Below are 72,089 nucleotides of genomic sequence, written 5' to 3' on the forward strand. Positions count from 1 at the left end.
TGTGTGTTAAGACCAAGACAAGACCAATGTGTGTTAAGACCAAGACAAGACCAATGTGTGTTAAGACCAAGACAAGACCAATGTGTGTTAAGACTATGGCTGTGCGATATTGCAGAAAAATGCGATATGTGATATCTTGTTAAATAATGTGATATTCGATATGCGATACGATATTGCTATTAGTGTATAAAATCATTTTTAAATTGTATTTTTAAAAAGTATTTAAAATTGTATTTAAATTGATTATTTTTGTTATTTTAATTTTATCTTTTTTATTAAAAATAAAAAATAAAAACAGTAGTCTTCATATGAATTAAATATACACTGATTTATAATAAAGCTACAAAGGTTCTTCAGCCAAGAGCACTGAGTGATTTTCTCTTGTTCTTCAGTTGTTTGACAGCGGCAGCTTTACTGTATTAGCGGCCTGTCTCTTTAAGAGTTTAGAGAGATCTTGCTTACTGTTGTGTGTGTGTCCTCAGCCAATTGGTCTTTCCTGCATATTACCAAGACCAATGTTTGTTAAGACCAAGACAAGACCAATGTGTGTTAAGACCAAGACCAATGTTTGTTAAGACCAAGACAAGACCAATGTTTGTTAAGACCAAGACAAGAACAATGTGTGTTAAGACCAAGACCAATGTGTGTTAAGACCAAGACCAATTTGTGTTAAGACCAAGACAAGACCAATGTTTGTTAAGACCAAGACCAAGACCAATGTGTGTTAAGACCAAGACCAATGTGTGTTAAGACCAAGACCAATGTGTGTTAAGACCAAGACAAGACCAATGTTTGTTAAGACCAAGACCAAGACCAATGTGTGTTAAGACCAAGACAAGACCAATGTTTGTTAAGACCAAGACAAGACCAATGTGTGTTAAGACCAAGACAAGACCAATGTGTGTTAAGACCAAGACCAATGTTTGTGTGGTGTGGCAAGCAGCGGGGCGAGGGACCGCGAGAGCGGGCCGGTGATTAATGTTAACGAGTGCCAGCTGCGTGGCACACCGGTCTCGTCTTCCGCTGTCCTTGCTCCTCCTTATATGCTCCCGTCACATGGCCACGAGACGAAACCGGTGTGCCACGCAGCTGGCACTCGTTAACATTAATCACCGGCCCGCTCTCGCGGTCCCTCGCCCCGCTGCTTGCCACACCACAGTTTGTTAAGAACATTTGTTGGCACTTCCCTTACACCTAACTCTACCCTTAAACTGACCCACACCACCACACCTGTCCCTAACTCTACCCTTAAACTGACCCACACCGCCACACCTGTCCCTAACTCTACCCTTAAACTGACCCACACCACCACACCTGTCCCTAGCTCTACCCTTAAACTGACCCACACCACCACACCTGTCCCTAACTCTACCCTTAAACTGACCCACACTGCCACACCTGTCCCTAACTCTACCCTTAAACTGACCCACACCACCACACCTGACCCTAACTCTACCCTTAAACTGACCCACACCACCACACCTGACCCTAACTCTACTCTTAAACTGACCCACACCACCACACCTGTCCCTAACTCTACCCTTAAACTGACCCACACCGCCACACCTGTCCCTAACTCTACCCTTAAACTGACCCACACCACCACACCTGTCCCTAACTCTACCCTTAAACTGACCCACACCACCACACCTGTCCCTAACTCTACCCTTAAACTGACCCACACCGCCACACCTGTCCCTAACTCTACCCTTAAACTGACCCACACCACCACACCTGACCCTAACTCTACCCTTAAACTGACCCACACCACCACACCTGACCCTAACTCTACCCTTAAACTGACCCACACCCCCACACCTGACCCTAACTCTACCCTTAAACTGACCCACACCACCACACCTGACCCTAACTCTACCCTTAAACTGACCCACACCACCACACCTGACCCTAACTCTACCCTTAAACTGACCCACACCACCACACCTGACCCTAACTCTACCCTTAAACTGACCCACACCACCACACCTGACCCTAACTCTACCCTTAAACTGACCCACACCACCACACCTGTCCCTAACTCTACCCTTAAACTGGCCCACACCACCACACCTTACCCTTACTCTACCCTTAAACTGACCCACACCACCACACCTGTCCCTAACTCTACCCTTAAACTGACCCACACCACCACACCTGTCCCTAACTCTACCCTTAAACTGGCCCACACCACCACACCTTACCCTTACTCTACCCTTAAACTGACCCACACCACCACACCTGACCCTAACTCTACCCTTAAACTGACCCACACCACCACACCTGTCCCTAACTCTACCCTTAAACTGACCCACACCACCACACCTGACCCTAACTCTACCCTTAAACTGGCCCACACCACCACACCTTACCCTAACTCTACCCTTAAACTGACCCACACCACCACACCTGACCCTAACTCTACCCTTAAACTGACCCACACCACCACACCTGTCCCTAACTCTACCTTTAAACTGACCCACACCACCACACCTGTCCCTAACTCTACCCTTAAACTGACCCACACCACCACACCTGTCCCTAACTCTACCCTTAAACTGACCCACACCACCACACCTGACCCTAACTCTACCCTTAAACTGGCCCACACCACCACACCTTACCCTTACTCTACCCTTAAACTGACCCACACCATCACACCTGACCCTAACTCTACCCTTAAACTGACCCACACCACCACACCTGACCCTAACTCTACCCTTAAACTGACCCACACCACCACACCTGTCCCTAACTCTACCCTTAAACTGACCCACACCACCACACCTGTCCCTAACTCTACCCTTAAACTGACCCACACCACCACACCTGACCCTAACTCTACCCTTAAACTGACCCACACCGCCACACCTGACCCTAACTCTACCCTTAAACTGACCCACACCACCATACCTGTCCCTAAATCTACCCTTAAACTGACCCACACCACCACACCTGTCCCTAACTCTACCCTTAAACTGACCCACACCACCACACCTGACCCTAACTCTACCCTTAAACTGACCCACACCACCACACCTGACCCTAACTCTACCCTTAAACTGACCCACACCACCACACCTGACCCTAACTCTACCCTTAAACTGACCCACACCGCCACACCTGACCCTAACTCTACCCTTAAACTGACCCACACCGCCACACCTGACCCTAACTCTACCCGTATCCTACCTCAATATCAGCAAAAGTGCTCTGCATTACGATTTGAACACAGTAAGTACATTGAACTTATTTTAATGTAAGTGCATAGTACTTAAGGCCACCTAATATAAACTGGGGCCCAAACATTTTTTTTCACAAACTGTTTAGTACAGTACATTTGATTTGCAATCAATTTAAACTTTCAAAGTGCTTTCACTTCCGCAATAATCTGCAGTGTCGTCGGTAAAACAAGACAAAAGTTTTTAGGTCTGTTTCAATATAGGTCTGTTTCAACGCATTCTTGAATTACAACTATTTACGTTTGAATAGTGCATTTTACGTCTTTTCTCAAAAAGGGGGGTGACATTTGACAGTCACTTTCTGAAAAATATATTTTTTTGTGTTTCACAGAATAATGAAGGTTTGGAATGACATAAGTGTGAGTAAGCAATGACAGAATGATGTTTTTGGGTGAACTGTTCCTTTAAAAGTGTGTGAGTAAACCATGCCCAAATTTGGCCAAGATGTCCCTAATGTTTTAGGTTCTATCAGTCAGAAATCAGCATTAACATCAGTTATGAATAAGTCAGCAGGTGTGTGACATTTATTTATCAATCTATGAGAGATTCATAATCTGAGATATAATCTGAGAATGATTCTGTATCTGGAGCTGCTGCTGGGCTTCACTGTCGGGGAGGACATGTTTTCAAAATCCAGCTTCAAGTGTCTGATAGAAGTTCAATCAAAAGTAACCAAACATGTTGTTCATTTGTTTTGTCACTCATCCAAGCGCGTTCCTCTGTCGTCTGTTGGCAAATGTTCCCGGCAATTGTTTCCTTCAGAACAGTTCCGTAGTTCACGGTGACCGTGATCAATACAGGGACCGGGTGACCTGAGAAACTCCTGCTTGAAATTCCTGAGAAATTCCTCAAGTCATTCCTCTGTGATTGTGTTCATGCGTTTGGCTGGTTTTGATGTGTGTTGTTTAAACAAGGTCAAGAACGCTAATGGGGCATTTACATTTATTAAGAAAAGAATACAGGACTGGATATAAAGAAAAAGTTCACCAAAAAATTGACATTCTGTCATAAATTACTCAGCCTCATCATCCATCCATCCATCCATCCATCCAACTTTATTTACTTACATCCATCTATCAATCAACCCATCCTTCCATCCAACATTACATCCATCCATCCATCCATCCCTCCATCCATCCATCCATCCATCCATCCATCCATCCATCCATCCATCCATCCATCCATCCATCCATCCATCCATTTATCCATTTAACATTACATTCATCCATCCATCCATCCAACATTACATCCATCCATCCAACATTACATCCATCCATCTAACATTACATCCATCCATCCAACATTACATGCATCCAACCAACATTACATCCATCCATCCAACATTACATCCATCCATCTAACATTACATCCATCCATCCAACATTATATCCATCCATCCAACATTTTATCCATCCATCTAACGCTGTATCTATCCATCCATCCATCCAACATTACATAAATCAATTCATCCATCCATCCATCCATCCATCCATCCATCCATCCATCCATCCATCCATCCATCCATCCATCCATCCATCCATCCAACATTATATAAATCCATCCATCCATTCAACATTATCTGCCTCCATCCATCATCCAACATCCATCCATCCACCAACATTGTCCATCCATCCATCCATCCAATCAACATTATATTCATCCATCCATCCAACATTATATCCATCCATCCATCCATCCATCCATCCATCCATCCATCCATCCATCCATCCATCCATCCATCGAACATTATATAACTCCATCCATTCATTGAACATTATCTGCATCCGTCCATCATCCAACATCCATCCATCCACCAACATTATGTCCATCCACCCATCCATTCAACATTATAGGCAAGGCAAGGCAAGGCAAGGCAAGGCAAGTTTATTTATATAGCACATTTCATACACAATGGCAATTCAAAGTGCTTTACATAGAAAGGAATTAAAATAGGGCTAAAAAATGCATAAGAAAAAGAATACAATGTAAAGAGAATTAAAAGTAATAAAATTATGATAACCAAAGAAAAGAACAGGTAAACTAAAACAGTTATAAAAAATTATTTAAAAAATGATGCATAGATAAGGTGCAATCAGTCGGACGTACAGTGGCACAGTGCTCATTCAGTAAATGCACAGCTAAACAGATGTGTTTTGAGTCTGGATTTGAATGTGGCTACTGTTGGAGCACATCTGATCTGTTCAGGAAGCCGGTTCCAACTACGGCTGGCGTAATAGCTAAAGGCAGACTCTCCTTGCTTTGAGTGAACTCTTGGTATTTCTAACTGACTTGATCCTGCTGATCTAAGTGATCTGTTGGGTTTGTATTTAATCAGCATATCTGCGATGTATTGAGGTCCTAGGTCATTGAGTGATTTATAAACAAGTAATAGTACTTTAAAGTCGATCCTAAATGTAACTGGAAGCCAGTGTAAAGACCTGAGGACTGGTGTGATATGGTCATATTTTCTGGTTCTGCTCAGAATCCTGGCAGCAGCATTCTGTATGAGCTGCAGCTGTCTAATGGTCTTTTTAGGAAGGCCAGTGAGAAGTCCATTACAATAGTCCACCCTACTGCTGATGAAAGCGTGAACGAGTTTCTCTAAGTCTTGCCTGGAGACAAAACATCTAATCCTTGCAATATTTTTCAGATGATAGTATGCTGATTTAGTTATTGCTTTGACATGACTACTGAAACTCAGGTCTGACTCCAAAATTACACCAAGATTCCTGACTTGATTTTTTGTTATCAGACCTTTAGCCTCAAGATACGCGTTCACCTTGAGAATTTCATCTTTGTTTCCAAATGTAATGATTTCAGTTAACTGAAGATAGTTTTGGCACATCCAGTCGTTAACTTCATCAATGCATTTGCACAGGGAGTCAATGGGGCTGTAGTCATTAGGTGACAGTGCTAAGTAGAGCTGGGTGTCATCAGCATAGCTGTGGTAAGCAATATTGTTCTTTTTCATTATTTGGCTCAGTGGCAGCATATACAGGTTAAACAGGAGAGGTGCTAGAATTGACCCTTGTGGGACTCCGCATGTCGTGGACGTCCACTCAGACTTATGGTCTCCTATACTCACATAATAACCTCTCCCTTCTAAGTATGATCTGAACCATCTGAGGACCATCCCAGAAAGCCCGACCCAGTTTTCCAGCCTGTCTAGAAGTATGTTGTGGTCAACAGTGTCGAATGCAGCACTGAGATCGAGTAGAACCAGAATTGATGTTTTGCCTGTATCAGTATTCAAGCGAATATCATTTATAATCTTTATGAGCGCTGTCTCTGTGCTGTGATGCGGTCGGAAACCAGATTGAAAATTGTCAAAGAATCCGTTTGAGTTTAAGAATTTGTTCAACTGATTGAAAACAACTTTTTCGATGATTTTGCCTATGAAGGGGAGATTTGAGATTGGTCTGTAGTTGCTCAGTATGGAGTTATCTAGATTTCTCTTTTTCAGAAGAGGCTTAACTATTGCAGTTTTAAGGGCGGTTGGAAAAGTCCCGTAGAGAAGTGAGGAGTTCACCACTTCTAGGAGATCTGCTTCCAAACAGTTAAACACACTTTTGAAAAAAGAAGTGGGGAGTGCGTCAAGGGTGCAGGTTGATGTTTTAAGATGCTGTACTGTGTCTTCTAAAATTTTACCGTCAATTGTTTCGAAATCAGACATAGTAATTTTCCGAGGGTTTGGTCTGATCTGACTGACCCCAGAGCAACTAGAGGATGTGCTGATCGCCTTTCTGATATTTTTGATTTTCTCTGAGAAGAAGGAAGCAAACTCACTGCATTTGCTGTCTGAGAGCATTTCTCTGGGAATGTGACTCGGGGGGGTTGTTAGTCTGTCTACAGTAGCAAAAAGAGTGCGCGTGTTGTTTATGTGTTTGTTTATAATATTTGAGAAGAAGGTCTGTCTAGCTTTGCCTAGTTCAACATTGAAAGCATGAAGGCTGTCTTTATAGATGTTATAATGGACTACAAGTTTTGTCTTCCGCCACTTTCGTTCAGATTTTCTGCATTGTCTTTTCATTATTCGAACTGCTGTTGAGTTTCTCCATGGTGCCTTTTGTTTGCCACTCTTTTTCCTGACTTTCAGAGGGGCAATATCATCCATTACACTCTTAACTTTTGAGTTAAAGGAGTCAAGGAGAAAATCAACAGAGTCTGCAGATATGCTTGGTTTTAGAGATAAAGCCTTCATAAACAGCACATTAGTGTTCTCATTTAAGCATCTCTTTTTGACAGAGACAGATCTAGCTTCAATGGCAGGAGTGATTGATATGTCAAAGAAAATACAGAAATGATCAGACAGTGCCACATCCTTAATAACAATCGATGAAATGTTTAGACCCTTGCTGATAAGTAAATCTAGAGTGTGTCCACGATTGTGTGTGGGTCCATTTACATGCTGTGTCAAATCAAAAGTGTTAAGAACAGTCATGAGCTCTTTTGTTGTACTGGATTCAATATTATCTATGTGAATGTTAAAATCCCCAGCAATAGCAAAACAGTCAAACTCTGAGGAAATTATTGATAACAGTTCTGTAAATTCCTCAATAAAGGCTGGTGAGTACTTTGGAGGCCTGTAAACAATGATAAGCAGGATGCGTGGAGCACCTTTTAAAACAATACCCATATATTCTAGAGACAAATAATCACCAAATGATACTTGCTTACATTGATAGAAATCTTTAAAAAGAGCAGCAACACCCCCACCTCTCCTAACTGCTCTGCAAACACTCATAAAAGTAAAGTTAGGAGGGGCTGCTTCATTGAGGACTGTTGCACTGCAGTTTTCTTCTAACCACGTTTCATTTAGAAGCAAAAAATCAAGGTTGTTTGTGGTTATTAAGTCGCTGACTAGGAATGATTTGTTCTTAAGTGAACAGATGTTTAAAAGTGCTAACTTAACAGTATTAATTTTTTCACCCACATTAGTCTTAGTTTGACAGGTAACGGGCAGCAGATTATATTGGTTTGTTAAACGGCCTGACAAGGCCTTAGACTTTCTTTCACGTAACAGAACAGAGATAGAGAAAGAGGCAGGCACACTGGGTTCCCACTTGTTTTGTAAACATTTGATAAAGGTACTGTTATCATAGCGGGGACCCAAAACACATCACTGAGAGCTGGAATCAGTTGTTTTTGGTTCACCTTCAACAGATGGAGGAGGGTGTGGGCCCTGGCGTTGTGACCGAAGAAATCTCACAGGAGGAGGGGGAGCTGGGCCCACAGGCTTTGGTGGTTGTGGGGCTCGACGCTTTTTGGTTGATATCTGGGGGCTCGCAGCAATTGAGTGTGATAGTCTAGTTCCAACAAAAATCAGTTCCTCCATTTTCTCTGAGAAGCCCAGATGCGGGGATGCTGGAGAGAGGAATGACATGTCCGGTGAGAGGGGCTGTTGCTCTGGTGTTATCGGAAGTTGAAGTATGTTGTCCTGGCTTTGCTGTCCATTTTCAAGAAAGTCATCTTTGGGTGCTGAATCTTGGAGCAGTTCTAATCCTTCACAGTCTGTCTGTAGTGAGCTCTGTGGGCAGGGCTCAGCTGGGAGTGTGTCCATGAGCAATTGTTGTGGCTGTGTGGAGTTCTCATTGTCCTTGTGGGATGTGTCAGCCGAGTGTCCATTCAGGAGCTGAAATGAAGTCCTGTGGTCATCCATACTCTGTATCAGGTTGAGTGGGTTAAAACACACAGCTGAAGGATGATGAAGGGAAAAATAAATATTGTCCTTTAGCACTCTTGCACCAAGTTTGTTTGGGTGGTGGCCATTTGATGTAAACAGTTGTCTCTGACTCCAGAAGAGATTGAAGTTATCAATGAAGTTCACTCCATTCATGTTACAGGTTTTTTGCAGCCATGTATTAAGCCCAAGCAACCGTGAGAATCTATTTGTTCCTCTTGCTGGCAGTGGTCCACTGATGAACGGCTGAACTTTCAGTTTTCTAAGTGTTTCAAAAAGTTCATTGAAGTCCGACTTCATGAGTTCTGACTGCTCTCTCTGAATATCGTTCTTCCCCACATGAATTATAAGTTGATTTGCAGTCTTATGTTTCATCAAAATGTTCTCAATTTCCCTGTTTACATCAGAAATGGTTGCTTGTGGAAGGCAGCATGTAGTTGTATCTCTGCTGCGAATGTTTCTGACTGTAGAGTCACCCACTATCAGAGTCCTTGGCTCGGCTGTGCTCTGAGCTGAGGGCCGCTGTCTGCTCGACCTTGAGCGCCTGTTAGCATTAGTGTTAGCTGCGGGCTGATGCAATCTGTGTTCGATCATATTCATCACGTTTGGGGATTCCTCACCCACATTCATTAATACTTCAAATCTGTTTTCTAGATGTATCGACGGTGGTCGGAAACTAGAGTTTGCAATCCTTGTGTCTGGGGTAGAGCATGCAACGGCAGCAATATATGAAGCTCGTGACAATCTGATGTCTCGAGTGCGTTTGGGTCTTGCCCCCTGTTTGTGCCATCGATTAGTGTGTCGATCAGTTTCTTGTTTCTCTATTTGTTGAGTAGCACTAAATTTATGGGACTCACCGGCTGTGTGCAGAGGGCGTTCGTGATGAAGCTCTGCTGTGTGATTCGTCCGGTTTGGTGGTTCCGCAAATAACTTTGTTTCAAGAACTGCAATCCTTTGTAAAAGTCTGTGGCAGTTTGTGCAGCAAGAAGATTCCTTAGCTAGAGGAGGCATTTTCTTATCCTTTCGATAGTAGGCAGCTGTGTTTTCCCTTCCGGAATGTAAGCTGATGGCAGCGAGAGGCTGGTCAGATGAAATGTTCCACTTTTTTGTAGTAATCCAGTCAACAGAGTTTCTAGTTTTATCGTTGAAGTCAAGCTTTGTTGTTAGAGCACTGTGTTGATTTGCTGAAGTTAAAATTATGAGATAAAATATAGAAGCGATAGAGCAAAGCGCGGAGCAGTAAGCAAGAGCGTCCGAACAGTAGCGAAGCAGGAAGTAGCACACACACACACACACACATCCATTATATACATCCATCCATCCATCCTTTCAACATTATATTCATCCATCCATCCATTCAACATTATTTACATCCATCCATCCATTCAACATTATATACATCCATCCTTCCATCCAAGGTTATATTCATCTATCCATCCAACATTATGTCCATCCATCCATCCATCTATCCATCTAATGTTATATCCATCCATCCATCCATCCATCCATCCATCCATCCATCCATCCATCCATCCATCCATAGTCAGAGTCAGGTTATATAAGGGGGTGAACATTCTCATATTATAAAGAGCATTGATTGGACAAACAAGATATACAATATTTTTGGCCCGGTTTCAAATATTTTGCAACTTTTACTATACAAACACGTAGAAAGGGGCTAGATATGGACTGGACCTACAAAACCCAAAACATTGACTTGGAAGTGAATTGATCAAGTATTTTTACTGAACGATGCTGATCAAGAATGTCATATTTTGCAGTGAGAGAGGAGAGAACCTTCAAAACAATAACTGTGAATCCAGACTGAGACGGTAGAGTTTGACTGTCCTATTTTCAGCAGCTTTATATAAGTTTTATTTTGGACGAAGTGGGCCGTACCGCAGGCAAAGTAGCTTCCTGTTGATTTTAATTGTTGCATCCTCCTCTGAGCCTTTGCTCTTCAGACTGGCTCCAGATTTGAGCTCTGATCCGAGAGCAGCTGTATGCATGTGTATCATCACAGCGTGTGCGGACACTACAGGCATCGGATCAGGAGTGTGTGTTTGCTGATCTGTTGATATTGTTTATTTATAAGTCTTGGCACTGGAGATGTTCGGTTGCTAAGACCAGAACACCATGTGTGTCAGGTCACCTTCACTGAGTCAAGGTGTGTGTGTGTGTGTGTGTGTGTGTGTGTGTGTGTGTGTGTGTGTGTGTGTGTGTGTGTGTGTGTGTGTGTGTGTGTGTGTGTGTGTGTGTGTGTGTGTGTGTGTGTGTGTGTGTGTGTGTGTGTGTGTGTGTGTGAGTGCTTACGTGCTTCTGTTGGCTGACACATGCGGTATGAAGTGTGTATAAATGAGTGTGAATTATTGTGGAGTCACTCTGTGGGCAGCTGGCATTAAGATCACGGTCTCCTCTCAGCCCTGTTTTTATTAGGGGTGCTTTTCTTTCTTTCTTTCTTTCTTTCTTTCTTTCTTTCTTTCTTTCTTTCTTTCTTTCTTTCTTTCTTTCTTTCTTTCTCTCTCTCTCTCTCTCTCTCTCTCTCTCTCTCTCTCTCTCTCTCTCTCTCTCTCTCTCTCTCTCTCTCTCTCTCTCTCTCTCTCTCTCTATCCATTTATATATTAAAAGCTCAAGGGAAAGTTGATTTCTCAATTCATCACCATTTTAAAGGTGATTTTCTCACATTTAAATTTTTTTGCATTCTCAGATTTTCAAATAGTTTTTTTGCATTCTCAGATTTTCAAATAGTTTTATCTCGGCCAAATATTGTCCTAACCCAATAAACCATACATTGACTGGTTTTGTGGTCCAGGGTCACATTTATTTACAGTTGTGTCCCATTTTATATCTCCTTAAGACCTCTTTTACACACACACACACACACACACACACACACACACACACACACACACACACCGTGATCCCCTGCATCAACCTTGCACTGCAGTAACAGCTTGATAAAATTTCAGCGATATGGAGCAGAGGTGATAGGAAATCTGCTCATCAGGAATGCCGTCTGTCTTGCAGTTTAGCAATTTTCCTTCACAGTCCGTCCCAAATCGTCTCTGGGTGAAACGTTTCACGCATACAATGATCCCAGAGCAGCCATCCCACTCAGACAAAAGAGCAAAAAACTATTGTTTACAAATGGCTTATTTAAACACAGCAAAGCAGCTGTCTTGAACATAAATCATATACTCTATCTGTGTTGTTTTCCATTAAAGTTTCAAGCATAAACCTTACTAAAGTTAAGTTGCATTCAAGCCATGTCAGAATTACTGTAATTACAAGATTCCGACTTGTAAAAGTTTTTGCAGTGAAGTGGTTACCTCATTTACTAACTGAATATTTACTTGAACTTTTGAGTTCAGCTCATTGATCTTTTGAGGTTGGCACACACCTGGCAGTGCCAGGTCATACAATATGAACAAATAGTTCATTTTATCACCATAAAAGCAAATATTGTGGTCTTCATCAAGGTCCAAACTGATGAGAACACGCAGTGGTCATGCCTGCAAGTCACAGGATGATCACACCAGGATTATTTGGATTAGTTCGCTCTGTTTTTGCCTCCACTCTCCTCTGATCCACTTTAACTCTCAAACTGATCTCTCAGTTTTAGTACGGAACGCTATCATACTGCTTACTGCATAAGTATTATGTGAAACAGTATACAACATTTTGAACAGAAGTATGCTGCATAATTGCATGTTTATTCAGTCACAGATGTGACTGAATAAACCTTTCCATGGCCACCTGGGCCAGTGTTGTAGTCGAGTCACCAACTGTCAAGTCCGAGTCAAGTCTCGAGTCTCAGTGTTCCGAGTCCGAGTCGAGTCTCGAGTCCCAGTGTTCCGAGTCGAGTCTCGAGTCCCAGTGTTCCGAGTCGAGTCTCGAGTCCCCGTGTTCCGAGTCCAAGTCCGATTCGTGTCTCGAGTCCCAGTGTTCCGAGTCCCAGTGTTCCGAGTCGAGTCTCGAGTCCCAGTGTTCCGAGTCCAATTCCGAGTCGAGTCTCGAGTCCCAGTGTTCCAAGTCCGAGTCGAGTCTCGAGTCCCAGTGTTCCAATTCCGAATCGAGTCTCGAGTCCCAGTGGTCCGAGTCGAGCCTCGAGTCCCAGTGTTCCGAGTCCAAGTCCGAGTCGAGTCTCGAGTCCCAGTGTTCCGAGTCCAAGTCTGAGTCGAGTCTCGAGTCCCAGTGTTCCGAGTCCAAGTCTGAGTCGAGTCTCGAGTCCCAGTGGTCCGAGTCGAGTCTCGAGTCCCAGTGTTCCGAGTCCAAGTCAAGTCTCGAGTCCTAATGTTCCGAGTCCGAGTCGAGTCTCGAGTCCCAGTGGTCCGAGTCCAAGTCAGAGTCGAGTCTCGAGTCCCAATGTTCCGAGTCCAAATCCGAGTCGAGTCTTGAGTCCCAGTGTTCTGAGTCCGAGTCTCGAGTCCCAGTGGTCCGAGTCCAAGTCCGAGTCGAGTCTCGAGTCCCAGTGTTCCGAGTCCGAGTCGAGTCTCGAGTCCCAGTGTTCCGAGTCCGAGTCGAGTCTCGAGTCCCAGTGTTCCGAATCCAAGTCCGATTCGTGTCTCGAGTCCCAGTGTTCCGAGTCCAAGTCAAGTCTCGAGTCCCAGTGTTCCGAGTCGAGTCTCGAGTCCCAGTGTTCCGAGTCCGAGTCCGAGTCGAGTCTCGAGTCCCAGTGTTCCGAGTCCAAGTCCGATTCGTGTCTCGAGTCCCAGTGTTCCGAGTCCAAGTCGAGTCTCGAGTCCCAGTGTTCCGAGTCCAAGTCTGAGTCGAGTCTCGAGTCCCAGTGGTCCGAGTCGAGTCTCGAGTCCCAGTGTTCTGAGTCCAAGTCAAGTCTCGAGTCCTAATGTTCCGAGTCAAGTCTCGAGTCCCAGTGGTCCGAGTCCAAGTCCGAGTCGAGTCTCGAGTCCCAGTGTTCCGAGTCCAAATCCGAGTCGAGTCTCGAGTCCCAGTGTTCTGAGTCCGAGTCTCGAGTCCCAGTGTTCCGAGTCCAAATCCGAGTCGAGTCTCGAGTCCCAGTGTTCTGAGTCCGAGTCTCGAGTCCCAGTGTTCCGAGTCCAAGTCCAAGTCGAGTCTCGAGTCCCAGTGGTCCGAGTACAAGTCCGCGTCGAGTCTCGAGTCCCAGTGTTCCGAGTCCGAGTCGAGTCTCGAGTCCCAGTGTTCCGAGTCCGAGTCTCGAGTCCCAGTGTTCCGAGTCCGAGTCGAGTCTCGAGTCCCAGTGTTCCGAGTCGAGTCTCGAGTCCCAGTGTTCCGAGTCCGAGTCCCAGTGTTCCGAGTCCAAGTCCGAGTCGAGTCTCGAGTCCCAGTGTTCCGAGTTCAAGTCCGAGTCGAGTCTCGAGTTTCAGTGTTCCGAGTCAGAGTCGAGTATCGAGTCCCAGTGTTCCGAGTCCATCAATAACATAATGTGCCATCAATAGCCATCAATAACATAATGTGTAACGTTATTTGTATTTTTTATATCAATAAAGTAGTAATTTGTATTGATATTAAATCAATACAGTAGTAATCTGTACCTGCATTTAAACGTTAAACTTTACTACGGTTATAACAAATGTTTGGTAACGTAAATAAAAGCATTGTGGCAAGCAGCGAGGTGAGGGACCGTGAGAGCAGGCCGGTGGAGTGATAATGAGCGGCAGCTGATCGCCACACCGGTCTCGGCTCACGGCAGTGACAGGAGTATAATTGGAAGAGGAGCATGGAAGACGAGAGAGGACCAGGCCTGGACTTTATGTTATGGTTTGTTTATGTTTTATTATGTGTGTGCGGGCAGTCGAGGGGCTTCCCGTGTTACTTTCATTTTGTTTATTATAACGTTTTTGAATGTTTGCCGGTTCCCGCCTCCTTCCTTCCCATCTACAAACCCCGATACAAGCATATTTGCCCCATTCACGCTCCGACTCCGGGAACGTCTGAAGATAGTAAAGCTGCGCGCATAGGATTGTGGGTGATTTGAGAACGCGAAGAGCGCGAAGGCTACTCTTATGCATCCTTTCCTGTATATGACATATTTTTCGAACGAAGGGCTTGGAACAGTCCTTCATCGGATGTCGATGACATAGCATCCTTGGAATTCTGGCTTCCGAGGATCCTTCCTTGACATTGAGAAACGCCTCCAGTGTTCCGAGTCCGAGTCACCAAAGAAGAGTCCGAGTCGAGTCCATGTCGAGTCACAATTACCTGAGTTCGAGTCTGAGTCGAGGCTCTAGTCCCGTGTTCGAGTCCAATTTATTATACTTTAAATTTTCAGTATCATTCCTCCAGTCTTCAGTGTCACATGATCCTTAAGAAATCATTCTAATATGATGATTCATTATCAAAGTTGGAAACAGTTCTGCTGCTCAAAGCAAAGCTTTTGTTTAGATATATTTTAAAGATGGAAGAATGTGTGGCTATCAAATGAAGATTGATATAAGAGCACACCCAAGATCCTAACTGACGACGAGGACTTGACAGAGCAGCCGTCAAGTGTTAGACAGTATTCTAGTTACTATGTGCAGAGGTTCTTCGTCCAATAACTGGAATCTCTGTTTTTTTCAGAACTAAGTTGCAGGAAATCACTATTCATCCAATTTTTATATCAGCTATGCATTCCGTTAATCTTGTAAATTGGTGCATTTCGTCTGGGCGCGAAGAAATATAGAGCTGAGGATCATCATGGTAACAGTGAAAACTAATGCCATGCTTCGTAATTATATCTCCCCGAGGTGCCATGTACAGGGTGAAAAGCAGCGGTCCTAGCACTGAGCCTTGCGGTACTCCATATATTGAACTTGTGATCGGTATGACATCTCTTCATTTAATGCTACAAATTGATTAGGTTCAGATAAGTATGATTTAAACCATGCCAATGCAATTCCACTAATGCCAACGTCATTTTCGAGTCTATTCAAAAGAATGTTGTGGTCGATAGTATCGAATGCAGCAATAAGATCAAGTAACACTTATAGAGAGATACAACCACGATCAGATGATAAGAGCACAAATTTGTAATTCTGAGAGCACGTAAAGAAGTTTATAAAGACAGTGCTGTTTGGAAACGTCAGAAGCGTTGAACAAATTCTGCCTGATGGTGCACTCCCAACTTCTCACTCCAACATCCTCACAGCATCAATGTGGTCCTGTGTGTGAACTATGTCAAAACAGCAGTTCAGAATTGTGAGAGATGTATAGATTTTAGATACTACATTATAAAACAGTACATACCTTGTTGGGTTTCTTAACATTCTGACTGTATGGAAAGAAAATGAGGATTATGTGTAGTTTGTGAGGGTTGGTGTATGATATTTATTTTACATTTTTCAACAGGGCACTGAGGACAATGGGTAGTAGCAAGAAGGGGACGCTGAATCAAAGATGCTGGATGATAAGTAGTAGCAGGAAGGGGACGCTGAATCAAAGATGCTGGACGATGAGTAGTAGCAGGAAGGGGACACTGAATCAAAGATGCTGGATGATGGGTAGTAGCAGGAAGGGGACACTGGATCAAAAATGCTGGGCGATGAGTAGTAGCAGGAAGGGGACACTGGATCAAAAATGCTGGGCGATGAATAGTAGCAGGAAGGGGACACTGGATCAAAGATCCTGGATGATGGGTTGTAGCAGGAAGGGGACACTGGATCAAAAATGCTGGACGATGAGTAGTAGCAGGAAGGGGACACTGGATCAAAGATCCTGGATGATGAGTAGTAGCAGGAAGGGGACACTGGATCAAAAATGCTGGACGATGAGTAGTAGCAGGAAGGGGACACTGGATCAAAGATCCTGGATGATGGGTAGTAGCAGGAAGGGGACACTGGATCAAAGATCCTGGATGATGGGTAGTAGCAGGAAGGGGACACTGGATCAAAGATCCTGGATGATGGGTTGTAGCATGAAGGGGACACTGGATCAAAGATCCTGGATAATGAGTAGTAGCAGGAAGGGGACACTGGATCAAAAATGCTGGACGATGAGTAGTAGCAGGAAGGGGACACTGGATCAAAGATCCTGGATGATGGGTAGTAGCAGGAAGGGGACACTGGATCAAAGATCCTGGATGATGAGTAGTAGCAGGAAGGGGACACTGGATCAAAGATCCTGGATGATGAGTAGTAGCAGGAAGGGGACACTGGATCAAAGATCCTGGATGATGGGTTGTAGCAGGAAGGGGACACTGGATCAAAGATCCTGGATGATGGGTAGTAGCAGGAAGGGGACACTGGATCAAAGATCCTGGATGATGAGTAGTAGCAGGAAGGGGACACTGGATCAAAGATCCTGGATGATGAGTAGTAGCAGGAAGGGGACACTGGATCAAAGATCCTGGATGATGGGTTGTAGCAGGAAGGGGACACTGGATCAAAGATCCTGGATGATGAGTAGTAGCAGGAAGGGGACACTGGATCAAAGATCCTGGATGATGGGTAGTAGCAGGAAGGGGACACTGGATCAAAAATGCTGGGCAATGGGTAATAGCTGGAAAGGGACACTGGATCAAAAATGCTGGGCAATGGGTAGTAGCAGGAAGGGGATACTGGATCAAAGATGCTGGGCAATGGGTAATAGCTGGAAAGGGACACTGGATCAAAGATGCTGGGCAATGGGTAGTAGCTGGAAGGGGAAACTAGATCAAAAATGCTGGGCAATGGGTAGTAGCAGGAAGGGGACACTGGATCCAAAATGCTGGGCAATGGGTAATAGCTGGAAAGGGACACTGGATCAAAAATGCTGGGCGATGGGTAGTAGCAGGAAGGGGACACTGGATCAAAAATGCTGGACAATGGGTAATAGCTGGAAAGGGACACTGGATCAAAAATGCTGGGCGATGGGTAGTAGCAGGAAGGGGAAACTAGATCAAAAATGCTGGACAATGGGTAGTAGCAGGAAGGGGACACTGGATCAAAAATATTGGATGATGGATAACAACAGGGGGACACTGGATCAAGCATGCTGGATGATGGGTAGTAACAGGGGGACAGTGGATCAAGCATACTGGATGACGGGTCGTAACAGGAGGGAGACATTTGATCAAAGATGCTGGGCGATGGGCAGTAGCAGGAAGGAGACACTGGATCAAGCATACTGGATGACGGGTCATAACAGGAGAGGATCACTGGATCAATAATGCTGGACGATGGGAAGTAGCAGGAGAGGGAAACTGGATCAATAATGCTGGACGATGGGTAGTAGCAGGAAGGAGGACAATGGCTCAATGAGGATGGACGATGAGTAGGAAAAGGAGGGGGACTCTGGATCAAAGATTCTGGATGATGGATAGTATCTGTAGAGTGGATCACAGCAAAAAAATTCCCTTGATCATTTGAAATGTTAGTATGTTTAAAAGCAAACAACTTGCTTCTGTCCTGCAGATCTCACTTCTTGTATTATATAAGCTGCATTTTTTTTCTGTAAAAAATAATTTCACCCAATAACAATCAAATCACACCCATTCCATTCCATCAGTTAATCTTTTTTTTTTTTTTTTAACTCGGCAATCTATATTCTCAGAAATGTATTTGCTTGCTGTTAAGGTTATTGGTCTCGGTCTCCTCTCCACCAATCAGTGTGGTGAGCGTTCTGGCACAATATGGCTGCCGTTGCATAATCCAGGTGGATGCTGCACATTGGTGGTGGTTGAGGAGATTCCCCCTTCTATGTAAAGTGCTTTGAGTGCCTAGAAAAGCGCTATATAAATGTAATGAATTATTATTATTAATTAATTATTATTAATGAATTATTGTTCCTTGGCTGTCTGTTAGTGTTAATAACACATTCTCCATTTGCTGCAATTTTTAGCTTTGTGGATGCCTTTCATAATCAAAGCAACAATGGGAAACAAGCATACAGATGCTGTACTAAATGTAGATTGTTATCCCTGATTATGGGTTAAATATTTTAGAATGGGATATGCCATACCTTGTTAACCTAATGATGTTTAACCTAATTATTACATGCAAAATGTGATATATAATAAATTAATTGTTTGTCACCATAATGTGTTTGAATTTCATGATTAAATATTAGAAAAAGTGTGTACAGTACATGATTATTCAAAACGTCCACCATGTTGCTCCAGAACACTCATCACACACCAGCAATTATACAAACCCGATTCCCAAAAAGTTGGGACACTGAACAAATTGTGAATAAAAACAGAATGCAATGATGTGGAAGTTTCAAATTTCAATATTTTATTCAGAATACACCATAAATGACATCAAATGTTTAAACTGAGAAAATGTATCACTTTAAGGGAAAACTAAGTTGATTTTAAATTTCATGGCATCTACACATCTCAAAAAAGTTGGGCCAAGGCCATGTCTACCCCTGTGTGTCATCCCCTCTTCTTTTTATAACAGTCTGCAAATGTCTGGGGACTGAGGAGACAAGTTAATCAAGTTTAGGAATAGAAATGTTGTCCCATTCTTGTCTAATACAGGCTTTTAGTTGCTCAACTGTCTTAGGTCTTCTTTGTCGCATCTTCATCTTTATGATGTGCCAAATGTTTTCTAATGGTGAAAGATCTGGACTGCAGGCTGGCCATTTCAGTACCCAGATCTTCTTCTACACAGCCATGGTGTTGTAATTGATGCAGTGTGTGGTCTGGCATTGTCATGTTGGAAAGTCCAAGGTCTTCCCTGAAAGAGACGACGTCTGGATGGGAGCAAATGTTGTTCTAGAACTTGGATATACCTTTCAGCATTGATGGTGCCTTTCCAGATGTGTGAGCTGCCCATGCCACACACACTCATCCAACCCCATCCCATCAGAGATGCAGCTTCTGAACTTGGGTTGTCCTTGTCCTCTTTAGTCCAGATGACATGGCATCCCAGTTTTCCAAAAAGAACTTCAAATTTTGATTCATCTTCCACTTTGCCACAGTCCATTTTAAATGAGCCCAGAGAAAACGCCTGCGCTTCTGGATCATGTTTAGATATGGCTTCTTCTTTGACCTATTGAGTTTTAGCCGGCAATGGCGAATGGCACGATGGATTGTGTTCACTGACAATGTTTTCTGGAAGTATTCCTGAGCCCGTGTTGTGATTTCCATTACAGTATCATTCCTGTATGTGATGCAGTGCCGTCTAAGGGCCCGAAAGTCACAGGCATCCAGTATGGTTTTCCAGCCTCGACCCTTACGCACAGAGATTGTTCCAGATTCTCTGAATCTTTGGATGATATTATACACTTTAGATGATGATAACTTTAAACTCTTTGCCATTTTTCTCTGAGAAACTCCTTTCTGATATTGCTCCACTATAGCATTGGGGGAATCGGTGATCTTCTGCCCGTCTTGACTTCTGAGAGACACTGCCACTCTGAGAGGCTCTTTTTATACCCAGTCATGTTGCCAATTGACCTAATAATCTGCAAATTGGTCCTCCAGCTGTTCCTTTATTTAACTTTTCCTGGCCTCTTATTGCTACCTGTCCCAACTTTTTTGGATTGTGTAGCTCTCATCAAATCCAAAATGAGCCAATATTTGGCATGACATTTCAAAATGTCTCACTTTCAACATTTTATTATGTTATCTATATTTTATTGTGAATAAAAGTTTATTAGATTTGTAAATTATTGCATTCCTTTTTTATTCACAATTTGTACAGTGTACCAACTTTTTTGGAATTAGGTTTGTATATATAATAATAATTAGATAAATCTATGTTGTCACTAAAAATTTACTGGTTCGCTGATTTTTGTTATTCAAACTCATATAAGAAAAAAATGCCTAAGATATTTCATAATTCATGCAAAAATTATGAACATCGTAATCAAACATACTGATGCATATGAACAAAATAATCACTTCAGAGGGTTGCAAATTTTAGTAGAGTTATGGACTACCTAATATAATTATAAAAGGAGCACACAAGGCAACTTGCACTCATTGGTGGGCACTTACTGCTGACGATGGCACCTGATGTCGGCAGGATGGGAGGATGAAAGCCGGGGTGGGAGATAGTCGGTACAGCTCCATTCACATGTAACAGCAGATTAGTGAATCCCAGTTTTCTCTGGTGAAAGTTTGTAAAACTAATCCACCTCTTGATATCATTGTGTTTAGGAAATTTAAATAAGTAGAGCGAACTTTTTTGTAAATTATCGCAACCAGTTAATATGCATTTATGCAACAAAAACATAGCTAGCTAGCAAACTGTAGGCTGTAGTATCTAACGGTAATGACATTAACTCACGATTGAGCGGGTGAAGGCAAACCACTGATGCTAATGCCCTCTAATTATTATAGTGTAAGGGGAGGGGCCATAGCCTGATGTGGTCATACTCAGCTCTAGACAGAATATGAGTCTGAAACTTCTCCATTGGGCTGTGATTATGGGGTGTGTTTCAACCCAACCAGGAAAGACATCAATTGGACAGACCTACAACCAATCAGAACAACGAAGCAACACATTGTCAAATGTCAACAGAGCTCAACTGCACTGTCCAAGTCCACGTTTTTTTTTCTGCGGTTTGTTTTCTATGTCCGCGGGTTGAAGCGACTATTATGTGATATATAGACCCATGAGTGCGAATTTTATCAGGCAACCTTGCCAAAATAACACACATTTTACCCCCCAAACACCATTTTTCCCGGAGGAACCCCCCACCCCCCGAGAAGCTATTGTTTAGGGCTAGTAGTTGGCAGTTTTTTATGTAAAAACTTGGCAACCCTGTCTTGCACAATGCTGGAATAAACGATCTTTGCCGGTGTTGTAAAAAAATAAAATAATTTAATGATACACAGAGTGCTTACCCAACATGATCATCATTTCTGAGAGAAATTGTGAAGGTGATGCAGATACGAACAAGCTCTCCGTTTAGGATTCGATCAATATAACCCAAGCCCCTTTGATGACGAGATGATTACGCTACTGTTGATCATCTGTCCGTCATCGGCTAAAGCCCGCCCTGATGATTTCATTGGTCAGAACAGTTTGTGTTCAGGGATAATTACACCTCTATGGATCGAGTCCAGACCGAACCACCCGACCTAAAAATGTTGTGGGCGGGGCTAAATTCGGCTGGCATCCAGGCTAGAGGGGCCATGCTCTGAACACAAAAATTGTGTAAAACTGTTTAACGGTTTAACGGCACAATGCAGTACTACATAGTTCATAGTCTTTGTAATGTGTTTCATCAATACATTTCTAATATTTATAATGTGTTGAGAAACAATTCTCAGAATTGCCTTTACACAGACTTTAAAGTAGTTCACTTTAAAATGAACATTACCCCATGATTTAGTCTCCCTACACTCTCAGAAAAAAAGGTACAGTTCTGTCACTGGGGCGGTACCCTAAGGTACAAAAGTGAAAAGGTACATCTTTGTACCTTACTAACCCTTAAATGGTAAATATTAATACCTTAAAAGGTACATATCAGTACTTTAAGAGTGCATAATAGTACCTTTTCGGTTTTGTACCTTAGGGCACCGCCCCAGTGACAGCAATGTACCTTTTTTTCTGACAGTGTATTTATTAAAACATGCCAAACAACAAATAGGACTTCAAACCAAGAAAAAATTGATAAATAAAAGGAAAAGCAAACTTAAGAAACCACGTCCACATGGTAATCAGCTGTGATCGGTTCTGTGCAGATCCTCTCAAACTAGCCTGTTGGCATCATCCAGGCAAATATATTAGCCTGGTTCGAGTCTCTGTACAGACTTCAAAAGATTCCCAGCATCAGAAACAAGTGGGTGTTTTTCTTTAATCGTGTCGCGGATCGCATTGCAGGATTATACGTTTGTTCAGAGCATTTTATTTAGTAAACAATGTTTAATGGAGAGTTCGCAATGACACGTTTTTTGACAGATGAAGCAGCGACTGTGTTGGATCTGACAGCAGCAGCATCACAAACCGCAAACAAATGATTTAATAATACTACAGTGTTTACAAAACACTTATTGCATGCAATATCGAGTGCGTTGATACTGTTTCCTATGCAATGACGTTTGCCAATCATAACAGTGACGTTACTGAGAAACTTTAGGAGATGTGTCTTAAAAAAAACATGTCATTTCAGAATAAAGGTTGAAATAATTGTTTTTCTGCATGTTTTTTTTGTCTTTATATTCAATGATAAGTACATTTATCTTGTTTAAAGTTCAAAAAGACTAATTAAAAACTCATAAAATATATATTTTTTGCCCCCCAAAAAGTTGCTAAATGCATTTGCATGCCTCGTTTCCAAATTCTATAAGTATGTTTTTGCCCACGTCAGTCCATGCAGATTGGATCTTTCCTGAGAATTCCTCCTTTCTCAACCCGTCTGCGTATTTCTTTATTATCTGATGGGCAGATTTTTGCGTGAGGGGGGTCTTTTGGAGAAAATAGACATCTTTGTTTGAGGTCACCATGTCACATATGAGAACCTGGAATTTGTGTTTGATCATGTGTGCTTGTCCATGTCAAAGGTCAAAGAAATCACCTTTACATGTATTAGTTGTCCATCATATCTGCTCCACTGGGAGCCCAGACTAACCGGAGAGCGTGGAGAAGGGCATCTCTGTTTCTACACATGCCTTTGTGCCCTAAAGTTCTTCCTGCCTTTCTGTCCTACCACTGACAAAAAGTCTTTTGATTCTCCTCTGACTCAGAGAAAGGACGAAGATCCCAGGAGGGACGAGCACTTTCTTAGGAGACTTCCAGACCCGACGTAGGTCCAAAACACGTAAAGATCCTCTAATCTGATAGGGCTCCTGAAAGGCCAGCGTCTTCTGAGTCTTCTGTTTGTGTTGTGTTGTGTTTATCGTTTCACCTTTGGAAAGACTGAATTGACTTGAAGCCTACGCATCTGAATTGGACTGACAGAAAGTTGAACATTGGAGCAATTGAATATTTCCTCATGGATGTTGTAAAGTTCTGAGTTTCATTTCTTATGTTAGTGTCACTGTGAGTCTTAAAGCGAAGTATGTATGTTAAAATACTCTCATATTCAAGCTTATTGGCTGAAACCACTAAAACACAATGAAGAGTAGGACTTAGGAAACAATTTTAACTCAGTAAATGCTAGTCAATTTCACAAATGATTACAAAGAAATGGCAAGTAACACTGAATTCAACCTTTAAGTAGAAAATTAAGAAAAAAATACTATAGTACTTTGAAACAATTTTCACTCAGAAATTGCTAGTAACATGAAAACTTGAAATAGAAAGACTGAAATAGTATTTACTTGTTAAGTCTTTGTTTTATTTACAACTTGGGAAAAAATGTTTTACACTGTGATGCTACAATAGTATTTGCTTACAATCTCAAACTCTTCACTATTAACTATATTAAATAAATTATATTAATTAACTATGACTTTACTTTTAAAGGTACATTGCAACTTTTGGCGCACTATAGAGGTTAAAAACAAAACTGCATGCATTTTGCAGAAAACGTTACAGATAGATAGATAGATAGATAGATAGATAGATAGATAGATAGATAGATAGATAGATAGATAGATAGATAGATAGATAGATAGATAGATAGATAGATAGATAGATAGATAGATAGATAGATAGATAGATAGATAGATAGATAGATAGATAGATAGATAGATTTTATTTATAAACGCCCGAAATAGTAATTTCCCCTTAACATTAGGCTGTTTTAAAATAACTGTTATCTTATAAAAATTTGTCCATAAATCTTGTCAACTCTACCACACTTTGCCTTTAAATTGGAATTATCTCCCACATCTAAGATACAGGATATGATGTCACTTCCCCTCACCGATAAGATCTGAAGCACTGAAAGGTATGTGTGCTCTATTCTAAATCTAAAAAGTTATTTTGTAAAACGTCAAAATTGCTACCAAGGAAAACAATTTATTGCTGATTATACAATGGGCCGTGTAAACATGATTTCATTAGTGCCATGTGCTCTTAGCATTTATGCTAGCAAGTGGAGTTTTTGGCTAAAAAGTTAAAAATGGTCAATCCTGTGTTATGTTCCCCCAATCCCCTGATGTTATTTCTACATATTGCCAGATTTGTCTGTAACAGAGTTTACAAACAGTACTATAAAATTACTTTTTCGTTAAAAGTAACAGACACGAGGCAACTTAAGAGCTGAGAAACTGCTTTATTGACGGATATATAAAGTGAGGGTATGCACAGAAAAGCAATGTATGTACTCAATTTCCCACAAAAAAACATCCCAGCTAGGCTAAAAAATAAACACATACAGTAACAATACACAAACATGTTATGGAAAAAGGATTTATTATATATTGACAGAAAAGTTGCATAGTTACACTTCAAAACCTCAAAAAATTGTGCATTGGTCAAAAATATAATATAAAATGAACATTTTCTATTATAATGCTTGAAAGTAATATTTTTCATCAGAATGCACATTAGCTGTCAATGGAGAAAGATGCTTTTGCCCCCCTTGAATTATGTAGTTATGTAGGGTCTAACCAGCCATGCCTCGATCCCTATGATTATTTATGATATTTATGGCTCAGGTGGGAAAAATAGTTTACAGAAATAAGTGTAAACCAATTATGTGGCTGAATGTGCCAGAAGAGCAGCCGCCACTGGAATGGATGGGAATGCTAACAGATAAATCTGTCTAGCTAGAACCTATTGGTTTAGCAGATTTACATGCTATGACAGAAGTTTAAATATTGGATTTATAACTTTGCACACACAAAGTTGGTAAGTTGTTTTATGAGCAGCCTCATGTTAACATGTGTACTGTTTAAATCTTGTAGCTGTACTTTTGAAACTGTATATTTGTGCAGTTATTGCAGCCGTTGGTATGATAAAAGCCATTGGAGCTGCTCTTACATTGAACGCAGGACATTCCTTTCAGCAAACTGTAAAAAAGTAAATCTTAAGCAAAGAAGCGTTCACTGGCCCGCACTGCGAGAGTAGATATTAGAAAATTGATTGGAAATTAATTGATAGAACATAGAAATAACACAATACAATGTGAAGTTTGTGCTTACAGTAAGTTAAAAAAAAAATCCTTGAAATAAACTCTTCATCTCTTTTGGTAGCAAGAGGCTCTTTATAATGTTCTTGAGTGTCCTTGCAGTGAATTCGACAGGTTCAGACTATGTGAATCAATTAGAAAAGGATTAGATGTTGATATGTGTCGCCGACTGATGCGTTTATGTGGGAATGTGAGACACAGACACATCCAATTAAATCTCACCTCAGAGGTGACCCTAACAGAAGACAGATGGAGATCGCTCTGAAAACATCATCTAATATCTGTGTGTGCACTCATGGATGGATGAGGTGCTTTGTGGGATGACTGGTGCAAATATTTCCATTTGCTTTAAACTAATGTAATGCATATAGGGCCTTTAGTTGTCTGAACTCTTAGTATCATACTGGATTATAATGTGCACATCCGATTTGATTTATCAGAAGATGAATTCAAATCCAATTGCTTCATTCTTAAAAAAAAAAAAGGTTATAAAAGGTGGTTTTCACAGTGATGCCGTAGAAGAACCGTTTTTATTTCCCCAAATAACTTTTCAGTAAAGATCCATTTTTAATAGTGTGAAGAACACAGAAGAACATTTTAAAAATCTAAAGAAATGTTTGTGGACTGGAAAGATTCGATAGATGTTCAAGATTCTTCATGAAACCATTGGTGTGTGTGTGTGTGTGTGTGTGTGTGTGTGTGTGTGTGTGTGTGTGTGTGTGTGTATACAGTGCCTTGCGAAAATATTCGGCCCCCTTGAACTTTGCGACCTTTTGCCGCATTTCAGGCTTCAAACATAATGATATGTAACTGTAATTTTTGTGAAGAATCAACAACAAGTGGGACACAATCATGACGTGGAACGAAATTTATTGGATATTTCAAACTTTTTTAACAAATCAAAAACTGAAAAATTGGGCGTGCAAAATTATTTGGCCCCTTTACTGTCAGTGCAGCAAACTCTCTCCAGAAGTTCAGTGAGGATCTCTGAATGATCCAGTGTTGACCTAAATGACCAATGATGATAAATAGAATCCACCTGTGTGTAATCAAGTCTCCGTATAAATGCACCTGCACTGTGATAGTCTCAGAGGTCCGTTTAAAGCGCAGAGAGCATCATGAAGAGCAAGGAACACACCAGGCAGGTCCGAGATACTGTTGTGGAGAAGTTTAAAGCCGGATTTGGATACAAAAAGATTTCCCAAGCTTTAAACATCCCAAGGAGCACTGTGCAAGCGATAATATTGAAATGGAAGGAGTATCAGACCACTGCAAATCTACCAAGACCTGGCCGTCCCTCTAAACTTTCAGCTCATGCAAGGAGAAGACTGATCAGAGATGCAGCCAAGAGGCCCATGATCACTCTGGAGGAACTGCAGAGATCTACAGCTGTAGGGGAGACTCTGTCCATAGGACAACAATCAGTCGTATACTGCACAAATCTGGCCTTTCTGGAAGAGTGGCAAGAAGAAAAAAGTGTTGTTTAAAGTTTGCCACAAGCCACCTGGGAGACACACCAAACATGTGGAAGAAGATGCTCTGGTCATATGAAACCAAAATTGGACTTTTTGGCAACAATGCAAAACGTTATGTTTGATGTAAAAGCAACACAGCTCATCACCCTGAACACACACCTTCCCCACTGTCAAACATGGTGGCGGCAGCATCATGGTGTGGGCCTGCTTTTCTTCAGCAGGGACACGGAAGATGGTTAAAATTGATTGGAAGATGGATGGAGCCAAATACAGGACCATTCTGGAAGAAAACCTGATGGAGTCTGCAAAAGACCTGAGACTGGGACGGAGATTTTTCTTCCAACAAGACAATGATCCAAAACATAAAGCAAAATCTACAATGGATTGGTTCAAAAATAAACATATCCAGGTGTTAGAATGGCCAAGTCAAAGTCCAGACCTGAATCCAGTCGAGAATCTGTGGAAAGAACTGAAAACTGCTGTTCACAAACGCTCTCCATCTAACCTCACTGAGCTCCAGCTGTTCTGCAGGAGGAATGGGCGAACATTTCAGTCTCTCGATGTGCAAAACTGATAGAGACATACCCCAAGCGACTTACAGCTGTAATCGCAGCAAAAGGTGGCGCTACAAAATATTAACTTAAGGGGGCCGTATAATTTTGCACACCCAATTTTTTAGTTTTTGATTTGTTAAAAAAGTTTGAAATATCCAATAAATTTCGTTCCACTTCATGATTGTGTCCCACTTGTTGTTGATTCTTCACAAAAAATTACAGTTTCATATCATTATGTTTGAAGCCTGAAATGTGGCAAAAGGTCGCAAAGTTCAAGGGGGCCGAATACTTTCGCAAGGCATTGTATATATACACACTCACCTAAAGGATTATTAGGAACACCTGTTCAATTTCTCATTAATGCAAATATCTAATCAACCAATCACATGGCATTTGCTTCAATCCATTTAAGGGTGTGGTCCTGGTCAAGACTTGTTTGAGATTAGCAAAATCTGCGCAGAACCGATCACCGGTGATCAGCGCGAGATGCATGCCGGTTAGAAATGTGTTCGAGGGCGGTCCGCCTTGCTCTGATGTCATGCTGACGTATGTCAAAAGACTCTCGCGAGCGAAAGGCAGGTGTGTCGGATTCTGCAGTCGAGCGCAGCTCCTCTCCACCGACTGCGCTGAGCAAAAGCATGATGGGAAAGACTAGCTGACGACACAGCTTAATGCTCATTGGTTAAAACAACTGTGATGTATGGTTCTTTTTTCAAAGGATTTGATTTTAAAACTCTGATATCATGTTTTTATGTGTATAAATTGTGTGAATATTCTCAAACTCTCGGACAGTGCGATCTCTCTGTGGGTTGTGATTGTTGTCATATTAATAAAAATATATAAAAACATGTTTGTAATTAAAGTAAAAATGCTTGATAAACAGGTCTTTCGAATGGAAATAAATAACAAAAACTTTGGGTGTCTTGTTCATAATATTTATTTTCATATAAAATCAACAGAACTTAAATTACATCCAGTTTATCAGCAACAGAGCGCAGGAGTGTGAATCCCGCGATATCCGCAACTGATCTCGCAGGTGTCTGATCCACTACGAGAAGAGAGAACTGTCCGGCTTGCCTGCACTTTTTTCACTCCTCCCCTCACTGCAGCCGCCTAGTCTCGCCTTTATTTCAGGCGAGGCAAGGCGCATCTCAAACAAGCCGAATCTCCTGAACTCCAAACTGAATGTCAGAATGGGAAAGAAAGGTGATTTAAGCCATTTTGAGTGTGGCAGGGTTTTTGGTGCCAGACGGGCCGGTCTGATTATTTCACAATCTGCTCAGTTACTGGGATTTTCACGCACAACCATTTCTAGGGTTCACAAAGAAGGGTGTGAAAAGGGAAAACATCTAGTATGCGGCAGTCCTGAGGTCAGAGGAGAATGGACCGACTGATTCAAGCTGATAGAAGAGCAACTTTGACTGAAATAACCACTCGTTACAACCGAGGTATGCAGCAAAGCATTTGTGAAGCCACAACACACACAACCTTGAGGCGGATGGGCTACAACAGCAGAAGACCCCACCGGGTACCACTCATCTCCACTACAAATAGGAAAAAGAGGCTACAGTTTGCAGGAGCTCACCAAAATTGGACAGTTGAAGACTGGAAAAATGTTGCCTGGTCTGATGAGTCTCGATTTCTGTTGAGACATTCAGATGGCAGAGTCAGAATTTGGCGTAAACAGAATGAGAACATGGATCCATCATGCCTTGTTACCACTGTGCAGGCTGGTGGTGGTGGTGTAATGGTGTGGGGGGTGTTTTCTTGGCACACTTTAGGCCCCTTAGTGCCAATTGGGCATCGTTTAAATGCCACGGCCTACCTGAGCATTGTTTCTGACCATGTCCATCCCTTTATGACCACCATGTCCCCATCCTCTGATGGCTACTTCCAGCAGGATAATGCACCATGTCACAAAGCTCCAATTTATTTCAAATCGGTTTCTTGAACATGACTGAGTTGACTGTACTAAAATGGCCGCCACAGTCACCAGATCTCAACCCAATAGAGCATCTTTGGGATGTGGTGGAACGGGAGCTTCGTGCCCTGGATGAGCATCCCACAAATCTCCATCAACTGCAAGATGCTCTCCTATCAATATGGGCCAACATTTCTAAAGAATGCTTTCAGCAGCTTGTTGAATCAATGCCACGGAGAATTAAGGCAGTTCTGAAGGCGAAAGGGGTCAAACACAGGATTAGTGTGTGCTCCTAATAATCCTTTAGGTATCAAAAGTGTGTATATGTATATTCCCGGTCTGCAGTGGTCCGTATCTATCAAAAGTGCTCCAAGGAAGGAACAGTGGAGAACCGGCCACAGGGTCATGGGCGGCCAAGGCTCATTGATGCACGTGGGGAGCGAACGCTGGCCCGTGTGGTCCGATCAAACAGACGAGCTACTGGAGCTCAAACTGCTCCAGAAAATGTATACGTTACAAAAACTTGTGTTAGATGTGATTAATCGCAATCAAATTGACAGCACAAATGTTGTTACGTTTAAATCTTATTTTAGAATTTTTTTTCATACCACTAGAGAATTTATTAATACATTTTAGTTTGTTTTAATCATTTTTATTATTATTTTAACATTTAAATTTGGCTTTATTTTGGTTTAACCCTAATTTCAGTTTTATTTGTAGTGATTTTTGTAAATATATTTCAGTACATTTTTCTTTATCTTTATTACCTGTATTTTGTCAGCTTTATTAAAAAAAAAATATATATATATATATATAATATATATATATATATATATATATATATATATATATATATATATATATATATATATATATATATATATATATATATATATATATATATATAGTTTTAGCTAGCAATAACACAGTGGTGCAAAAAAAATTTTTGTTTTGTTTGTTTTTGTATGAAAAAAAAGCATAAATAAAACACTGGCTGATTGACATAATCATTCAGTAGAGCTTAACCTTTAGTTAATTATTAGAAAAACTTAAATGAAAAAAAAAAAAAAAGAATACATGAGTTTGATTTAAAAATGAAATGCAGTAATTTATTATTATAATGGAATGCATTCTTTACATCAGTAGCCGTTACATCATCATAATATCATCAGTGCATTCTGACATGTTGACAAAACTGACATTTAATAAAGAATAAGCTGTCAATATGCACAGGCAGGAGACGGCGATCATTGATTCCAGTGTCCAGACGAGGTCAGATTCATTCACTTTGACCAATGATGCAAATACCAAACAGATATACATACATACATAATGTGTAGAAAAAAGTTAAACATAAAGATAAGGTAGATGTGCGTCATGAGTACAGAAGTTGCACGTATCCCTGTTTGTAAAGTCTGCACGGCCTTTACAGCAAAATACTACTAACATGATTTGTCCTTCATATTCATTTTCTCCAATAAGAGCATCAATCCATCCTGTTTAGAGATATCTCAAACTTTAAAAACACAAATCATGTGTCCTCACAACAGACTGGAACAGAATCTTTTCATATTCAGCATATTGAGTTTGTGCGCAAGATGCATGACTTTAGACGTCTACAGCAAGTCTAAATGTGTGTAAATATCATGCCAAAGACTGTAAGTGTTGTGAAATTGTCTTGTAAATTCTAGTTCATTCTAAAAAAAACTCTCATCTCAGATAACGTACTCCTTTAGTTTGGACTGTGTATGCTGACCTATGTTTTATGCGTAATGCGTATGTATGAAGCAATGCTTGTCTGGGTTAAACTTAGAAATGCCAAAGTACTTGGTTCCCTCTTTAAAAGTGGCTTTGGGGTGTTTTCACACTTGATTTTTAGGGGTCAGAAAGCTAAAATGTCTTACATGTAAACACTCCAAACAAACACTGACAGAAAACAAACTCATATACTGTATCTGTGTACTGTATATATGTACAATTTAGGACCAATTTATTTATATCAAAATATTATGAATTGTGTATAAATATATGTATATGGAGTAATGTAACTATAATAAAAATAATAACACATTTATTTTATATAATTTGTATGTATATATATATATATATATATATATATATATATATATATATATATATATATATATATATATATATATATATCTCATAAATTGTGCATATATATCTATATACACATATAAACACGATTTATTCTTTCTTTATATATATATATATATATATATATAATCAGTACATATATGGAGTGATGTAACTGTATATTTATATAGTATGTGCGTATATACATATGGATTTATATATAGAATAAATAAAGAATACTTTGTCTGTTTATTTATATGTGTCACTTCCTTTTTTGGTCCTTTGACCTGTTCGATTATTTTAAACGATTGTAAAAACACAAGTATAAATTGAATTCATGTCAATGTAAAGTCTATTAGCTCTGTCTGGGTTTCTCTGCTCTATTCTCGAGGCTCAGTGACCTTTCACCCTTGACCTCTGTATCATTCACTTGTAGAGTGCTGATCATCGTTGTGTGTTTTTGTAATGCACATCTCTAGTATGTCACATCAAAGCCTTCCAGCCTTATAAATATAGCTGTGTGTGTGTGTGTGTGTGTGTGTGTGTGTGTGTGTGTGTGTGTGTGTGTGTGTGTGTGTGTGTGTGTGTGTGTGTGTGTGTCTTGGCAGATGTCTATAATAGATAAAGGTCATGCATTTATTACCCGTCAGACCTTCACAGAGGGTCCGAGTGGTTTTAGTCCAGCTCCTATTGATAGCTATGAGCAAACGTCTAATGGTCATTCTACTCATGCAGTCGACCGCCATCGTTTCTACACTAACTACTGCTGTAGAAGTGGCTCGTTTGTGTTTTTATTCAGTCGGCAGCGTTTGGGACGCTGTGGTTTGTCTTGATGGGTCTGATGCTGTTGGTCTGTTGATTTGATGAGAACTCATTGTGTTAACTGTGCAGGTAATGGGTCGGTCTCGCTCTAGTTCAGATGGGACAGACCAAATGCTGTAATGATGGAGGTCAGAAGAAGGACGACGCTGGAAAAGATGGCTGCGCCGCTGGACCGATACACCACACGTCCGTTTCGAGGCTGCACGGGTCTGAATGTTCCCATCATTGAATCCCCATTCTTAAACTTCAGGGTGGAAAATGCCCGAATCTGAATGAAAATAATAATAATAATTAAAGACAGTCATACAGGTTTAGGACAATGTTAATTTTGGGGTGTGAACTGGCCCTTTAAGTGCTATCATAAATGTCAATCAATCAACTTTATTTATATTGCGCTTTTACAATGAGGATTGCGTCAAAGCAGCTTCACAGTGTTAAACAGAACAATATTGCAGCAAAATTAGATTTGGCTGTACAGTCGTACTGGAGAAAACAGTGATGTTATCTGCTTATTTTAATTGATCATATAGTGAAAATGTTGGCAGATCAGTATTATAGTTTAAAAAATTAAATATGACCTAATTTATTAATTTTATTTCTATATTTAGTTAAATAACTTAGATCATAATTTTAGTGTCTCCAACTGAGCAAGCCAAGCCAAAGGCGACCAAAGGAACCAAAACTCCATCAGGGCATGATGGAGAAAAATAAACCATGGAGAAACCAGACTCAGTCGGGGAGCCAGTTCTCCTCTGGCCCATTAACACACAAATATAAAATGTCCTACTTCTCACTACTAAAGTCGCAAAAAAAAAAAATTCTACTTGTTTGTTTCATTCTTGCACTCTAAAAAAATGCTGGGTTAAAAACAACCCAAGTTGGGTTGCAAATGGACAAACCCAGAAATTGGGTTGTTTGAACCCAGTGAATGGACCCATTCAAACAAACCAATTTCTGGGTTTGTCCATTTGCAACCCAACTTGGGTTGTTTTTAACCCAGCATTTTTAGAGTGTGCCTATTTAGATATTTTGCCAATATCCAGCGGATTTTGAACGAAATGTAGTGTTTCGTTTGACAACTATATAAACACTAATCAGCTGAATGAAAATAATAATAATAATAATTAGAGACAGTCATACAGGTTTAGAACGATGTTCATTTTTGGGTGTGAACTGGCCCTTTAAGTGCTCTCGTACATTTCACTCTTAACCTGTAAAAAAATATTGTTGATTTAACTTTAAGTAACCTGTTTTAATAGAGATTTGTTTTTCTACAGTTTTGAAAAGCCTCTGCGCAACAAGTCTGTGTTTATTCCTCATATACAGTAAAACCAGTAATATTTAGCTGCTTCATATTTTTGTGGAAACCATCATACCAACTACCAGTCAAAGGTTTAGAGTTATTACTTTTTTTCACCATTAAATTGATCAAAAGCAACAGTAAAGACGTTTATAATGTTACAACATGCTGTTCTTCTTTTCATAAAATAATCCAGAAAATTTAAATGTACTGCAGTTTCCATGAAAATATGAAGTGGCACAACTGTTTTCAACATTGATAATAATCATAGATGTGTGTTGAGCATCAGATCCTCTTATGAGAATGATTAGTGAAGGATCATGTGACTCTGAAGACTGGAGGAATGATGATAAGTTCAGCTTTGATCACAGGAATACATTACTCTTTACTAGATATTCACATAGAAAACTGTTATTTTACACTATAATAATATTTCACAATTTAAACTGTATTTTTGATCAAATAAATGCAGCCTCAGTGAGCAGAAGACATCTTAATTATTCCACCTGTATAATGTAAACATAACTGCAGGACTGTAACAGCAAGAGAAATCAATATAGATATATAATGAATACAACTTAATAGTCATTAGTTTAACGTTTATGGCTCTTCCAACTCGAAATCTGTCAAAACTGTACGACTTGAGAAGCCGTGCATGTCTGATTTTTCAAACTAAGCAACTCAATATTTCCGAAAGCATGCACTCTGAAGAATGCTGGGTTAAAAACAACCCAAGTTGGGTTGCAAATGGACAAACCCAGAAATTGGGTTGTTTGAATGGGTCCATTCACTGGGTTCAAACAACCCAATTCCTGGGTTTGTCCATTTGCAACCCAACTTGGGTTGTTTTTAACCCAGCATTCTTTAGAGTGCAAGAATGAAACCAACAATATCTTTTTACAGTAGAACTGTGACTTTAGAAGTGAGAAGTAGGACATTTACGATAGCACTTAAAGGGCCAGTTCACCCCCAAAAAATGTTACATTTTTAACCCAGCATTTTTTAGAGTGTGTGAAGTCTTCATGGGACGTACCTGTTCACTGTTGAGGGGAATGGGGTTTTCAAACACCGTCCACACCACAGCCTCCGTGCAGCCCGGTGTAGTTAGTGACCCCTCATACCGGTAATAGTTAGTCATGTTCCCTTCGGACAGAATGAGCTGATTCAGAGAGATCTTACGAAGGGTCGTGTTTCCATCTGCCCAAATTAAAAAGAGTTATTCAGAGAGTGTTATATGTGTTTGAGTGAGTTCAACTTTGAGGCTATCCGTTCACACAGAGCGCGTTTTTCTTTCCAGTGCACTATTTTCCCATTGTTTTTCAATGTAGACGGCCATCTTTAAAGGATTAGCCCATGATTTACTCCCCCTCAAGCCATACTAGGAGAAAATGACATTCTTCTTTCAGACGAATACAATCAGTTATATTAAAAATGTCCTGACTCTTCCAGGCTTTATAATGGCAGTGACTTGTCAGGTCCATAAAAGTGCATCTATCCATCATACAACTGCTCCACTCGGCTCCAGGGGGTTAATAAAGCCCTTCTGAAGCTGTTAGAAAAATATCCATATTTAAAATGTTATGTACTAAAATAACTAACTTCCTGCGGATTGTCGTACGCATCGATTTACTGCAAAAGTATGACCCTTGAACCCTTGATGCAAGCGTATTGACAAACGCAGAAGCGAAGAGGATAGAATTAGACTCTAAAACAAGAATTGTTAAAGAGAAATGGCGGAGGATTTCAATATAAGAGAAGAGGGGCTGGAGTTTGTTGCTCAGTCCGATCTGAGAGGCGTCAAAGCTTGTGATGCTTCTATACATCCCGTCAGGGGTCACTCTTTTGCTGTAAGTCAAACTGTGTACGGGTGACCGCCGGAAGTCTATAAAGTTTTAAATATTGATATTTTTCTAACACAAACGCATCGCTTTACTTCAGAAGGCCTTTATTAAACCCCGGAGCCGTGTGGAGCAGTTATATGAGGGATGGATGCACTTTTATGGACTTTAAAAGTGACACAATCAGCCATTATAACGCGTGGAAGAGCCAGGACATTTTTAATGTAACTTCGAAATAAGAATGCCATATACACCTAGGATGAGTAAATCATGATCTAATTTTCCTTTTTGGGTGAACTATCCCTTTAACTGCTCTGCACATATCTTTTGCAGCTTCTCGCGCACGATGCAACGTTAAAAAAAAGTCAAACGCGTCTTTAAACCAAGCACCTTTTTTCATTACACTGACCTGCGTCTCTTTAGTCTGTAGTCATTATTATTAGATATATTTAAAAACAATTAAAATATACAGTTGTGGTCAGAATTATTGGCACTCTTGGTACATATTTTTTTACCAAAGGGATTTATTTATTCATCATATTCAAAACCATATCATATTAATATTTTGATATATTATCTTATGCTTTAGTGTCATATTTTGGACATAAATTGTCATTAATTGTTTCTTAAATCATAATTTTCAGTTTTCCTCTGTTATGATTTAGTTTCATAATTTTGACTTTTTGTGGTTTCTTAAATCATAATTTCAACTTTTCATCTCAGTTATGATTTAGTTAAACCTTTTAACCTTTTATTAAAAAAAGTATTTTGTTGAAGTACAACAATTGAAAATATGAGAGAAATCTAATTATGATTTTTCTGTAATACTCATAGTCCACAATTAATGGCACTCTTTTATTCAATACTTTTTGCTACTTCCTTTTCCCAAGATAACAGCTCAGCTATTCATCCATTCCTCCATACATAATCTCTCTGGATCCTTCAGATTCTCAGATCCATGTTGATATACTTTCCTCTTCAGTTTTCTATAGAGTTCTGGTCAGGGGACTGGAATGGCCATGGCATTTTTGTGTTGATTTTGATGTTTGTTTTGGATCAGTCCTGATTGAAGATCCAACCACGACCCATTATAATATTTCTAGCAGAGGTTGAAAAGTTTTACCTTTTGGTGTTTGCTAGAATCCATGATGCCATGGATTTGAACTAGATGTCCGGGACCTCCAACAAAAAAATAGGCCCACAATATTAAAGATCCAGCAGTATATTTTATTATATACTGTGGGGCATGGGGTACTTTTTGGGTGTGTTCACACTTGGCATGTTCGGTTGGATTAAAACAAACCCTAGTGCTGTTGCTCTTTTACTGTAGTTAGATGGGTCTTGCTCCGGAAAACGAACTTTGAAGCGGTTCGACTGAAATACGAATGCAACACGGACCCAAAGACATGTAAACGAACCAAAAACGGTACATGATGTCTCAAGATGCGACCCTAAAAAGGACCGAATGCTCAAGCACACCTGTTTTTTCTCATCATAGTATTGATGTTGCCCATCAAAATTCGGTACAGGCGTCAGAACCGCGTCTCCTCGCAGCAGATCTTGGTTTGTGTGTGTGTTGGAGGCATTCCTGCCACTGTTTTGACTACTTCACACATTTTATAAGCTCTTCACGAGTTCTCAACCGGTCAAAATACCATCATATGAAGCTACACACATACAACGAGCGCATTTAGCCCAGTGTACTGCATTGATTTAGATGTTCTGTAAGTTCCTTCGCAAAATATACGTAGAAGCCAACCAATCAGGTTGTCAACGTATCCCTGTTCAGTAGGTTTATGTGTGTGTTAAAATGCCAATGTGAACGCTAAGACAAAATTTTTGGGGTCCGGTCCAAATAAATTCTGTCATGTGAATAGCGAATCCGCCATGGTGCCTGGCTTTTAAAGGGAATGGATGATGAGACTCTGATTGGTTTATTGCAAGTTATGGCCAAATCACACCCGTGACTCATTAAGAGGTTAGTACAACCCTTTTGGATCATGTACCTGGCACACCGACCATTTTTTCCTCCCATCGTTAAACTAGCAAAAGTGTGTGCCATCTGTGCTCCTTAGAGAGTCTTTGGCCACTCAAACTCTCCTCCTAACCGTGCATTGTGACATGTCCTCTTTTTGGCAGATTCGTAACATCTTCAGTTCATTGAACTTCTTAATTATTGCCCTGATTGAGGAAATATTTTTAATGCTTTAGCTATTTTCATCTACTTTCTATTTTGTGTAGCTCAAGAATCTTTTGCTGCACATCAGAACAATATTCTGTTTTACTTGTTGTGATGAATGATTAAGGGAATTTGGCCTTTGTGTTTCCTCATATTTATACTCCTGTGTAACAGAAAGTCATGACTGGACAGATTTTTCAGAGACTACTTTGCCAATAATTTTTTCCATGTAGATAGCGAGATTATGACCCTGTACAGGGTCCGGATTGACATCGTCATGTATACTTTCCATTTTAAATGTCTATGGAGGAGCTCTGACTTCATATGTGGTACCATTTGAAAGCTTAGAGTCTCTACTTTCTGCATCACTTTGGCATTTGTTTTAGACAAAGTAATGTATCTACTAAATTACTCTGCTACCATTTCCGCCTGGATTTGGCCTACCCATTTGGTCATCCCTTCAGACCCATTTGAATAAATCTTGCATACAACATAACACAGACAAACTTATTTTTTTCACTGTTTTCTGAAACAGCCCAAACTGTCTGCAGGGTGCTAGAGCACACAGGGCCTGAGTTACACACTTTCAAAAATGAATTTATATTTTAAAAAAACCTCTAAAAGTGCCTTTTTGGGGGTTATTATAGCTTAGACAAAATATACTTTCATGTTTATCACTTTTAGCAGTGTTTTATGTAAGCTATGAAAGTAAAATGACACCAACATTTTGAACTTAGACCACTGTATGTGTGTATAGGAGGCTTTTGAATTTGGGTCGGCCAAATCCAGGCGGAAATCTCAAAATTTGTCCTGGAGTTTAGGAGGAGTAAATAATTGATCGACAACTATTGATCTGAAGGTGAAGTGTGTAGATTCTGTGCCACTAACAGCACCAAACGGAACTATATAAAGAAAAATAAAGATAACAATCATTTACAGATGCTCCTATTGTCCCTCAAACTCACTTCATGGTTGAGTCATAATTAGCTTAAAGAAATCAATGTTTTTAAAGCGTCACAGTGGAAGTCAAACTACTAATAACTGACCTATTGAGATCTGAACATCAAACCGACACGCCACAAACTAGTTGAACATTGAGCAGATTACACGGTTCACCTTTAAGGGAATATTCCAGGATATATTTAGTTTGACGTCGATATGCCACATCAATCTGCTATTGTTCTTTTTTATTGAATGTTAAAATGCTTTTACAGCAGGAAAGAGGAAGAGTGGAAATGATTGCACGAGTATCGAAAATACAAAATGCACAAGTCAGAATGATTGTCTGTGGAAATCGGCAGCATATTTCAGTGACATGCTCTTACTTGCGTTCTGCACGTTGCGCAGGGCATGTGTGAAGAGGTCGTACTTTCTGTTTGAGCTGCTTGACTCCTGCATAGAAGTGATGCTATTAATGTTTTCATCATAAATTCAAATCATCGCTCTCTAAGCAAGCTGAACAAACTCTGCATTTTAAAACGCAAGCATATCAAACCTCATAGAAGAATCCCAACACAGCGATCCCAGAAGGATCATTGAGTGCATCTTCAAGTCTGTTGTATCTTTGTTTCATGTGCACAATATGCAGCTGGGGAGAGAGGAAATAATGACATTTATTTAAATGATTGATCACTAAATTTATTGTAATTTTAACAATTTAGGGTACGTTTACACGACGATGTACAAAAAACGGAAACGTTTTTCCTTTGTGTTTTTCACATACAGACGTTTGCATTCACACGGATAAAAGAAAGCGACTAAAATGGCTGTATTCTGCTGCCAGGCCAGTAGATGGCAATGTCATTTTGTAAAGAAACTATGTAGGCTACTGAATTCATAATGCGCATGTGCATGGCGTCGATGTTTGCACAAATTCATGTTTTTGTTAGTGGTATCTTTTTAAATAAACTTTTAAATAAAGTTTGGATTGAAAAAGTTTCAGTTTTTAACAGTTTTTTTTTGTCAGCCACTCCTTTTTTGATAATAAAAATTGAATGGCTGCCAGAATATATTGTTGTATGAATATGTGAACATCCAATATATCAAAGGAAAGACTGGACCATCTGCATTTAAACCAAAATAACTGTTTTATTTTAGCTTTATTTTAGTTTAGTTTTTTTAAAGCATAATTTTGAAAAGTAAATTTGAAAAACAAAAAAAAATTCAAACACTACAGCATGCATAAGCAATGCTTTTATCGCTTGTTCTTATTTTATCTTCTTCGCATGTGTTTTCATCTGGAGATTGTTTTCTTAAAGCTACACTGTGTAACTTTTTTAGTTTATTCTTAGCTAAAATCACTTAGTTCTTTCAAAAATATATGTGCTCATTAATGTATATTTACTTCTTTCAAGTAATAAAGTATTCTCATAAGTTTATAATATGCCATTGAAAATACATACGGGTGAGGGGTTTGAATGCCGGTCGCCATGTTGCTCCTCCATCTTTAAAGTACATTAGCCAAAGAGGGACATACCCGTAAATTCAAGCTTCGCTTTTCGCGTTTTTACACTCGATGGCACCGTGTCGAATGTGAAGAGGGGGGATTGCTTGAGGCTGCTATTTGATGACTGAGGATCTTAATCCCCTTTCTAACTGCACGTCGGACCCGCAATAGTCCCTGAACATTGCCGGGTCGCCTTCTGTGTGAAAGCAACCACGTCCCGGAATTGATTACCGAATTCGACCCGGGTCGGGGACCTAGTAACATTGCGGGATATGTATCAGAGTCGCCAAGGAAACGGAAAAGAGAATTAAGACGGCAACGCGAACGCAACGGGCAAATCAACAAGACAAAAGTAAATATTGGAGTGGCCTTTCCAAGATGGAAAGAGCTCATGATGAGGAGCAACGATTTTAAAAAGAACGCCGACGTTGCCTGCTTTCTTCTCGACAGGTAATATTAATTCAGCCTATTTGTGTATATTGGAAGTTTTATTGTTGCTTGGCTAATTATATCATGGTGTGCTGTGCATAACACTAGAACGACGTCTAGGATAGTTTTCCTCGCGTCAATGATGAAAAAGTATTGTTTACCTTATAACATAAATCCGTGTTCTATGACGGATAACATGAGATTAATATTTTAATTGCATTATAATTTGTTTGCCTTACGCTAGTGGTGTTGTACAATATACAGAATAATCACTTGAGTTGAAGCAACTCTCACCGAAGTGGTCGAACTGGAAGCCATGACTAAATCGGCCACCGTAGGAGTTGAAACAAAATCGAAATTGAGAGGAGCATAAACTATTATTCACTGGATGGTCATATATCTTTTCACCACTAGATGGGGGAAAATATCACACAGTGTAGCTTTAAATTGCGTAATAGCGCCCCTACACTGTAAAAAATGTGTGGTGGTTTTTGTTGGTTTAACTTAAAAAAGTAAGTAACCTGGTTGCCTTAAAATTTTGAGTTTATTGAAATTAAAAATTTGAGTTGATACAATGAAGGAAATTAGTTTAATAAATAGAAACTCAATTTTTTTTTGTATCTGAACCACATAAAAAATGTGATAAATCATGAAAATAGCACTATTTGGCATGTTTCACTGCGTCATCAGAAATAAAACACACAATTAACCAATATGCTTACAAAATCTTTTAATAATATTTTAATAAAGGTTGTCGAATCTCAAAAAATGTTCATTGTATTAACTCAACATTTTAATTTCAATGAACTCAAAATTTTAAGGCAACCAGGAAACTTTTTTTCTAAATAATTTTTTACAGTGTACTGTATAACAGTAAAAACACAGAAAGACGGACAATTCCAGCAATGGCTGAGAAACAGTTAATAAAAGGGGCCGTTTACACAACACTGTTTTCAATTAAAAATGTAAAACTTGTTATACGTTTTGGCCGTTCATTTACATGACACTGCCATTTTGTGAGCCTAAAAAGTTTTGAAAACGGTTTGAAAATGGTACCAGTATCGTGTAAACTACAAACACGTGAATTTGTAAAAACAGCGACGTCATGCATGTTATATGTTCAGTCTATAGGTGCGTATTGTTTCTTTACAAAGTCGCCATCTACTGGTCTGGCAGCAGAATACAGCACTTTAGGTTGTTTTCGCGGATCTGTGTGAACAGGGATCATTTTTATAATGTCATCTGTACACGTGTAAACGTGCCCTAAAAATGCCATACAACCTGTTATTTGGTTATTATTTGGGCTTTAATTACAGCAATAGGTCGCACCTCCATAGGATACTGCTCTCCATCGATGGTGTGTTCAGATCCAGGCCCTCCATTGACACCCCAATGGAGGTGAAACTGCACAGCCTTGTACGTGTCTTCCAGGTTTCCTCCAGACACGGTGGCTTTGATGGGAATACTGACCTGAACTGAGGTGGAAAAGACAAGAGGGATTTTAGTCTTTGAGCTGATGTGAGGATTATCAGTGAAAGAGAAATGATCCTCATTTCTGCTGAAACAAACACCTATTGCTATTAGATTACACATTTATAGTTACACAAACACAGATCTCGTTGCATGCATGTAAACCGCAAAAATATTATACAGTGTTGCATTACAGGTAATGTGAGTTATATAATCAGATTACTTTTTTTGAGTAATGTAAAAGTAATGTAAAGTAAAAACGAAATATCTCGGTTAATTTTAACTTTCTTCTCCTGCATCCAATTATTCTGTGATTCAAAATGGCGCCCTCTACTGTACAGGTGTGAATTGGCATTTCCTTTAGCCTAAGGATTATTCATTTCATTTTGGTATGAAAGGGACAGTACATTTGCCAAAAACAGAACTTTTTTGTTATTAAAAACAAACAAATAAGTCCAGCCCAGGTGCGAAAAACATATCTGACATGTAATTATCGATTTTTGTTTTATGCCAAAAATCATTAAGATATTAAGTAAAGATCATGTTTACAAATGATCTTGCAAATATATAAAAAACATTTATTATTATTAGCAATGCTAATAATAATGCCCTACTACGGACTTTATTTGGACAACTTTAAAGGCGATTTTCTCAATATTTAAACTTTTTTGCAGTAAGTTAAAAAATTATTGTGATTTTTAACGGTAAAAGACTGTAAAAATTATATGATAAAAAACCTGTTAATAAACAAAATAAATGTAATTCGAAGGGAAAACAAGATAATGTCTCTTACCCCCTTGGCAGATGTTGTCTTGTTTTACACATAAACTCTTATAAAATTGTTTTAACATAAGTATTTTTAGATATTTGTAATAAAAAACAAGTACGCATAATTTTTACCTGTGCTAGCAATATGTTTTAGTTATAAAGCATACACATCCAAAACTAATGAGAATCAGATGAACAACCAAAATATACGTAGATTGCACACTGTTGCTTCCAAAAACCTGTAAAGAGCTCACTAAAGTGTAACGAATACGGCGTTTCGAGCTACACACTCTTCATCAGTCAGTAGTTGTGTTTCTGTCTTACCCGTGTGGCCGTTGTTCTTCATGGTACTGTCGAATACCTCCTGATAGCCGCTGAATTTAAAAGGCGTCAGTCGCTCGTCCAGCTTGGTTTTCTTCGTCACTATGTTGATTGGCGACTGTCTGTTTTTCCCACAGTCTGCATTCACGTCACTCCATCTGTCCGGTCCTTTGACCAACACAGAGACGCTAGATTTAGTTTAGATACTGTAAACGAATTACACGTCTTCAATGGCACACTTAACCAACTTACCTTTACAGTGGGAGTCACAGACCTTGTAGCACCAGTCTGTATGAGAATAAAGGATTAGTTAGTCAATTTAAATGCTTTATTTAAAATCATTTTTTCATTAGCACTTGTATTGTCTGTGATACACTACCTATCAGAAGTTTGGAATAATTAATATATATATATATATATATATATATATATATATATATATATATATATATATATATATATATGTGTGTGTTTTTGAAATTTTGAAGGTCTTTTTGCTCACTATGGCTGCATTTATTTGATTAAAAATACAGTAAAACAGTACAATTCTATTTTCTATTTCAATATATACTAAAATGTGAAGTTTCATCATCATTACTCCAGTCTTTAGTGTCACATGATCCTTCAGAAATCAGTCTGATTTGATGTTCAAGAAACATTTATTATTATTAGAAATGTTGAAATCAGTTGGGCTGCTCAATATTTTTGACATATTATTTATTTCAAATAATTTAATTCAGCGAGGATGTATTCGAAAGTTTAAATGTGACAGTAAAGACATTTATAATGTTACAAAAGATTTGAATAGAAAATTTCTATTAGTCAAAAAGTCCTGAAAAATGTATCTAAAATATATATATATATTTTTAACATTGATTATAAGAGCAATTATTGATAAATAAGCACCAATAAAAAAGTTAATATTCAAATAGAAAACAGTTACTTTAAATTGTAATAATATTTCACATTATTCCTGTTTTCACTGTATTATTTTTTTAATGCAGCCTTGGTGAGCAGAAGAGACTTCTTTCAAAAACATAAAAAATATTAATTATTCCAAACTTAGCATATGAAACAAGTTTTTAATTCTAATGACTTCATTCTATTGTCATGTCCAACAGGAAAACCTCTCCCTGTCGCTCACAGCGAACACAGATTATATTAAACTGTTATGAGAATTGTTATTAATGACAAAACTGTCTTCATATAACTAACGGGATGTTTTGAAGTCTATCTGGCGACTTCTGTAAGAAGTTGCTCAGTCATGACTTGATTTCGTGACCTTACATCTCCTTTCCCCTCAGAATGAGATCCTGTTATTTTAGGAATTAAAGAGAAATGTCACTGATGACCCAAATGTTATTGCTGGGAAATTGCACTTGGTTCTCGTTTGTTTAATATTTGAGTCTTTGATGATGAAGTGATTCTTAGAGATTCTTCAAAACTTCTGAGGAGAAATAAAAAGACAAAACGAGTCAAGTAATGTCATCCAGTAAGTTAAAAAATTACTGTGATTTAACGGTAAAAGACTGGTAAAAACGGTAGAAAGTTTCCGTACCATATATGGTGAATAACTGTAATAGATCTAACTGCACATTTAATGCCTTTTTACAGTAAAATACCGTCTTTATTCGTTTTTGTATAATTAACAGTGAAAAAACATAAGCTGATCCCCAGTGACACTTCACATTTGATGTCATTTCTTTGAAATAACTATAGCTGTAAGTCAATAGAAAAAAAATGTACTTTTAAACAATATTATGTTTGAAATGTAGTTTTTTTTTTTACATACAAGAAAAAAATTATCTGGGAACAATGTATACATTTATGTTGGAATGAAGTAAAATTAATCAACCAATCATATAGCATTTACATTTACGCATTTGGCAGACGCTTTTATCCAAAGCGACTTACATTGCATTCATGGTACACATTTTACATTTTGTCAATTCTTGCTTTCCCTGGGAATCGAACCCAAAATTAAGTTAGACTAATGTAAATAATAGGATTAAACAAACTCAAATAATATAAGTGTGATTGACTTAGTGAAATTAAGTTTATAAAAAGTAATAAATTCAATTGGTAATTCCAAAATAAGTATGTTTTTCCAACTTAAGCGGTATTTTAAGTTCATCCAACTATTCGCTTTTTTTTTTCACTGTAAAAAATTAAAATGGAAAATGGGAAATTTCTGTCAGTACATTATCCAGTAATTTTTCTGATTTTTCCCCCCTTTTTCTGTAAATGTTACTTTCTTTCTTTTTTTTACCATCAAATGCATGTTAAGCAGCTCAGATCATTTGATAAGCAATGTTTGAGTTCATATTGAGATGTCTGACTTTTAAAGGTATACGCTGATAACTTGGCAAATCTGAGCACATTTGAGACATTGCTGAGATCTCTCTGAAATATGATCTGAAATATGTAATAAAATGACTGGATATAAAGTCATCCACACCTCTTTTACATAAAATAAGTGTACTTCAAGTTCATTTTATTAGGTATACTTAAGTAAAGTTTGCGTATATTTTTAAGTGTACTTTAGTATGCATTCTAATATCAATGATGTGTGATATTTTCCCCCATCTAGCGGTGTAAAGGTATATGACCATCCAGTGAATAATAGTTTCTGTTCCTCTCAATGATTTCGTTTTAACTCCTACGGTGGCCGATTTAGTCCAAGATTAACACGGCAATCCCCCTCTTCACATTCGACACGGTGCCATCGAGTGTTAAAACGCGAAAGGCGAAGCTTGAATTTACGGGTATGTCCCTCTTTGGCTACTGTACTTTCAAGATGGAGGAGCAACATGGCGACCGGCATTCGAACCCCTCACCCGTATGTGTTTTCAATGGCATATTATAAACTTACGAGAATACTTTATTACTTGAAAGAAGTAAATATACATTAATAAGCACATATATTTTTGAAAGAACTAAGTGTTTTTAGCTAAGAATAAACTAAAAAAGTTAAACAGTGTAGCTTTAAGTATAACTTTAAGTGTAAAATTGCAACTATATTATAAGTGACTTTCTAGATATACTGATAATTTAGAACATATTTTAGTTTATGAAAGTATACTGTTTTTAGTAAGCTAGTTTAGTAGTTTTATACTGCAAGTATACTTGTAAGTGAACTTAACATCATACCAGTACTCTTTATATTTTATTTTTTGGCACTGTAAAAAGTGATCAGTTGACTTAACTTTAAAAATGTAAGGAAACCTGCTGCCTTAAAATGATTGTCAATTGAGCACTTTTTACCATGTATGTTCCAATGTACTGTAGGTATTCATTTTTATACTAAAATAAACCTTTAACTGTACTTTAACTCTTTCCCCTGGCAGAGTTTTTGATGATTTTCACACAACCTTCCTGTCCTCATCAACCCTAATAGTTCACTGGTTTGGCACAAAACTTGTTTTCCATCACAGTGTCAATCAAAGTTATCATTTCATGTTTATTAAACTCCTCCTCGATTGTTCGCTTGTTTGGTTTTGCTCCCTCACAAACAAAGAACCGTTCCCACGTCTCCAATCCATTAGCTGTTATTCTCTGCCATTCAAATGCTTCTGATAGACAGGAATTGCTTTTCTATTGTTTGAGAGCTGGAAAGACACAAATCGCTCTATCTGCCTCTGCTATCTGCTTATAGACGACTCTACGGCCCGAGCATCGCAAGGGTCACATTCTTCATACTTATTATTTTATTAATATTTCACAATGGATGTCTCCACCTTGGTGGATTTTTTTTGACCCTATCTCCGAAATCAAATATTTATGAAAAACACGCACGGCATTGAAACGAATGGGTCGGGTTGTTATTTCAAAGTTGGGTCCCACAGATTGGAAGTGAAAGGAAGTGCCAGCAAAATGGCACCGCCGGCAGGTCTTTCTACCTCATCTGTGATGCCGTTTCCTTCTGCGGGCACATGATAATCGGACTCACAAAGAAGTCCAATGGGAGACCATGTGAACAGCAGTGAAAGCCAAAGCATCCCAGTTTCTCCACATGAGCCGTCTGGAGCACAAAGCCAGGAATGTGAGGTGATGATCAAAACACTGAGCCGTGTTTATCATCTCCCATTGTGTGCTGCATTCACCCAATGCAGATGAAGTAATTTCCCTCACAGTAGCATCCTCTTGGACAAACCCTAATAGTGAAAACTTTCATGCTTTGTAAACATATAAACATTGCATTTCTCAATGCTCGAGTCAGAGAATGTGTTTTACTAAATGATTTTCAACTTTAAAATTGCATACTACCACAACTTAAATTAATTAATAAATGCATGCACTGCAATCTGTATTTTTGTCTTGTTTTCCAGTGCAATTATCTTAAATCAGAACACATTTACAAAGAAGCAAAATTACATATTATAACATAAAAAATGCATTAATGTTAAGTGATTTTATGCTTAAAATGGGATCAGAAAAATAATATTGTTTTCCCTTTAAGTTTAGTTTATTTTTCCGACCTCATTGGCAATTTTCTTGAGTAATCTTGAGTAATTTTGCTTTTCATGTAAATCTATCTTGATTTAAGAAAAAAGTGCATGCGTTGTAAAAAAAAAAAAAAAAAAAAAAAGTTGCTGCCTTAAATTAAGTAGAATCAACTTGAATGTTTAAAGGTGCACTATGCAACTTTCCGTCCACTGGAGGGCGCCTACTCAAAATAAATGCGTAGTTTGATGACGCAAAGTGTGAGCGCAGCATCTTGGGACATGTGGTCTTCACCTCACAGCCGGTGGGAAATAAGACTCGGGCAGAAATCACGTTCATGCGGTTATTAACATGACTGTAGTGTGAAGCAGAGCAGGACCGAGTGTTGAGGAGCTGAGCACGGCCGCTGGAGCGATTGTTAAACAAACACACACGACTCACGAACACCGGGACTTTTATTATGACGGGAGGGGACACATTCGCCGGGCGGCCGCACTGATCCGCTCTTCCGGTTATGATTATGAGGTAATGCAGCTCTGTTTATCATATTAGATACATTTAAGTGTGTTTAAAATGATGTTATGACGTATCTCCGTGCGTTCACTTGTTCACACTGCTAAGAGTAAAGCGCTCCTGCCAAATAAAACCCCAAACCGAGGGTAGCGCAGATATGACGCGATTGACAGGCGACTCCCTCAAACGCTATGCTGACACGTCCCGGTCCTGAGTTAAAATAGCAATTTTCTCACAATTTACAAATAGTTGGAAACATTTGGGATATTGTAAGTACTCAACTGAACAAAATATATAACACCGGCCTAGTGGTTTTTGGATATTTTACTGCAAAAATACTACATAGTGCACCTTTAAGTCATTTTAACTTAAATTACATTAAACCGACTTTAAAAAATGCTGAATCTTCAATAACCTATATAAAAAAGTTGAATACTTCTTATTTTGATCATGAACTCACAGTGTGGTTGCAAGTTAAAATTCTAATTAGTTGAAAACATTATTTTAATGAGTTCTGTTGACATAACGTTTAATTTAAATTGGAATTTCTGGATTCATTGATTTCTTTTTTTTTCTTATTAAAGCAGCACCCGGTAACTTTTCAACCTTCATGATATATATTCAAGACCAGGGGCGTAGCCATCTTTTCAGAAGTGAGGGGGACAGAAATGTCGTAATAACCCCCCCCCCCCCCCCCCTCTTTTTTTGGGACCAATATAATTGATCACATCTCTTGCTTTTAATTGGGCAAGATATCAAATACACTGCTGAACAATAACCACTAATTAATATCTATAATATTATTCTCCTATTTTTTATGCCAATTTTACTGCTACAAACAATTGTGCATTAAGATTCCATAGATTTTATGCAATGTAAAAAAATATAGATATATTCTGATGTAAACCATGCTGTTCTCCATGTGAAGATATAGTAAAGTGTAATTTATTCCTGTGATCAAAGCTGAATTTATCATCATTACTCCAGTCTTCAGTGTCACATGATCCTTCACTAATCATTCTCAGATGAGGATCTGATGATCAACACACATTTATGATTATTATCAGTTTTGCTGCTCAAGGTGCTGCTTAATTTTTGTGGAAACCATCTAAACATGTGTGGTAAAATTAAAAAAGAGAGAAATTAATACTTTTATTGATCAGGCATGCATTAAATTGATCACAAGTGATATTTTTCATATTAAAAAAGATAATGTATTTAATAAATGCAAATAAATGCTGTCCATTGAACTTTCTATTCATTAAAGAATCCTGAAAAATAACATGTAGGCTATCGTGGTTTCCACAACATTTTTAAGCAGCACAACTGTTTTCAACACAGATAATAATTATAAATGTTTCTTGATTATAAAATTATTTTTTATATCTTATATCTTGATTATATCTTGATTATTATATCCTGATTACAACGATTAGTGAAGGATCTTGTGACACTGAAGACTGGAGTAATGATTATAAATTCAGCTTTGATCACAGGAATAAATTACTATATATATTCACATAGAAAAAAAGCTGTTTTAATTTGTAATAATATTTCAAAATAGTACTGTTTTAACTATTTTTGATTACATAAATGCAGCCTTGGTGAGCAGAAGATACTAAACATTAAAAGCTGCATTATTCATATAGCCTACTTTATTGTCAATAAATAGCCTACATTGAGATGACTTGAAAAACACACATAAAGCATATATTGTCGCAATCGTCTGATTGTCGTCGTCACGTTTCATCACTCATCTTCTTTTTCCTTCAGCTCAGCTACAGCTCCAGAGGTATTACCTCTACGAATCCGCTTTTGGACTTTCTGTGAGAGAGCGCCCTCCTCATATTTAGATTCGAATAAAATTACAGGTCCTGCATAGATAATTTTTTGTCTCTGAATTCAAATCTTGATGTATTCACTTGGGTTTCTATGTAAATACATTTGCCCGTGACCTCAAGAAGCGCGCTCTCAACCGAGATTAGAGAAAGCTGTTTTTTAGCGTCCCTGTTAACTTGCCCGCCCTCGCGCAGGTTCGAATCCCGCTCGGAGCGGGTCGACTAGGATCGGTGAGACCCAGTAAAAGTGCGGGGGACGAAAATACATTTTATTAAAAGTGAGGGGGACACGTCCCCCGCGTCCCCCGCGTAATCTACGCCCATGTTCAAGACTCTTGTGATGATACATCGACTTACAATAGGTTGAATGACACGTCTGCCATAACCTGACAGGGTCTGAATCGTTTTTAATCGTACTTTTAAACTTCGGTTTCGGGTAGTAACCATAGAACAAAGAACTACAACAAATTCGATTGCTTTACGGCATATACGTCACTTCCACCAACACCCCGGCGTGTACAAGTTTGGTAGGGGCTATATTCTTGCAAGTAAATACATAAGATGTACAAAATCATATTTTATGATACCAAACATGTCTGTGATATTTGTTTATTTGTCCTGCCTTAAGCTATAATGCAAATAGATTTTTCAAATTTTCAGATTTCTCTATGTAGCTTGATATTATAATAGGCCTATTGACGATATACAGTATGGTTATTACCTACCACTCAAACATTGAACTGAAGTATCATATAGATTCTGTAAAACGCTAACCAATAGACTACTATAATGACGCTGGCTTGTAAACGTGAGCATCGCGATCATTTGGCGTTTGAAAAAAATAAAACCCATGAAATTATATTCATATGACATGCCAGTGGCGAGGCCAGAAATTTTTAACTGAGTGGACCTTGGTGGAATAGGGTGGACCTCAATGACTACTCTCAAATTACACAAATTTAACAATATGGGACAAAATCACTTGACAGTAAATATAAGCTATATATGATTTATTTTTTGCCAACAAATTCATATAATTCATATATACAAAATTAATTTATAACAAGCAGCTACAAAGCCTATTGCAAGGAAGACAAATATAGATATTGTGCTGCTATATGACCACTAACAAGACATCAGTGTTAAGTAATTGGGTTAATTTTAAAATGGAATAACCATTTCTTGTCACTTATGCAACTCAGTATAACTGTTATCAACATGTATTTGCAGCTTAACCTGTGAGAATTTCGTCTTGTGTTATGCACCGTGGCCCGTGTTAAAAGTTTATTTCACTAGCAGACGTAAACTCATCTTCCCATCCCCTCAACAATACGTGATTGGCTAAACATTACTACTAAGCTTATTGATTGGCTGTTGCAATAAGGCAGTTATATGAAAATGTTTTCGCTCTACCGTAATTATTTTTTAATAGGGCTGTCAATCGATTAAAATATTTAATCGCAATTTAATCGCACATTTTTAGCAATTGTAAATCTAAAATTAAGTTTTTAATACTCTAATCAACATGAGTATGGACAAATATGCATGCTTTATGCAAATGTACATTTATTATTAGTGAAACCATACTTATTCAATAATAATCAATACAGCATGAAGATTAGACGTATCAAAGGTCATAGATGTTTATCTAAGAAATTGTTCATGTCTCTTAAGCCTAAACTTAAAAATTAAGTGTAAGTAGTGATTTCTCTCATTTTAAGAATATAAAGGGAGTTTTTACACTGGCAGTTTAATTCAGAGCAGGGCACAGTTCGTATGAAAAATTGGTAATGTGTACCAGTGAGCGCACCAGAACCACACCATACCCGGAGGAGGTCCATATTCAACGAGTAGGAATATAGTGCGGCCCCTTTAAGAGACGCGCGCTCCCTATTGAACTGCCGGTATTTTGCGTGTGCGCACCGAACTGGGCCGCGATTTACGTGGACAGTGTGAAGAACATGGACTCGGGAGCGCGCTTGTTCAGGAAAGTAACCTGTGCATTCGTTTTAGCCGATTGTAATGTATTTAGTTCAATAAAACAGGTGTACTGTAATCGGTGATAATGATTTACCTCAGACATGAGCGAGAGTGAGCTGCAGTGCATCGCGCTCAGACTGCAGAGAATGCGCTCTGTGAAAAAAACGCACTTTTCTTTCTGAAGTCTAATAAAAGTTAAACAAAAAATGTGGTAGCTTATGTGGTAGCTTATGTAGGCAATAACTGCTCTTTTGGTTTAGAATATTAATGTCAACCCTTTTCTTTCCCTATTAATGTTTGGTGCTGTATCCTTTGCGTCTGACTGCTCTCACTTTTTCCAACTACGGGCTATGCCACAGATCAAACAGAAAATGCGCGCTGCGTTAATAAATTTAGTGCTGTTAAAATGAATTTGCGTTAACGCGTTATTAACATATTTGACAGCCCTATTTTTTAATGAAACTTTTTGTACGTGTTTAAGTGATTTGTGTTGTCACATAGGCATATTCTTTCTGCTATCCCAATTTTATTTTTTTTTGTCTGTTCTGATTGGGTGGGCCAGCCGTCAATCTGAGTGGCACCCTGGCCCTTATGTAGCCTCGCCCCTGTGACATGCTGAAACATCTGCCACTGACTGTACCTGGGATGAAGACATTTCACACGCTCCGCCAGAAGAACACCTGCATGTGAACTCCTGCAGTGTTCAGAGGCCTGTTGCATGAAGCTAGCTGAACAAACTCTGAGTTTCAGAGTAGGTTTACAGTTAACAAATCCAGATAAATCCAACCTGGTTTAGATCAAGTTCAACCGTTTCTCAAAGCTCGGTATAAACTTTCTCTGTCAGCTCAGGTTTAATCCAGAGTTAGCGATCAACTCTGAAGCGTGTGCACCTGAAAGTGTGACGCGTGCGGCAAACAGCCAATCACAGCGTCCGTTTGATTCACTTCTCTTCTGAAGATTGAGAGATCGTTTTGAAAATTACTATGAAATTAAATGTGTTTACAAAGCAGGAATAAACGCTGCTGCTGCGGCGAGAGTTTGAGAAGCAGCTGAAAGAATATCTGACTATATCAATGCATGATGTGAATAAAGAAATATGCCTAATAATTATCGGTTCACAAAGAGCTCAGAGGAATACAGGTTGTTTAAAAGAATTATGAATGCATGTATTTATATTACTATATGGCTACTTGTCAATTAATATAATATTTATATGAACATATTATGAATTCAAAGTTTTTATAATTCATATCATATAAATATAATAAATAATTAGCACCAAAAGATTCACAATTTTATTTCAAATATTTTTTCATTATAAACTTTAATTTGGAATAAGACATACAGGGGGGGTGTGGCTTTATTGCATCTTTACTTGCAGCTGATTGGTCCAGTTTGGGTTTGCGAGAATATAACCTGCTCCAGAACAGGTTAGCTGTGTAGAGATGGTGATGATGAACACAGATAGAAACCCATCCACCTTCTTGAGCCCGAAAAAACAGAGTTTGCTCAAACTAATCTCGAACTTACCTGGATAACCACTGAAACCAGCTTTGTGCAACAGGCCACAAGGCTATCATGGTTGTCATGTCAGCAAATCCACGCGCACATCCCCTGATGTAGGTTGACAGAGTTTACGAAAGTAGTAGAGGACAATACAGTTTCTGTATTGGGGGACCCCGAAAGCAAAACCTACCTAGTGCTGATTTAAGTTATAGTTAGTAAAGTTATAACTTAACGTAATTAAATTGTCTTGATAACTTTGAAAATTGGGCAGTGGATTTTACTCAGCATGCATTGAATATTAGATAAAGAGAACAAATCAGTGTTACTTTTTCATAGTCTTTGGTCTTTAAGTTATCTTATTCATTAAATTTCATCTAAGTGCTATGTAAGTTATTTTGGTAACACTTTAGTATAGGGAACACATATTCACTACACTGTAAAAAATTATTGTTGTTTTTTGTTGGTTTAACTTAAAAAAGTAAGTAACCTGGTTGCCTTAAAAGTTTGAGTTTATTGAAATAAAAAATTTGAGTTGATACAATGAAGGAAATTTGTTTAATAAATAGAAACTTAAAATATTTGAACCACATAAAAAACGTGATAAATCATGAAAATAGCACAATTTGGCATGTTTCACTGCGTCATCAGAAATAAAACACACACAATTCCCCAATATGCTTACAAAATCTTTTAATAATATTTTAATAAACGTTGTCGAATCTCAAAAAAAATTCATTGTATTAACTCAACATTTTAATTTCAATGAACTCAAAATTTTAAAGCAACCAGGTAACTTTTTTTCTAAATATTTTTTTTACAGTGTATTAACTACGACTTTTGCCTCAATAAACTCCTAATTTACTGCTTATTAATAGTTAGTAAGTTAGTTTTTGTTGCATTTAAGTTTAGGTATTGGGTCAGATTAAAGGAAGTAGAATAAGCTCATGCAGAATAAGGCATTAATATGTGCTTTATAAGTACTAATAAACAGGCAATATCCTAGTATGCATGCTAATTAGCAACTAGTTAATAGTTAATAACTGAACCCTAAAATAAAGTGTTACCTTTATTTTTAGTATGTTCTATACTAGATGTTGATTTTAACAGAATTAGATCAGATTAATTGGTTGCAGTTGCAGTTGGAGTTATCAACTTAAAAATGTGAGTTTATGCTGAAAACTATTTTCGTTGGTTGAATTTTTGGGGAACACATTCACTATTAACTACGACTTTTTCCTCAATTAACTCCTAATTTACTGCTTATTAATAGTTAGTAAGTTAGTTTTGTAGCATTTAAGTTTAGGTATTGGGTCGGATTAAGGGCTGCAGAATAAGGCATTAATATGTGCTTTATAATTACTAATAAACAGACAATATCCTAGTAAAATGCATGCTAATAAGCAGCTAGTTAATAACTGAACCCTAAAATAAAGTGTTACCTAATCTTTGAATTAACTCAGAAAGATTGGTGCACGCTGGCTTTAATGTTTTTAATGAAGTCTGTATTGATTCTGTTATTTTCCTGTTTATCATCATGAAGCTGCTTTGAAACAGTCTGTACTATACTAGTGCTATAAAGGTGACTTTTTTTACCGTGCACAGCAAGACGTAGTTTGGACTGAGATGATCAGGTGGCATTGGTCTCGTGCGTCGGTCAGTGGAGAACAATACCTGTTCACAGCGTCAGGCTGAAGTGAACCAACAAACAGCGTTTGATCTTTAGAGCAGCACGAGAAACAAAGTAACAGGGTCACAGTAGGCCACAGTAGTATCTCAAAGAGCCAAAGACTCAACGCTGCCGTGAAGAATGAAGACAAAGCAAAGAAAATACGGTTTCATGCACGTAAACCAAAACAAAAATCCTGGGGTGATATTATCTGCTTGTGAGTGTGTGTATGAAATATATCATCTGAACACAAAAAAGGTTGTAAAATCTCCTAAATTTAGACAGCAAGATTTTTTCCTCTTGGCAGTTTGCCACTTACTATACAGGCAAAATGCCTATGTATATTTTTGTTAGAGTATGCTGTTTGATGTGACTGTATTCAGGCTGCTGTTTGCGGAGGTTAATAGCTCATATTTATTGATGTAAACACCTAGTGAACTGCCCACGTACAGGCTGCCTAATAAGACATCAGTGTGTCTCCTTTATGGTTTAGACAGTCTCAGAATTAATTTTGAAAGATAAACATGTCTGTATTAATAATTTAGTTCATCTGAGTGGTCCAAGACTCTAGGACTTTTATTGCACTTGAACCACGAATGCACAAAAAAAGAAAGAAAAAAAGGACTGGATTCGATGAGTTTTGTGGTTAAAATAAAAAAATGTAACATATATTTCCTTTGCGGGTCAATTTTTTACTTCTTTCGAGTAATAAAGTATTGTCGTTTATAATATGCCATTGAAAATACATACGGGTGAGGGGTTCGAATGCCGGTCGCCATGTTACTCCTCCATCTTGAAAGTACAGTAGCCAAAGAGGGACATACCCGTAAATTCAAGCTTCGCCTTTCGCGTTTTAACACTCGATGGCACCGTGTCGAATGTGAAGAGGGGGATTGCCGTGTTAATCTTGGACTAAATCGGCCACCGTAGGAGTTAAAACGAAATCAGAATTGAGAGGAACAGAAACTATTATTCACTGGATGGTCATATAGCTTTACACCACTAGATGGGGGAAAATATCACACAGTGGAGCTTTAAAGGGGTTATGCATGAAAGTGTGAGTGATTCAATGAGGTGTAAAGAATGTGATTAAATTACTATTTATTTATTATTTGTTGATCAAATCTAGTAATTTAAGGGTCAATTATTATTATTATTATTATTATTACTTAAAATAGCATTAAAAATAGAAAAAAAATATTATCAAAATGAAATAAAATAAGCTTTCTGGACCAAAAATAAAATAAAATAAATAAAAAGTATAATTTAAGAGCTCCGGGTCTGAGGGGGAGTAAATGATGACCGGATTTAGATTTTTGAGTGAACTGTTCCTTTAATGTTAGATTTTTACCTCCTTCTCATTCAGCATTAAAAAGGAGCAAATGGATTATCTGAACAGTAAAGCCCCGCCTACTTTGGTTTGATTGGCCCTTTCAATCATTCTGAGTGCTGTTAAAACCAACTGAGTAAAAACATTTTTTTTTAAATCAGTGATAAATTCAGGAGAAAAACTGCACAGACACTGAATGGATGAACTTTGTAGTGCACATGCTTTGAGCATCTGTTCTCATACTGGACTTTAGACTGAATGCAACTCTATTCCCTATCAGGCCTGTAGTGAGCCACCATCTACTCTACATAGACAGCTTTCTTCTTAGGGCAGCTAACCAACATGGAAAAGTGACTGGTTTGAAACATTAGCTTAAACGTCTGACCCATGTAAAGTCCAAAATTGGCAAGAAATGCTTTACAATTAAGCTAATATTAATAATAATAATAATCTAATAATGAGCTTTAAATATTTGACATCAGTTGTATTATAGGAATGTTAAATAACCAACAGTAATATGATGCAAACTACTAAACATTTAGCCAATTTCACATTTTTAGGCAATGTAACATTAACAAAGCCGTTTTTGCACATTAGGCAGACTTGAGTGTGCTTATTTTAAAGTGTTTACTTTACAAAAAAAATCCAAGATCTTATTTCTTTTGTATATTTTGGTTTTGGTCCATGATGTTCAAGACATTATGCAGTTCTTCATTAGTGACTTCATTAGTAGCACTTAAGGTGCAATTTATGAACCATATTGACATTTATTGACCTTTAATTTAGTTAGCTGCCATTTAGCAGATGCTTTAATGACAAGTCATTTACAGTTCACTTAACCTCAGGTTTCTCCACGGGGACTGAAGCTGTGATAATGTGTTGATCAAGGGAACAATATACATGAATCAACAATGAAGAAGACCTTTCAGTCCTGGTTTTTAACCTCTTCATGACATTACTAAGCGATTAATAATAATAATTTAGTAATGCTGATATGAATATACAAGTGTTTGTTTGCATGTTCTAAGCACTTCTATCTAATTTTGCCTCTTGTATGGACACATTTAGCCTTTTGACTTTATATACATGTGCCCTAGACAGTATAGATGGACACCGAAGTCACGCTTTAAACACCTGAATGTTATTAGATGAAAATTATATCAGTCAAAAGTTGGATCTTTTCTCACCGACTTTATCATTTTACAATGTTCCACTAAGCACAAACACACACACTTTAAAGTCCCAGAATACTGACTCAATCTTCAATTTCAACACACATTGTTTTAGCGTTTCGAAGAGAACAAACATCTTTTTGTCAAAAGCTTTGCTTGAAGAGTGTTTGTCAAGCGTTGTTTGTATAGCCTGTTCACATTGTTTCAAAGCGTCAGTGTTTAGACATGGCTTCAGATCCTATAGCGAGCAGGATATCTAACATCTGAGCGAGAGATTAAGTTTTAATATTTTTAATCCAAAGGCATTTATGTCGATTATTCACGATCATTGACATTTGCTTTGATATTGACACCGAGACATTTTAGTGTGACTTAATTTTCCAAATACGTTTTTATACATAATGCATAATGTATGCATATGTTTTATGCACGCTTTTAAGTTTCATTACCTACAAGAGATGAGCGCGTATTTTCGCCTGACGGTAAATAGACGCGTGATCGCATTCGTCTGTGGAGGTAACTATAGCCTATAGCATTTCGCTTCTGAAAATAAACCAAAACTACTTTCATTATCTCTTTATTGTTCATTTACATATCATATCACTAAAAACTTGGTGTTTTAGACGCTTACTGTACAATTGGCGCCAGATGAGAATTTGGGTTGCGCGTAATGAACCTCATTACGCGCCGCGCATTTCAGTGTTCCTTCAAAAAGTCGACCTGACTGAAAGTCATAGTAGTCTATAATTGGCACCCTGAGTACAGGTGCAGCTCCAGTCATGAATGTATCCGCTTCAGGATGCGTCTCAGAGCTTCACTCGTGGGCAAACAATCCTGACGCCTCGGATTTTACGCGCTCCTCCCACACAAGGAACGGGAACAGACCGAGTGTCCTTGAGCAGGAATAAAGATGCTCCTTCCTCCAGAAAATAAAGCAGTGCGCAGGAATGATTTATTTTCAGATGACGGACTTTTCTAGGGTGTTCGAGGTTTGCGCGTCAGATGACAGTGAAGGTTCTTCTAAATTTATCAGATTAATGAGTCTGCCAGGTGAGAGAGTGTTTGAATCAGCTAACATTAGCTTTACTGAGACTTAAATAAAATTGCCTATTACAAATAACTAAAGACAATATGTATGTATGGGTTATTAAGTTGTGGATATTCAAAATAAAAAAACGTTAGAAAACATAATGCGTGTGTTCTTTTGAAATGCTCGAGGCTTTACTGAAAGTACCCAAGTTATTATTGTTAAATAAACATTTCATTTAATTAAAACGTTAATTTAGCATTAAATTGTTAAATATCACGTATTAATCGCTGGCAGTGTAAATCATGTAGACAGTTGACGATAATAATGTTGATGTAATGCCACAGATATGTATGCATCTATGGGTAATGTTACATCTGGGTCTGTAAATGATGCACAATACTTGCTAATGGTCACCAATAAATGCAATATAGATCTGAGGTCATTGTCAAGTTTAATCTGATCAGTGCTTATTTATATGATCAATTAATGCAAAACATTGTAGATCTGTAAATAAGCGTGAATATGAATGCATATGATGCAGTAAGCACCTCTGCAGCATTCAATAATGATGGACTCACCTGCACCGGTGCACGAATGCAGAATCAGTGGCAGGAGATAAGCTGAAAGAAGACACCGCATTGTGAATGTCCTGTGACTCCAGCAGTGAGACTGGACCAAATGTGACCCGTTGAGAGTGTGATCGTCTCTTATATAGTAATATATCTATCAATGGACAGGATGAAGTCTGTTGGCCCCTCCCATCACATTCCTCTAATACACAGATATATATTCAGAGCATCACTGGAATCTATCTATCTATCTATCTATCTATCTATCTATCTATCTATCTATCTATCTATCTATCTATCTATCTATCTATCTATCTATCTATCTATCTATCTATCTATCTATCTATCATCTGTCTGTCGGTGTCTGTCCATCCATCCATCCATCCATCCATCCATCGATTGTGTTATTAAATATGGGTTTTTGCTAAGGAATGTAAATTTGAATAGTCAGGTCTGGTAAATGTATGTGTGTGATACTGTGAGTAGCCTATAGTTTGCAAATAAAACAGAAGTTTACTCTGATGAACTTTATACAAGATATAATAACCTCCCATATACACGCTATAAAGTGTGAGTGACTCTGGCACAAAACAGCTAGCCTATAAAACGACAGGAAGTGAATTCTCATCTGAAAATCACTAATAATGTTAACAAAACTTAAGATTACAGTAAACATTTGTTAAGAGGGGAGGCAATAAAAGTAAAACAATAACTATAATTCAACACTTCCTACTTCCTGACAGAATTTTCCTCATTTTTCTGATGATACAATTCCCTTTCCCTGAAACACACTTTATTCCTGAAGGAATTGTTAAGGATTTCACCTGAAATAATATTAGGGCAGTTTTTGAGATTATTCATGCAACTTTTAAGAGCAAATTAAACAAGATATGATACCAATATAGCATTTGAATAAGATGATCTGAGAGTAAAGGACTGGTGCTGCGATGACAGTTTACCTTAAAAGTAGTCAAGACTGACCTGACCAACGGTGGATAATTCAGTAGTAATATATGAGACTGCTGGTTCAAAACATCATGAATTGGAGAAGAGTTCCTCTGATATGCAGTTGGATTGACTCTATAATAAATTAAGTGGATTTGGGTAAGAAATCTTACTTATAATTTACAATATCATCTGTACTAGGCTACTAGTAAGGAACCGTTGTCCAGGCGAGAGAAAGATAATAATTAATGTGGCTTTGGTGACATCTAATGGCCACTGGCTAGAAGATGACACAATTAAATCACAATTATTTTACAGTGTCCTTGTTACATATGTTGAAAGTACATATCATTGTAATAACAGTAAATTATGCATTATAACATGCAACTTACCAAACCCTCTTACCCTAACCCTATACTAAGTACATGTAGTTAATTATTATTACTCAGTATTAAATATATAATTACACTGTAACAATGACTCCTTAAAATAAAGTATAAACAAAACTGTAATTTAAAATAGTCTATTATACCATGTTATAGAAATACAGCAGTACTAATAACAGTACAAGTAGTAATGAATAAAAAAAAAATTGTGTATGCGTTTTTTTTTTATTATTGTTAAAAGTTAAATCTAATTCGTTAACTGGTAATGCCTCCATTGGGCAATAAATGAGTGCAATAGAAAACACTTTTTATACTTATATTTATTTAGTAGACCATAACGCTTATTTACATTCACTTATTTTTGTATATAACATACACTCTAAAAATGTTGGGTTGTTTTAACCCAATGTTGGGTCAAACATGGACTAACCCAGCAATTGGGTTGTTTTAATCCCACGGTTGGGTTAAATATTTGCTTAAAACAACCCAGTCGCTGGGTTAAAACAACCCAATTGCTGGGTTAGTCCATATTTGACCCAACATTGTGTTGCTTTTTACTCAGAATTTTTTAGGGTAGGGTACTTTACAAACACATATTGTCTGTTTTTATATTGTCTAGGTTTAAATTTTTATTTATTTTTATTATCTGTGTCTTGTCACCAAGACAAATTCCTTGTATAACACACATGGCAATAAAGCTCATTCTAAATCAGATTTATTGACTATTTTTTTAAGCGAATGTCCAATTTTTTTTTTCTTTTCTTTTTTTCTCATTCAGTTTGTTCTCAGGGATTTTAACTATTCCCGAGTAAAGAAGTCTATAAGCAATAAAGCAAATCAATCACGCCGGTCACAGTTCAGCTCGTTTCTCGTGGTAATCAAGCTCTGGATTGTGAGATACTGATTTCCGCAAATACATTCATCAGTCTGTGGATAAAATAGGTGGGAAAATAGGTTACTCACTTAAGTCATATTACTCACCTATATCACACTATTCATTTTTATCACAATGATCACTTATATTACACTATTCACTTTTATCACAATAATCACTTACATTACACTTTTCACTTTTATCACAATAATCATGTACATTACACTGTTTACTTTTATCACATTAATCACTTGCATTACACTGTTCACTTTTATCACAATAATCACTTGCATTACACTGTTCACTTTTATCTCAATAATCATGTACATTACAAAATCACTTTTATCACAATAATCAATTACATTACACTGTTCACTTTTATCACAATAATCACTTGCATTACACTGTTCACTTTTATCTCAATAATCATGTACATTACAAAATCACTTTTATCACAATAATCAATTACATTACACTGTTCACTTTTATCACAATAATCACTTGCATTACACTTTTCACTTTTATCTCAATAATCATTTACAATACACTGTTCACTTTTATCACAATAATCACTTACATTACACTTTTCACTTTTATTACAATAATCACTGACAATACACTTTTCACTTTTATCACAATAATCACTTACAATACACTTTTCATTTTTTTCAAAATATTCACTTACATTACACTTTTCACTTTTATCACAATAATCGCTTACAATACACTTTTCACTTTTTTCAAAATATTCACTTACATTACACTTTTCATTTTTTTCTCAATAATCGCTTACATTACACTTTTCACTTTTATCACAATAATCACTTGCATTACACTTTTCACTTTTATCACAATAATCACTTGCATTACACTTTTCACTTGTATCACAATAATCACTTACATTACACTTTTCACTTTTATCACAATAATCACTTACATTACACTTTTCACTTTTATCACAATAATCACTTACATTACAGTTTTCATTTTTTTTCACAATAATCACTTACATTACAGTTTTCATTTTCTCACAATAATCACTGACATTACACTTTTCCCTTTTATCACATTAATCACTTACATTACACTGTTCACTTTTATCACAATAATCACTTGCATTACACTGTTCACTTTTATCACAATAATCGCTTACATTACATTGTTCACTTTTATCACAATAATCACTTGCATTACACTTTTCATTTTTTTCACAATAACCACTTACATTACAGTTTTCATTTTTTTCCCAATAATCACTTACATTACAGTTTTCATTTTTTCACAATAATCACTTACATTACACTTTTCACTTTTATCACAATAATTGCTTACATTACACTTTTCATTTTTTCCATAATAATCACTTACATTATACTGTTCACTTTTATCACAATAATAACTTACATTACACTGTTCACTTTTATCACAATAATCATTTACAATTCACTGTTCACTTTTATCACAATAATCACTTACAATACACTTTTCACTTTTTTACAATATTCACTTACATTACACTTTTCATCTTTTTCACAATATTCACTTACATTACACTTTTCATCTTTTTCACAATATTCACTTACACTACACTTTTCATTTTTTCTTACAAGAATCACTTACATGAGATTTTTCATTTTTCTCTCTCACAATAATCACTTACATTACACTGTTCACTTTTATCACAATAATCACTTGCATTACACTTTTAACTTTATCACAATAATCACTTGCATTACACTTTTCATTTTTTTCTCTCACAATAATCACTTGCATTACACTGTTCACTTTTGTTACGTCCACAGGGACGTAGGGATTTATTTTATTTTCTTCATTTGGGTGGATTCTGTTTTCTGTGCTTGTGTTCTGTTGTTCTTGCTCCTCTTACTGTCTGCTTGACAGGCTCATGAGTGTCACCTGAATCCTGTTCCAGATCGTTAAGTGGAGAACAAAGGAACCCAGAGATTTCCAGTCAGCGCGAGAGACTGAGGTTTTTCCTCTGCGGGAGGGACTGCCATCTTCTGATCCCAGTGCTGTTGTGTGCTTATATGGTGTATAGTGTTTTGCCTGTAGTGTCAGGTAAAGAGCTGTGAAGTGTCTCAGCTAAGTTGTGTATAACCAGTATAGCAAGGTGAGCTGTTACGTGTTACAGCTAATATTTGCACTCCTAACCCTTAACTCAATCTGAGCAGTGTAAATCAATGTGAGCTGTCTGTGAACATCAGCATTTTATTTTTATTTCCTTAATTTTCTCACTGTAGGGAGGTGGAAGCCTTTTGCTTTAAGACCCACCTTTTCTCCTGTTTTTGGGTGTAGTAAGGGAGTTAGGTAATTGTTTCTGAATTTTCTTTTATTCATTTTTGGTAGGCAAGGTATTCTTAATTTTTAGTAAGAATGTTGTGTTTGTTGTTTTGGCCTCTCCCCTCCTTAAGTCCTGTTTGTTAATGCTCATTGTTAATTTAATCAATCTTGTTATTTTGAAACTGGTGTCATTGAGCCGTGTGTGTCTGCTCTGGGACCTGGAGATGGCAGTTCTCTCATCCTCTCCCCGCAACTTTTTGTTACCCTCCTTTCCTGCCCCTAGACTAGAAGGGAGGATCGTAACACTTTTATCACAATAATCACTTACATTACATTGTTCACTTTTATCACAATAATCTCTTACAATACACTTTTAACTTTTTTCACAATATTCACTTGCATTACACTTTTCATTTTTCTCTCTCACAATGATCACTTGCATTACACTGTTCACTTTTATCACAATAATCACTTACATTACACTTTTCATTTTTTTCACAATAATCACTTAAATTACACTTTTCACTTTTTTCTCTCAATAATCACCTAAATTACAATTTTCATTTTTTCTCACAATAATCACTTACATTACACTTTTCATTTTTTTCTCACTGTTATGTCCTTAGGGACATAAGAGTTTTTGGGGGTTTTTTTTCTTCCCGGTTTCTTGAAGGTTTTTCCTTCTGTCTCCTGAGCTGTCACTTTAACAGGTGGTGATTGGCTCTTCGACCTGTCAATCATTCCTGGGGACGTGATTGGCTGTGCTGCCATGAGGGCGGGCTCTTCTCATCACCTCTGATGCTCAACACCTGGGAGTACCCTTCATAAGGGACCTGCTGCTGCACAGCGAGAGACTGCTTTTTTCTTCTGATTATGATTTGTTATCTTTGTTTTTGGTGCTCTTTTGTTTGAACTTATCTTGTGTTGTCATTTTTGCCTTTTCATGTCTACCCTGTAAAATGTTCTTATGTGAGCGATTTGAGGTCCTTTTTAAATACTGTTAAAGAGCAGTTCAATCTGGATGGAGACAAGGGGCTAGGTAAGATGTCACGTGACATACATAGGCACACGCAGGTGAAGTTTTAATTGTTTAGACACACTAGGTTAGGGGGATTGTGCCACACCCTGTATTTCTGTTTTGTTAGTCAGAGTAGGGAAGTTTAAGGCGTCATAGACGCTGAAGACTTTTCTTTTCTTTCATTTTTTAGTTAGGATTAGTTTAAAACCATTTAGTAAGACTCTTTTGATTATCTTATTTTATTTTCTTTGGCACAATTTAGTTATTCTCTTGGTTCTCCTCAGATCATATTTATATGTATGTTTTTCTTTATCTTAACCATGGGTTCATTTATTTGTGATTAATTATTGGGTTTATTATTTATTAAATGACTGTTTTTGAAGGTAGTTGTGTGGTCTCGTTCCTCATCTCATACAAAGTGGTCATAGCGAGCATTAATTCAGAACTGGGTTTAAAATGTTCCCCTCCTCCAATCCCTAGATTGTTACCAGCCAAAGGAGGGTTGTAACACTCACAATAATCACTTACAATACACTTTTAACTTTTTTCACAATATTCACTTACATTACACTTTTCATTTTTTTCACAATAATCACTTGCATTACACTTTTCATTTTTTCACAATATTTGCTTACATTACACTTTTCACTTTTATCACAATAATCACTTACATTACACTGTTCACTTTTTTCACAAGAATCACTTACATTACACTTTTCACTTTTATCACAATAATTACTTAAATTAAACTTTTCACTTTTATCACAATATTCACTTACATTACACTGTTCACTTTTATCACAATAATCACTTACAATACACTTTTCACTTTTTTCACAAGAATCACTTACATTACACTTTTCACTTTTATCACAATAATTAATTAAATTAAACATTTCACTTTTATCTCAATATTCACTTACATTACACTTCTCATTTTCATCAAAATAATTACTTAAATTACAATTTCCATTTTCTCTCACAATAATCACTTGACAGTTTTCATTTTTTTTCACAATAATCACTTATACTACACTTTTCATTTTTTCACAATAATCACCTACACTACACTTTTCATTTTTTTCTCACAAGAATCACTTACATTACACTTTTCATTTTTTTCTCACAATAATCACTTACATTACACTGTTCACTTTTATCACAATAATCACTTACAAATACACTTTTAACTTTTTTCACAATATTCACTTACATTACACTTTTCATTTTTTTCACAATAATCACTTACATTACTCTTCACTTGTATCACAATAATCACTTATATTACACTTTTCATTTTTATCACAATAATCCTTTACATTACACTGTTCACTTTTATCACAATAATCATTTACAATTCACTGTTCACTTTTATCACAATAATCACTTACAATACACTTTTCACTTTTTTACAATATTCACTTACATTACACTTCATCTTTTTCACAGTAATCACTTACATTACAATTTCCAATTTTTCTCTCACAATAATCACTTACTTTACACTTTTCATTTTTTCACAATAATCACTTACACTACACTTTTCATTTTTTCTCACAAGAATCACTTACATTACACTTTTAACTTTTTTCACAATATTCACTTACATTACAGTGTTCACTTTTATCACAATAATCACTTACATTAAACTGTTCACTTTTATCACAATAATCATTTACAATTCACTGTTCACTTTTATCACAATAATCACTTACAATACACTTTTCACTTTTTTACAATATTCACTTACATTACACTTTTCATCTTTTTCACAATATTCACTTACATTACACTTTTCATCTTTTTCACAGTAATCACTTACATTACAATATCCATTTTTTCTCTCACAATAATCACTTACTTTACACTTTTCATTTTTTTACAATAATCACTTACACTACACTTTTCATTTTTTTCTCACAAGAATCACTTACATTACACTTTTCATTTTTTTACAATAATCACTTACACTACACTTTTCATTTTTTTCTCACAGGAATCACTTACATTACACTTTTCATTTTTTCTCACAATAATCACTTACATTACACTTTTCATTTTTATCACAATAATCACTTACATTAAACTGTTCACTTTTATCACAATAATCATTTACAATTCACTGTTCACTTTTATCACAATAATCACTTTCAATACACTTTTCACTTTTTTACAATATTCACTTACATTAGACTTTTCATCTTTTTCACGATATTCACTTATATTACACTTTTCATCTTTTTCACAGTTATCACTTACATTACAATTTCCATTTTTTCTCTCACAATAATCACTTACTTTACACTTTTCATTTTTTCACAATAATCACTTACACTACACTTTTCATTTTTTCACAATAATCACTTACACTACACTTTTCAATTTTTTCTCACAAGAGTCACTTACATTACACTTTTCATTTTTTCCTAACAATAATCACTTACATTACACTTTTAAGTTTTTTCTCACAATAGTCACTTACATTACACTGTTCACTTTTATCACAATAATCATTTACAATTCACTGTTCACTTTTATCACAATAATCACTTTCAATACACTTTTCACTTTTATCACAATAATCACTTTCAATACACTTTTCACTTTTTTTTTACAATATTCACTTACATAACACTTTTCATCTTTTTCACAATAATCACTTACATTACAATTTCCATTTTTTCTCTCACAATAATCACCTACTTTACACTTTTCATTTTTTCACAATAATCACTTACACTACACTTTTCATTTTTTCACAATAATCACTTACACTACACTTTTCAATTTTTTCTCACAAGAATCACTTACACTACACTTTTCAATTTTTTCTCACAAGAATCACTTACATTACACTTTTCATTTTTTTCCTCACAATAATCACTTACATTACACTTTTAAGTTTTTTCTCACAATAGTCACTTACATTACACTGTTCACTTTTATCACAATAATCACTTGCATTACGTTGTTCTTTTTTATCACAATAATCACCTGCAATACACTGTTTACTTTTATCACAATAATCACTTACATTACATTGTTCACTTTTATCACAATAATCACTTACATTACAATTTTCATTTTTTCTCTCACAATAATCACTTACTTTACACTTTTCATTTTTTTCACAATAATCAATTACACTACAATTTTCATTTTTTCACAATAATCACTTGCATTACACTTTTCACTTTATTCTCACAATAATCACTTGCATTACACTTTTCACTTTATTCTCACAATAATCACTTAAATTACATTTTTCATTTTTTTCTCACAATAATCACTTACATTACACTGTTCACTTTTATCAAAATAATCTCTTACATTACACTTTTTAAAAAATTCTCACAATAATCACTTAAATTACACTTTTGATTATTTTCTCACAATAATCACTTACAATACACTTTTCATTTTTTTCTCAACAATCACTTACATTACAATTTTCATTTTTTCACAACAATCACTTACATTACACTGTTCACTTTTATCACAATAATCACTTACATTACACTTCTCATTTTTTTCTCAATAATCACTTACATTACATTGTTCACTTTTATCATAATAATTACTTAAATTAAACTTTTCACTTTTATTACAATAATCACTTACATTACACTTTTCATTTTCATCACAATAATCACTTGCATTACACTGTTCACTTTTATCACAATAATCACTTGCATTACACTTTTCTCTTTTTTCTCACAATAATCACCTAAATTACAATTTTCTTTTTTTTCTCACAATAATCACTTACATCACACTTTTCATTTTTTCTCACAATAATCACTTACATTACACTTTTAAGTTTTTTCTCACAATAGTCACTTACATTACACTGTTCACTTTTATCACAATAATCACTTGCATTACGTTGTTCACTTTTATCACAATAATCACCTGCAATACACTGTTTACTTTTATCACAATAATCACTTACATTACATTGTTCACTTTTATCACAATAATCACTTACATTACAATTTTCATTTTTTCTCTCACAATAATCACTTACTTTACACTTTTCATTTTTTTCACAATAATCAATTACACTACAATTTTCATTTTTTCACAATAATCACTTGCATTACACTTTTCACTTTATTCTCACAATAATCACTTGCATTACACTTTTCACTTTATTCTCACAATAATCACTTAAATTACAATTTTCATTTTTTTCTCACAATAATCACTTACATTACACTGTTCACTTTTATCAAAATAATCTCTTACATTACACTTTTTAAAAAATTCTCACAATAATCACTTAAATTACACTTTTGATTATTTTCTCACAATAATCACTTACAATACACTTTTCATTTTTTTCTCAACAATCACTTACATTACAATTTTCATTTTTTCACAACAATCACTTACATTACACTGTTCACTTTTATCACAATAATCACTTACATTACACTTCTCATTTTTTTCTCAATAATCACTTACATTACATTGTTCACTTTTATCATAATAATTACTTAAATTAAACTTTTCACTTTTATTACAATAATCACTTACATTACACTTTTCATTTTCATCACAATAATCACTTGCATTACACTGTTCACTTTTATCACAATAATCACTTGCATTACACTTTTCTCTTTTTTCTCACAATAATCACCTAAATTACAATTTTCTTTTTTTTCTCACAATAATCACTTACATCACACTTTTCATTTTTTCTCACAATAATCACTTACATTACACTTTTCATTTTTTTCTCACAATTATCACAATAATCACTTACATTACACTTTTCATTTTCATCACAATAATCACTTGCATTACACTGTTCATTTTCATCACAAAAATCACTTACATTACACTGTTCACTTTTATCACAATAATCACTTACAATACATTGTTCACTTTTACAACAATAATCACTTACATTACATTGTTCATTTTATCACAATAATAACTTAAATTAAACTTTTCACGTTTATCACTATAATCACTTACATTACACTGTTCACTTTTTTCACAATAATCACTTACATTACACTTCTCATTTTTTCTCAATAATCACTTACATTACACTGTTCACTTTTATCACAATAATTACTTAAATCAAACATTTCACTTTTATCACAATAATCACTTACATTACAGTTTTCATTTTCATCACAATAATCACTTGCATTACACTGTTAATTTTCATCACAATAATCACTTACATTACACTGTTCACTTTTATCACAATAATCACTTACAATACACTTTTCATTTTCATCACAATAATCACTTACATTACACTTTTGATTATTTTCTCACAATAATCACTTCCAATACACTTTTCATTTTTTTCTCAATAATCACTTACATTACACTTTTCATTTTTTTCACAATAATCACTTACATTACACTTCTCATTTTTTCCTTAATAATTACTTACATTACACTGTTCACTTTTTTCACAATAATCACTTAAATTACGCTGTTCACTTTTATCAAAATAATCTCTTATATTACACTTTTAAAAAAATTCTCACAATAATCACTTACATTACACTTTTGATTATTTTCTCACAATAATCACTTACAATACACTTTTCATTTTTTCCTCAATAATCACTTACATTACACTTTTCATTTTTTTCACAACAATCACTTACAATACACTTTAAATTTTATCACTGTCCACTTTTATCACAATAATCATTTACATAACTCTTCTCCTTTTTTCTCAATAATCACATACATTACACTGTTCACTTTTATCACAATAATTACTTAAATTAAACTTTTCACATTTATCACAATAATCACTTACATTACACTTTTCATTTTCATCAAAATAATTACTTAAATTAAACTTTTCATTTTCATCACAATAATCATTTACAATACACTTTTCACTTTTTTTCAAAATTCACTTACATTACACTTTTCACTTTTATCACAATCACTTACATTACACTTCTCATTTTTTCTTAATAATTACTTACATTACACTGTTCACTTTTATCACAATAATCACTTGCATTACACTGTTCACTTTTATCACAATAATCTCTTACATTACAATTTCCATTTTTTTCTCTCACAATAATCACTTACTTTTCACTTTCATTTTCATCAATAATCACTTACACTACACTTTTCATTTTTTTCTCACAAGAATCACTTACATTACACTTTTCATTTTTTCTCACAATAATCACTTACATTACACTTTTCATTTTTTCACAATAATCACTTACATTACACTTTTCATTTTTATCACAATAATCCCTTACATTACAGTGTTCACTTTTATCACAATAATCACTTACATTAAACCGTTTACTTTTATCACAATAATGATTTACAATTCACTGTTCACTTTTATCACAATAATCACTTACAATAAACTTTTCACTTTTTTACAATATTCACTTACATTACACTTTTCATCTTTTTCACAATATTCACTTACATTACACTTTTCATCTTTTTCACAGTAATCACTTACATTACAATATCCATTTTTTCTCTCACAATAATCACTTACTTTACACTTTTCATTTTTTTACAATAATCACTTACACTACACTTTTCATTTTTTTCTCACAAGAATCACTTACATTACACTTTTCATTTTTTCTCACAATAATCACTTACATTACACTGTTCACTTTTATCACAAGAATCACTTACATTACACTTTTCATTTTTATCACAATAATCACTTACATTAAACTGTTCACTTTTATCACAATAATCATTTACAATTCACTGTTCACTTTTATCACAATAATCACTTTCAATACACTTTTCACTTTTTTTACAATATTCACTTACATTACACTTTTCATCTTTTTCACAATATTCACTTATATTACACTTTTCATCTTTTTCACAGTTATCACTTACATTACAATTTCCATTTTTTCTCTCACAATAATAACTTACTTTACACTTTTCATTTTTTCACAATAATCACTTACACTACATTTTTCATTTTTTCACAATAATCACTTACACTACACTTTTCAATTTTTTCTCACAAGAATCACTTACATTACACTTTTCATTTTTTTTCTCACAATAATCACTTACATT

General features: G+C 36.9%; 1 protein-coding gene across 1 annotated transcript; it reads right to left on the bottom strand.

The window, feature by feature from the left end:
• Window positions 1–32,390: 32,390 nt before the first annotated feature.
• On the bottom strand, window positions 32,391–59,657 carry ca4a (carbonic anhydrase IV a). Its single transcript, XM_067439693.1, has 8 exons — window positions 59,510–59,657; window positions 43,706–43,741; window positions 43,457–43,621; window positions 42,224–42,369; window positions 39,515–39,607; window positions 39,345–39,411; window positions 35,036–35,199; window positions 32,391–32,970 (listed from the first exon to the last, which is right to left on the bottom strand). Exons 1-8 carry the CDS (start codon window positions 59,568–59,570, stop codon window positions 32,791–32,793), a joined length of 912 nt encoding a protein of 303 aa, XP_067295794.1. The 5' UTR covers window positions 59,571–59,657; the 3' UTR covers window positions 32,391–32,790.
• Between the last annotated feature and the right edge of the window lie 12,432 nt (window positions 59,658–72,089).

This window comes from Pseudorasbora parva, chromosome 3 (assembly GCF_024679245.1).
Source record: "Pseudorasbora parva isolate DD20220531a chromosome 3, ASM2467924v1, whole genome shotgun sequence".
Taxonomy (NCBI): Eukaryota; Metazoa; Chordata; class Actinopteri; order Cypriniformes; family Gobionidae; genus Pseudorasbora; species Pseudorasbora parva.

Coding starts and splice junctions, on each gene's coding strand:
- ca4a (XM_067439693.1), bottom strand. CDS start 59,570: ATGCGGTGTCTTCTTTCAGCTTATCTCCTGCCACTGATTCTGCATTCG. Junction 43,622..43,705: donor CTGTGACTCCCACTGTAAAG/GTAAGTTGGTTA, acceptor TGTTGGTCAAAG/GACCGGACAGATGGAGTGAC. Junction 39,412..39,514: donor TGTTGGGATTCTTCTATGAG/GTTTGATATGCT, acceptor ACTTCTATGCAG/GAGTCAAGCAGCTCAAACAG.